We start from the raw sequence: 68584 nt of genomic DNA, 5'->3' as shown, positions 1-68584 counted from the left end.
CCCGGGCTTTATTAGCGCAATCTTGCGTCTCGATTAAAAATTTAGGGAATTGTAAGCAATGAATTTTTGGAAGAATGCCTAATCGCATTCTGGCTATAGTGCTTCAAAAACACGTAGATTTGCCGTTAGGCTATGTTGCATTGTGTGGTTGTGTTTAGCAATTGCAATGTTTGCAGTGGCGTTTTCCAAATCAAGACCAGGTAAGAGTGTGGTTATATTTTATATGCAAGTATAAGGATGTTAACATTGTGGTAATGGTTATTATATTATAAATATAAGGACTAGTTTTAGCAGTGGTTTAAAATGTTAATTAGCTCATTAGCTGTCATATGAAATTGCTTTGCTTTTATTTGCGCCCATTGCGATAACATACAGTAGGCTACACTGCGATACAACAGACGACAGGAAGCAGCGAAGTGACATATAGACTTCGAGTCAACTGCTCCCCTTTTGGCTATCTGACTCCATTAACTATTTCCACACAATTACCGGTATCACTCAAATTATAATTTTAAGTTACCAGAAGGTGTTCGTTTAATATTGTAGGTCTATAACACAAATTGAATTTAAACATTACAGAATAGTGAAACTACAGAACAGTGAAACATTATCACGACTTATTATAAGTTATTTTATATATTATATATATTTTATATTTATTATTATTATATTTTATATATAATTATATAATTCACAGTCCTACCACCAGAAGTAAGGCTTGAATTCAAGTAGAAGACTGAGTAGGCTACCGGTAACGAAAAACAGACTAAGTCAGAAATCATGGTTGTAGTTAGGCCTATACTTAAAAAGGGTTCACTGTAAGCACTACAATCGCTAAACAGTAAACACATCCACACAATGTAACAAAACGGCAAATCTACGTGTGTACGAAGCACTAGCCAAATTGCGATAAGGCATTCTTACGAAAATCCGGTGTAAATTCAATTCCCTAGATTTCTAAGCGAGAGGCGGTATTTGTACAAACCAAGTGGATTCCAGCGCGCGTGACGTCAGAGAGCGGTTTCAGGTGCTACAAGTCTAATCCAGAGGTGTTCAGGAGGCGGAGTTTTGGAGTATGAGCCGGAATCTCGGTTTTCGGCTGAAGTGGAGATTCCCACAACAATTGGAGCAGGAGTGGATTTGGAGCTGAGACATTAAATTTGAAGTGACAGACTTTAAAGTCGGAGTGGAGCAGGAGTCCAGAAAACCTGACTGCGTAGGCTACACCTCTAATTTAATCCCAGCAGCGTTGGCTGATGCATCTGGAAATTGATAGTTGTTCCCGACAATTATTCACCAAATCAAACGTCATATAAAAACCGACATGGTCTATTGAATCTTATCGTATCACGTCATGGAATTTTTCCTAAAAAATGATGCAATCTTGGCTCATTGTTCCTAGACTGATAAAATATTGCATCAGCCGCTTTGAACACCTGTTTGAATGACTTCATAATTGTCTTTCATTATTGCGTCACAGAAACTGCTGACGTGCTTTTGAAATATTGCAAATCATTCTGGTCATTCTTAAAATTGTTTGTTGGAAGTCAGTTGCATATTTAACTGTTTGCTTGGTGCTTGCTAGCTGGACAAATTTTCCGTCTTTTAGCCTATCTAAGTAATCTGCTCTGTAGTGACAAGTTTTAGTGGTGTACGGCGTTGCATCCAATTTCGACAGCCAGGTGACTAATTTTACAGAAATACAATTTTGAATAGACGTTTCGAAGGAGTGTTTCTTTTTCGGTCATTACATGAAGACGAACGGATTCGGGAATCTTATGTTACAATTTTCCCACGAAGAGATTATGGTTTACCGCTGTGACCAATAGTCATTCAACATTTGCAAAACACGTTTTATTTATAGGCTACTGTTTAATTTTAACTCAACTTAAACTTAATTACTAGAGTCCGATTTGTTCTTAGCTTATTTATTGCCCCAAACTGTAGCGGATCCAAGGGGACACTCGATATGTTAGTTCAGGTCCTTAGGGGAATCTTTAGGCTAAACGTGTTACACGTTGTTTTTTTGCATATTTTTGCAGTTGATCAACCCAACTTTGATTTTAGTGGGTGCCGCAACTTTTTGGGTCACGTGATCACCCCCAAATCGGGGATTTCCCCAGAAATCATGTTTCAGCTCTTTTTACGTCATTTTTGTGCAATTACATATTCGATTTTTGTATATTTTAACTTAAAAAGCACATACTAATAAGTGAGACAAAATAAACACAAAATAATTTAATTGATGACGTCATTGTGACGTCATCAAATACTTTTTTTTGCTTTTTTAACCTATTTTGGTCGTTTGCTGTTGGTTTTAGTTGGAGTACCGGTTACTAAAACCATTTCACAATTCCTAAAAGTAGTTTCGTCATGATTGCGTCTTTTATGACGTCATCATTACATTATTAAAACTAGACAACTTCAAATTCAGGAACCAAAGGTAAGTTTATTCCGAAAAAAGCGATCAAATACTCTCATTATTAGTTTTGCAAATGCTTAAAATTTTACAATTGCAAGCAATAACAATAATTCCAGTACAGTATGACGCAATAACGACGTCATCAAGGGAATAACCAGAAGAGCAGCTACCAGGGGTGAATTTCCCTTTTGGTCATGCCACTTTAAAATTTAAAATAATTATGTAGCCCTAATTATGATCTACAAATCCAATTAATACACGACCCCAGATGATGCAATGTCAGAGTCTTAACACTGTTAATTCAAGATGAAAAAACTAGCGGTTTTCGATGTTAAATTCCTACCATACGTAATTTGATATTAAAAAAAATCGTGTACGACAAGTTTTTTCAAGTTACAAGATAGACTATTTACTAGGTTACCTCCTGATGTTAAAGATGATAACTAGCTTTTGTATTTCCGACGTTTCGTCAGTCAGCACGACTGACTTTATCAAGGTGGCTAAAACAGGTTAACACAACCTGTTCAGCAACGATGGCACAAATAAGAAACAGGTTGTGTTAACCTGTTTTAGCCACCTTGATAAAGTCAGTCGTGCTGACTGACGAAACGTCGGAAATACAAAAGCTAGTTATCATCTTTAACATCAGGAGGTAACCTAGTAAATAGTCACCAGAAGAACGCAAATTACTTTTATTATCAAATGCCTGGTGAACAGTCTCTCTCTGTTTTTATTACAAGATAGAGTTTAGAAAGTCAAAAGCATTTCTTGAATGATGATTGTGGATTGGAGATGAAACGTCAATGTGGATTGAAGATGAAACATCAGAGAAGATTGGATATTTTGTGGTCGAATTGCATGTTTCGTACTCGCATGAACAAAGACTTGTGCATTTTATGGATTTTTTCTTACAGGGACATCGAGAGCCACAAGTAGACTGACAAAACGGAACAAGCTGATTTGCATCATTATGTTTCCAACCCCAAGCTAAAGGAGAAGGTAGTTGCTGAACATTTACGAGGCTTGATTTCCGTATTTCAGCTTGATGTCCGTATTTCAGCTTGATGTATCGCTCTGCGTGTATGTTGCATCAAAGCAGCTGACGTTGGTGGCAGCTTTTCAATAGTGCAACCATTGGTAAACATCATATAACGGCATTCGTCTACATCCGTGATAGTAGGACCATTGCCATAAAGAGCTATGACATACTTTTGTATGTCATTTATAGAACTAGGTGAGCTTGAGAAATTCAGAGAGTTAAATAAGCCACACATTGCGGTAAGATTAAGCATCCAACAATCCCAAGCCTTTTTTTCCGAAGACGAAACAGTATCACAGATTGTGATAGCATAAAACAAAGGTAAAGAAGCGCAAATCATCTGAGATTGAGGTAAAGATGAAACAATATCATGGATTGGAATGAAGCGAGTTTTTTCTCCAACTCCAAATTCAACCCATAGTTTACAGATTTCTAACTTGTCAAAACACGAAATTGCAATAATTACCACATCAGTATCTACTGTTTTGACTATGGCATCGGATTTTCCATGTTTCACACGGAGAAACATACGGGTGTCTGCCTCTTCGTGATCACATGGGGAAACATCAGACATGTCCAATGTTTGATTGTTAAGAGCTGTATCTAATGATGTTACAACAATCGTAAACAAGTTTGGATCGACTGAAGTTATCACAGCTTGTTGAACCAGTTGATATAACACAGTTTTGTTGCTGTCATTTCCCAAAAACTCAGACCAGTTGAGAGGAAGACGAGTATTAGCCTACTTGTGACAGCCACGTAACATCCAGACCCTGTTTCTTGCAGAAGATAAGCCTCAGATAGCTACTGCCATCACAGAACATGCCAGCAGTGTGATGTCAGCCGATTATGAAGTAGTGAAAGAATCTGCCTCGAAAACCGATCACTACATTCCTTGATGGAGGGTTCTTGTTGCATCGAGTGCCATGGAAACTGGAGACAGTTATGGGTCTATTGCACAGTCGTATGCAGATTTTACCATTCGTCATTATCGCTTAGCAACGGTGGTCTTTGATGGATATGGTGGTCCGTCTATCAAAGACAATACCCATCAAAGACGCGGCATGAACGTCCACCCGGTTGTTCACTTTACTGTAGACACCCAGTTCATTGGAAAGAAGGAGCAGTTCTTGCCTCGAGCTTCCAACAAGGAAGGATTAATTTCTGCTCAACTGAGGAATAGAAGCTGCAATGTGATGAACGCTCCAGGTGATGCAGATGTTGACATCGTCAAGACGGCAGATGGACAGCCCTCATCGACATAGTACGGCTTTAATTGGTGAAGACACGGACCTTTTAATATTGATACTACGCTATGCTGACACTGACCCAGACATTAAAGACCTCTACTTCCGCTCCGAAAAGGCTTACGCAACCAAAATACACGACATCAACAAACTTAAAGCAATCATCGGACCAGACATAATTATGCTTACAGCTCCTCTTCATTCATTCATTCACCGGTTGTGATTCAACGTCAAGGATATTTGGTATCGGGAAGAAGACGCTTTCAAGAAACTAGTGAAAAGTCAACCAATAATCAAAGAATGTGCAAATTGCTTTATTCTCCCAAATCAGACAGACCACATCATTAAGGATCTTGGAAACAAAGCTATGACCGTTATGTTTGGCAACGATGGCAGTAGTAACCTAGAAACACAGCGATACAATACATTGGTCAAGAAAATTAAAACAGCCAAATCCTTTGTTCACCCTGAACGCTTGCCACCTACATCATCCTTTACCAAATTCCACTGCCTCAGAGTTTACTACCAGATTATGGTCAGGATGGGTAGGCTACTGACGATGGTATGGATGCTCTAGACTGGGGATGGAAAGTAGACAATAATCAGATGGTTCCAATCATGACGAACATGAAAGCTGCCCCGGACAACCTACTGAAAGTGATCACTGCAATTATTGCGAATCGTGTTCACCTCACTGTAGTTGCCGGAGATATGTGCTACCATACCATGCTGGATGTGGACCATGCCAAACTGGTTCATGTGTCCATACAGCAATCACATAATTACAGACGATGACATCGAGAGTCACAGCGATGAGCATTAGTAATACTTGATCCATTTGCTTTCTTTACGCTGATTATGTCAAGAGTCTACATGACCACATCGTATGAGCTCTTTATGCCTGCTCAGTTAACTCAAATACATATAGAAATTTACCGGGTTTATTAATAAACAATACATTGTTATTGTACATTTTTAATTGTTTTGGCAGCCATCTTGGATTGCCATATTGAATTTATAGGCTATCAGATAATTTAACAATTCTGAGAATGGTCTCATTGACTTCACAAGGTATAAAAACCTAGATATAGACACCAAAACTACACGTTTTGGTCATATGATAACCTAGTTATGGTCAATTTACTGTCATTTTAATGGTTTGGCAGCCATCTTGGTTTGCCATATTGAATTTATAGGCTATCAGATAATTCAACAATTCTGACAATAGTCTCATTGACTTCACAGGGTATACAAACCTAGATATAGACATCAAAACTACATGTTTTGGTCATATGATGACCTAGTTATGTTCAATTTACTATGTTATTTTAATGGTTTAGCGGCCATCTTGGATTGCCATATTGAATTTATAGGCTATCAGATGAATTAACAATTCTGAGAATGGTTTCATTGACTTTACAGGGTATAAAAACCTAGATATAGACACCAAAACTACATGTTTTGGTCATAGGATGACCTAGTTATGGTCAATTTACTATTATTTTAATGGTTTGGCGGCCATCTTGGATGGCCATATTGAATTTATAGGCTATCAGATAATTCAACAATTCTGAGAATAGTCTCATTGACTTCACAGGGTATAAAAACCTAGATATAGACACCAAAACTACATGTTTTGGTCATATGATGACCTAGTTATGGTCAATTTACTATGTTATTTTAATGGTTTAGCGGCCATCTTGGATTGCCATGTTGAATTTATAGGCTATCAGATGAATTAACAATTCTGAGAATGGTTTCATTGACTTTACAGGGTATAAAAACCTAGATATAGACACCAAAACTACATGTTTTGGTCATATGATGACCGAGTTATGTTCAATTTACTGTTATTTTAATGGTTTGGCGGCCATCTTGGATGGCCATATTGAATTTATAGGCTATCAGATAATTCAACAATTCTGAGAATAGTCTCATTGACTTCACAGGGTATAAAAACATAGATACAGACACCAAAACTACATGTTTTGGTCATATGATGGCCGAGTTATGGTCAATTTACTGTTTTGTTCAATGGTTTAGCGGCCATCTTGAAAATAACCACTTTCCGGAAGTTGGATTCCTTAAGATTTTGAATATGTTAGTACTGACACTCAATACTAATCAAATCAGTTGAAAAACCATTGGTAACTTATTGTAACCAAAAAAGTAACACCAACAACAAACAAGCGACTACAATAAGAAAAAAACAAGCAAAAAATTAATACATGACGTCACAATGACGTCATTAATAACATAATTTTGTGCGATTTTTATCTCGTGTATTTTGTAGTGGCAGTCAGTCCAAATGTAAAAAAATAACGTATCTAATTGCATAAAAATGCCGTGAAAAGAGCTCAAAATTGACTTGGGGGGAATCCCCGATTTGGGGGTGATCACGTGACCCAAAAAGTTGCGGCACCCACTAAAATTGAAGTTAGATTCATCAGCTACAAAAAAATGCAAAAAAACAACGTGTAACACGTTTAGCCTAAAGATGCTCATTTTTGCCCCTAAGGGCCTGAACTATGTAGCCTATCCAGAGATGGGTGAAATCTTAATCTTGAAGATCGCTTTCGGTTTGGTGATTTTGATGTAAGATAATTTTTTTTTTGTGATCTTGATCTTGAAAATCTATAAGATTAAGATCAATAGGCTACCGGTAGGCTATATAATTTAAGTTTACTTAGCCTACTAGATCAATACTCTCCAACTGGGATTCCGCGAAACCCTAGGGTTCAGCGATAAGCTACATGTAGTGACACCAACACCGACGGACACCAACACTGACGGAGAAAGCCTGGCCTCATGGTCAGCCAATAATAACCTCACCCTACTGCACGATCCCAAGGGTGCAGCGAGCTTCTCCTCCGGACGCTGGAATGCCTGTCCCGAGCAAGCCTGTTAAGCGATGGAACTTCAGAATGGCTAACTGGGAGTACTATAGCCTCATCACCAATGAAGCCACACAGTATCTCCCATCCCCTCACACCAACAACGTGGAAGAAGCCTACCAGGACTTTTGTGATGCAATAACATCAGCGGCAAAACAATCCATCCCCGCGCCCTACGAAAGACCTACATACCATGCTGGGATAAGGAGTGCGAAAGCCTCTACTCCGACTTCCTCCACGCCCCTCAGGGCAATGACACCAACAGCTCAGCCACAGCTCTGCTGGCAAGGCTGGACTTAAAGAGGAAGGAGCGCTGGACAGAAGCCGTTGAATCAATCGACTTCACGCACTCCAGCCGCATAGCATGGAGTACACTGAACAACCTAACTGGCAGATCACATGCCTCTCGTCAACAATGTCCCATTTCAGCAAATTCCATCGCCTCACAACTTGTGGAGAACGGGAAATACAAATCGAGAGACCGTGAATCAGATAGATCGGTCTTGCAAGAAATGACGGACCTCTGGAGGGTAACAACCCCAGACGGGGACAACATGTCGGGTGAGTTCACTCCGGAAGAATTTTCCGCCGCCCTCCAGCACATAAAGCCAGGTAAAGCCCCGGGCCCTGACCACCTATGCCCGGAGTTGATACTCCATGCTTCTGCCTCCTTAAAATCCTGGTTAAAAGACTTCCTTTCCTGCTGTTTGCGCCACCTGAAAATTCCCAGAATCTGGAGAAGAGCCCTTGTGGTTGCAGTTTCCAAGCCGAAGAAGCCCCTAGGGGACCCGAAGAGTTACCGTCCAATCTCACTGCTCTGCATCCCCTTCAAGATCCTCGAGAGACTCATCTACGCCCGTGTCGAACCAATAATAGATCCGCAGCTCCCCCTTGAACAAGCTGGTTTTCCGACACGAACGATCAACCGTAGATCAGGTCACACTTATGACCCAAGACATTGAGTACAGCTTCTCGGCTAAGAAGAAGGCTGGCGCCGTGTTTGTTGACCTCACGGCTGCCTATGATACCGTATGGCATAGCGGCCTTACCTGCAAGTTACTCCGTCTGCTCCCTGATAGACACATGATCCATATGATGATGGAACTTGTGCAAAACCGCAGTTTTACCCTCACAACCGGTAGCGGTCGTCGAAGCAGACTACGCCGGCTTAAAAACGGCGTCCAACAGGGCTCAGTCCTGGCTCCTCTCCTGTTCAATATATACACCTACGACTTGCCCTCCACCATCTCCAGGAAATATGCTTACGCAGACGAACTGGCACTCCTGCACTCAGCAGGAAACTGGCAGTCAGTGGAGAGGAACCTCAGCCAAGACATGCAAACACTATCAGCATACCTCCAGAAATGGAAGCTACAGCTCAGCAAGTTAAAGACAGTGTTAGCGGCCTTCCACCTTAACAACCGGGAGGCACAGCGTGAGATAAACATCAAGATTGATGGGGAACGCCTGCCCTACTGTGCCGAACCTACATACCTTGGCATAACCCTGGACAGGTCACTCACGTACCGCCGGCACTTGAAGTCACTGCGCAAAAAACTATCTACACGCGTCGCACTTTTGAGGCGATTGGCGGGTTCCGGCTGGGGAGCTGGTGCTAAAACTCTTCGTACAGCTCAGGGCCCGATTAACTATGAGGCACACGAGGCACAGGCCTCAAGCCCCCTGGTTTTGGGGGCCCCCAATTTTTTTTACATTAGTACCGTAGGCGTCAATACTTTTATAGGTTTCAAGCAGTGCCGTGTCAAGGGGGGCCCAGATCCCAGGCCCACCATCTCAAAGGGCCCACAAATAATACATTTTTGCATTTAAGAAAAGTGTTTTTTGAGTTGCTTAAGTTTACTGCATGTAGGCCTACTTGTCCATTAAGAAGATGATTTAGGCCTTTATTATACTAAAACATCTCAAATTTGGGGCCTATTATACAAATTTGGGCCCTAACTACACTGAAACATCTCTAAAAACACCATTACTATCTAAAAACAAAGTTAAAATACGATAACGTTAGTAACATGATCTGCAGAAATGTATTTAACATATATTATAACAGGTTGGATACAATTGAATATATGAATTCAAAAAGGGCCCAATTGCCACAAAGCGTTTTTGGCACAACTGTTTTAATTATTTTGGTCATTTACTTTTGTGGTGAAACTTCGATAATGATTAGGCTATATGCTTAAACATACTGGTAAGAAGCATCATACCTACAAAGTTTACTCAGTGAGGATTCTGTGGAGAAACTATAGAGAAGTTGAAGTGCAATTGCTGTAGTTGGACCCATTTCAAAATCAATGGAAAAATTGATAGGGTATTTTTTATGTGTTTACCAATATGTTTGAAAAATCTGGCTGTTTTTTTTTAAGTATCATTTAGAAGACATAGAAAGAAATTGGAAAGCACAAATAGTGAAATAAAAAAAAAAAACTGGAGGGTCCTTTTTGAATTCACATATTCAATTTCTTTTCATTGAAAGAAATCGGAAGCACAAAAACTAAAATAAAAAAATGGGGTTGGGCCCTTTGTGAATTCACATATTCAATTTATTTTCATCAATAAAAGTGTTTTGTGTTAAAAAATTGTTAGCTGTAAGCAAAATAGCATTTCGGATTTTATAGTTTAATTATCATTTCAATTTTAACATTTACAATATATAGCATAATTATAAATATCCTTGACTAGTGATGTTGCGAGTAGGAAAAACCTGTCCTGTACTTTTAGCAGAATTGCAGAAACGTTCTTCTGTAGAACTATTTACTTTTTCTGAATATATGCACATGAAATTGCTCTTATCTTCAAATACCTTATAAGCCTGGCATATCACATGTTGTACGGTACAAAACAAAAATCATTCTTAACACAAGGGACCTATTTATTCTTGCCACTAACCTAGGCTACCATACCTTAAACCAGGGGTGTGCAACCTTTATTACAGGAGGGCCAGATATAAATAACTGGGTGAAACCGCGGGCCGCACGTTTATTTACCATATGATATCTAGTAGTGGCAGGCACAAAAAGTAGTTTTTTTGTTGTTCAGGTTATTCTTATGGCATTATGAAGGGTTATCTCCTTACAGAAATAATAATTAAGACGCATAAATTTCTGAAGAAAACTGCTATTCAAATTTATTGTCACACCGTCTTTAAACGAGCTCAGTGAGAAGTTTGCAGCTGGCTTCTTTTCCTGACGGCTTTTCCAAATTTACTTTAATGAAAGTGCTCGCAATTCGAAGTCTATCTCCAAGTGTTCGCCTGTCAGAACCGATCGATAGGGAGATTTCATGACGCCCATTTTGGAAAAAAAATTGTTTGCACAAATACGTTGAGCCAAAAAGAGCCATTTTTGAAGCCATGGGTTTTTTGAAATGTGGAAAGTCATCTTGGTTGAGATGTTTTCGGTAAAAATCGCAAAGATTCATTTCTAAATACTTTGCTTTCAAATCCGTTTGAAAGTTGGCTTGTTAATGACGTTTTGGCTTGTTAATGAAATATGATTGTTTGAAAGTTGGCCGCACATTTAACTGTTGGCTTAGTGCTTGCTAGCTGGACAAAAGTTCCGTCTTTTATCCAATTAATCTGTTCTGTAGTGACAGTTTTTAGTGGTGTACGCCGTTGCACCCCCTCGTTTTCGGTAGCCGCGGGCTAATTTTACAGAAATACAATTTGAATAGACGTTTCAAAGGCGTGTTTCTTGTTCGGTCATTGCATGCAGACGAACGGATTTGGGAATCTTATGTTACAATTTTCCCACGAAGAGATTATGGTTTACCGCTGTGACCACCTATATTTTGCTAGTGTTTCCTGTATGAAATTGAAATGAGCTCAATTGCCAATCTGTTAGAGAGATTTTTCACCCAACAATTTTTGTAATCAGTATAAAAGTGTTCATACTGTTAGAAAGTTGTAGGTAAATTGGCTAAATTAATATTTATGAAGTTATAGTTTTGCTTGAACTATTTTTTAGCCCATATTTCATCATTTGCAGAGACAACACGGCATTGCTTTGAAAGCGATTGCCAACAGGGGCCCCTAAACTTAGCTGTGTCTCGGGCCCCCGTGAGCCTTAATCAGGCCCTGGTACAGCTACCCTAGCCCTTGTTCATTCCACCGCTGAGTACTGCGCGCCGGTCTGGTGTCGTAGTTCTCACACCCACCAGATTGATACCGCCATCAACGACGCACTGCGTACTGTGACTGGATGCCTGCGTCCTACTCCAACGGACTGCCTACCCATCCTAGCAGGCATCCAATCCGCTGAGCTACGCCGTAAAGAAGCCACAATTTCTCTCGCTCGCCGCGCTTTGGACCCGACCATCTCCTCCATGCAACATTCAAGAGACCACCACCTATAAAGCAGCGGCTGAAATCAAGACCCCCCTTTGTGCCTGCCGCACAACAACTCCTTAAGAACGCAGAAGAACTTGGTTTAAGTGCGGCACACTGGACGAACCACATGTGGAACACGGAGTGGCAAAATCACACCTCCACGCTCCGTGACTTCATACCCGACGCCGATCCCCGTCCACCAGGGATGTCCCTCGCAAGGCTTGCGTGGGCCAGGCTAAGCCGCCTGCGAACTGGCGTTGGCCGCTTTCGTTCGGACATGCACAAGTGGGGCCTGGCTCCTTCATCAGAATGCGAGTGTGGTGCCACGGAACAGACCGCAGACCATGTCATCCACCACTGCCTAACCCACCGGCCTCCTCACGGTGCGCATGATCTGAGGGTCCTGGACGACGAGACTGCTGAGTGGCTGAAGATTTCCTGCCCTCCAATCTAGCCTGGAAAGATCGCTCATACGCCATCATGATCGTTTTTCAGAAGATTTGATTTCTTGCTTCATTACAGCCTGTAATGATGCGTCATTCCTGATTTTTAGATCACCGTTCTACATTCCAACATTCACACTCCAGGTAGGCCTATGCCAGTTATTTAATCAAACGGTGCTGGTTCCTGAATTTGTAACTTTTGTAAGATCTGTTTATTTGTTGAACTGTCTAAGTAATTTTTAAAGTGTTGGCTACCGTAGCCAAATGGTGAAACATTTGATTTTCACACAAACGCGGTAGCCTAATTCCTGATTTCACAAACACTGTAGTCTAATTTCTGATTTCTAATTTGTTTTGTTAGTGGAGGTTCCGTGACAAACGCAAACTGAATCAGGAAGTTCCGCAATGACAAAGAAAGTTGAAGAGCGTTGTGCTAGTCAGAGGCATTTAGGTTGATTTTAAATCTTTATCCTCGGACTGACAAAGTCTTTGATAGGTTATTCCTGGTAGTTTGGCATCCTTGTAAAGGTTTTTGACGCAGAGCCAGTTACCAAGAGTGGCAGAGTGATGTTTTCGATTTTTAATCCGAAATACTGCACTAGATGCCGCTGAATGGAGAGCAATCTTTAGAGTGCTTTACTCGAGGGCACATCCAGAGAACCGTTAATTGCGTACATAGCCTACTTTATGTTGACATAACTTACGAAAAAAATGATTTAAGGTTATTCACATTTTTGTTTTGTGAATTCTAAAAATGTTACCTTTCTTTGACCCAGTCTTCGATGTTTCAAAGTATATAGTGGTAGTGCTACAAGAAACAATTGGACTCTATCGTGCTTGTTTAGGGTCTGAGAATAAAGCCTACATATTAAATGTGAAAACATATAGGCAACTGCCTCTTTTTAGACCTCCTAATTTTTTAATAGCAGGTAGGCCTATGACAGTAGCCTAACAAGGTTGCCACCTTCATATATGGTGCAAACTACTCAACATGAACAAAAGCTTCCCACACCAGAAAATAGTTGGTGAAAAACGGTGTAAAAGGTAACGGTATTTTAAAAGCTTTCTTTTAAAAAAAATAAAAAACATAAAACTATTTGAAAATTTTGTGGCACTTTTAGTACCGGTATTTTAATAGTTATGCTATACAATTCGCAGGCCAGCGAATAAGCAGTTGAAAGTAAGCGTTAGCAATATCAACTACTTTTATTCACTCATCGGGATGCTGACAGTAAGAAAGTTTTTTGACCCTCACTGATTAAAAACACAGATTGTCTTATTTTCAGAGGCGTAGTAAACTTATTGCATGTAGCCTACCCGCATGTCTGCTTATAACGTAATATAACCAGTAATGGTTAGTGCGACTGCGAGGGTTATAATGGAATTGTTTGGTATGCGACCAAGTTATCTTTTAAGTGTCGCAAACTCGTCAGTGGGAATTAGATTAATGCCCCCTGATACTCTTTATTTATTTCAATCACTTCTTTGCACAGCGGTTAAAGAAGAGTTATAAAATTGCGTTAGCTTTAGGCTACGTTCCTGCTAGGCCTATTTTTCTTATAGTTCTGTTACTTTGCTAGTGGCTGCTTGATTGCTCAGTAGAGTAGGACTATGCTAATAGATGGGTTTTATTGAACGTTGTAAATACAGTTGGCTATTAGATTGCTCAACACCAATGTAATACTTGCCATGGATGGAATGTCGTAGGCTATAGATATGCATAAAAGCTATATGGCTTTCCATATTCCTTTACTGCAGGCATTTAAGAAAATAATGATAAATAATCTCATGCGCAGTAGCGGATCTAGAATGGTAGGCCTACTTAGTTTAGTGCAGGAACATTACATTTCAATACCCGCAGCTACGCTTTTAGGCAACATCAGAAGGGTCAATCTCCAATTTTACCATTTTGTTGACTCCTTGCTACTAAATGCGAGTCCCATACTTGATCCAAGCATCGGAGTGTGAGAAGATCAGGTTCTCATTATACTAAGCCTTCGGCACTAACGAGAGTCGGGTGGCCAGTTCCTTTCCGTCAGCAACTATTACTACACCCACTCAATTTATTATACCCTGGGTAAAGGTGATATTTATGTTTTCAACAACCAGCTGAAGCCGGGAATCGAACCAGGATTGCATCTCGCTACTAGCTTTCTTTTAAAAAAGAACCTTACTTTAAAACTTTATTATCAGCCTATACTCTTATATAAGCCATGAAATGTACATTATTTTGTAAATTAGAAAAAAATGTAACCCTTCTAATGTTGCTGATAAGCCAAAAGCGGATGTAGTTTCGCATCCCCATGATCTGAACTCTGTAAGGCAGGTGTCCTCCGAGGCTATTTGTTTTTAAATCGGTTACTGCTCATGCTTATGATAATGCTGGTGAGATTGCAAGAATCAAAATTTAATTTTGGATTTAACTTTTTACGAATTTCAAGTTTAAATTGAAGTTACGATATTTGAAAGAAATGAAAAACAACAAACACGTAGATCTTAGCAAATGTTAGCCCAACTACTTTCTTTGCATTTGCCTTATCGGAATGACATGAGCCCATGAATCGTGCAATCTCATGGAAGGCAAATTCACGGCCGGCTCTTGAAGCGTATTCCAAGGGCCGTGTAGTGGCTCCTCTGCCGTGGTTGCAGACTCTATTGAGGGGTCTCGTATCAGATTATATGACCTTGTTTCCCTGAAAATAAGTGTATACTAATTTATAAGTGCGAGCAAATCCACTAAATGACAACGTTTTAAAATGCTTCGATTAGGTTACAATAAAACCAGGATTGACTTGACGACGATATGACGCTGCCAGAAAGGTTAGGGGCAGTACATTACGGGACGCACAACTCCGTTGTTCCGCCAACATTAGAAGGGTCAATTGCAAATGTGACATTTTTTAAAGCTTTGTTGCTGGCTTGCTTTCAACTAAAAACCTTAAATTACTTTAAAACCAACTTCACTCCTCTTAGATAACCTATATAAAGTACCGGTACACAATTTTGTAAATCAGAAAAAACGTAACCATTCTAATGTTGCAAATGAGCCAAAAGCTGATGTAGTTTCGTATCCCTATGATCTACAATATCTAATTGTTTATGGTTACTTTTATTCAGTTTAATTGTTTTATTGAACCATAGAGAAATAAAACATAGTAACTTTAGCGGGTTTAGCATACTTTATTGTAGCAAGAGGTCTGGGGATCTGGCCCGAGATAATTTTGACAAAAAAAACTTTGTTTTGCTCGCTTTTTGTGTGTTTTTAAGCCCAATAAAAATGTGTTTTTTGTCAAGATGCGCACATTGTAGTTGACCGATTTTTTCAAATGAATATTGGATTTCTCTTGAAGCTTAGTGACGTTTTGATTGTTTTTTCTTTTATGGCCACAAAGGATTTCAGGAAATTATTTGTTGACGGTTTTCACTGCCGAAACTATGTGTTCTCAATGCCACGTATCTGGTTATTAAGATAGGATTGAGTGGGTGGAAAATTTCTGCAAAAACGCAAAAAATTTAAGCTACATGTCTTGTACGGATTTTTGTGACTACGTGCCTCTCTATATGCCGCTATAGGTGGGCAGGGGTGTATTCCTAGCATTTTATTTATGTTTAAACCGGTTTCAACAGGATTGACACGAGTCTTACGGACGATGGTGCAATTTTGGCTCATGTTTTAGGAATTTCCATGACGTAATATTCAGTAGACCCGAACGGTTTCTACATGACGTTTGACCAGGCGAACAACCGTCTGGAACATAGCGGCCCCTAGTTATGACAGTCTGACATGGCATAACTAAAAAAGAATTGACGACAATTGTGAGCCAATGAATAAAAACACATGATACACAAATTGTTTGAATCACTCACGTTTAAGTTAATACGCAAATACAAAGGGCATGCAAAGAATGAACAGCAATAAGAACACGACGATACATGAAATTGGTACCATAGGTATTAGGTACACGCAAAAAATGACGCTATATACAATGGTTGCGATAATAACCGACTGTTCTGGGCTCAGACAAGTGTCGGCCACCGCAGACAAAACCAGGCTCAAACCCTAACACTTAGGTGTTCTTTACGGGGGCGAGGCACGAAATATCCCTCAACACATAGTCTACTTTCACTTTCCCCGTACTCTCATCATAGTTGCAGACGGCAACTTTAGCTCTACGAACCACAGGCTTCCCTTTCCTAATTTGTGGTACTACCTCATGCACCCTCCCAAGTTGATACTTCCCACGTTTACCAATGTCCTGGAGAGAACCTACCACTACAAGTTGACCAGGCTCCAAATTCTCGGCCATTTTTAGCCATTTTTTCCGGCCCTGAAGACCTGGCAAGTAAAAATCGATCCATTTACTCCAAAACTGATGAGAAAGTGACAAATTGAACCGATAATCCCTTCTTAATTGGTCACGATCATGTGGTTGCCCAACAGCACAGTATGGGTCTAAGTATGGGGTCAAAAGTGAGGCAGGGGTGATGACAGTAAAATCCCTAGGGTCGTCACTCAAAGGTACCAAAGGGCGTTCGTTCACGATCCGAACGGCACTGCCTGTGTACGTAAGCAGTTCAATAAAATTGGGCTTACGAATTGAAGAGTCCAAAATGTGAAAAAATGCAATTTTAAATTGTTTAACCATTGCCTCCCAGGCGCCACCTTGCGCCGGAGCATACGGAGGTATAAATTCCCAGTTTATCTCTCTCTGTCTCAGGGCGTTGTGAAATTCAGCTGATTCTATCAACTCGGGTAACTTCATTTGAAAGAAGCATTTAGTCACATCAGCCATGAGACCAAATCTACCAAGCCGAAATCTAGCCAAGACATCTAGTACCAGAGGGTTTAACAAGTCAGGACCCGAAAACATTACATCATTAACACAAGTTCCTCGAAATTCAGACTTGCCATCGTAAACAATGCGCTTTTTTAATTGTGACGTAACAAAGTATGGTAAATACCATTCAAATCCCTTGACATTTCCTGCTTCACCAGTACGCTCAATATAGCCATTTGATTTAAGATCTTTCATGGTGTCAGTAAGGAAATCACGAAGTTCAGGTTGTTTTAAAGCTTTCTTTCTTAAAGCAGCAGCTCTATCTGACGCCAACACAAATTGTTAGGTAGTTCAATATCTTCCTTCAACGGAACAGGTATCTCAAATCGACCATCTTTCAACTCAATATTCGGTTCAACAAGTTCTCTAGCCAACTTATCATTGCGAGACAATTCACAGGTTTCATTTTGCAACGTCAAATCCTGAATGACTTTATTCAGGTCTGCTATTTCCATATCACGAGACTCAATTTTACGCTGAAAGCCAGAGATGACATCCGACTCTGAAGACGTCTGCACTCTGCACACTTTAGCAACGCTTTCCTCTAAGGGTGACTTACCACCACAAGCCAACCAACCGAGAGGAGTGAGTAAAGCATGCGGTTCACTACGATTTTCACCAACACGCTCTTCTTTTGCACACATTAAATAAGCGTTGTCGTTGCCAATCAGTACATCTACAGTACTACAATCATTCAAATGAAACATATTCACGTCATGAAAATGACGGAAACCATTTAAATCTTGTTTATGCGGTAAAGTTTTAACATCATCAGCCCAAGCTGGGTTAACCACCGAAGTTATATCACAAAACAGTTCATCTGTCTCTAACGACTGGATGTTGAGTTTGACAAGGTCAGCACAAGTAGCTTTCTGACCAGCCAGGGTATCCATTTTAAACGACGCTTTATCGTACGGTTTAAGATCAAGTTCACACACCAAGTCACTCGAAACAAAGGTCAACTGCGAACCAGGATCATGCTGACAATACACCAACTTCGATTTGCCAGTCATTGGATTCAAAACACGAGCAGCAGTAACGCGGTTAAAGGCTGCTTTAACATTTCCAATCTTAACATTACGCACAGGAACTCTGGCACGAGCATCATCTTTCCCAACCGAATCCAGAGAATCACGTGACGTCACATAAAAATCATGCAGAAGAAAATAGTGTTTCCTATCGTTGTTAGGCCCACACTTACGACAGTTATTTGCATGAACGCAATCCCTAACCATATATGCTGGCGCAAACAATTCAAGCATTTGCCAGCTTTCACAATGACATCTCTCCGATCTTTAGGTGTCAAGCGCAAAAATTCTTTACAATTAGACAAAAAATGATATTCAACTTGACCACGTGACGAACAACAAATGCATGCCGGTAGGTTTTTACGTCTGGCTTCACCACCGCGCGGTGCGCCAACAACAGTCGAGTACTGCGAACTCCCTGACATCACATCATCGTGGGGTTTTACGGACGTCTGCCTAACCGGACATGAAGGCAATTTTCCTTTGCCAAACTTTTTAAAATGCTGCGACTCACCAGAACCGCCCATTAGCATAATGCTAAAATCAGTCGACTTACGCGTTTCCTCTCGTACAACAAAATCGAACAAACTCTGAAAAGTAGGCTCATTAGTGCCACCATACTGATCACCTAAAAAGTCAAGATAACGCTGCTTAGCGTCAAACGGGAGTCGCTTAGCCAAATCCAAAACAAAACGTCCTTCCAATTTGTCACGCTGACCATAAGCTTGCGCGTAAAGCAAACACTGCGATAATTCATCTTTAAACTCTTTCAGATCACTGGAAGAGGTCGAAGTCAATTTGCTACCATAGCGATACTTTCTAATTTCCGGTTCTGCAAAAAGACCTCCACGAACCCCAAAACGGTGGGACAAGCGAGCTAACGACATTTCTATCCTGTCTTCCTCTGACAAGCCAGGGGTGTCAGAAACCAAATTAGCAATCGTTTGCGCAGCTGTACTAACACAAGCTGCTTGTAACAAAGTCAAACAAGTCCCCTTAAAGGGCGAAGCTGCCATTAAGGCCGTAACACGATTTTTAAAGAAGATAAATGGCATATTATTACCATCGTAACCAATCAAGGCCGCCTTATCGAAAAACGTCCTACTATTTTGGTATTCAAAAAAGCAATCCTGCTGTTGAGAACTCGATTTAGCGGGAGAAGACAAGCTATATCCCTTAAGGGGCTGAGTGGGCTCAGTCACGTGCACAGCCCGATCAGATCCTCACACACGTTAAAATCAGGAGACGCGATACGCCTCTCACAACCACCCAAATTACGTGTAGCTGGGCGATCAAAACCTAGCGGCGCAGAAAACTGTGAAGGGGGCAAAGCATTACTACTAATGGCGGCCCCGTGACCTGTACGCTCTGGGGGAGGAGTTCGGTTGTAATTCGCAGACCTTGGCTCTACAGCATTCGGAAGACCCTTAGCCGCGGCCCCGAGACCTCCTGAAACAGCTGGAAAACGTGTGGATTGCCCTGGTCCACTCACAGGTTGAACGGGCGTTTGGAAAAGGTTATGTAAATTAAACTGCGATTGATGTTCATTTCTGGAATGCCTAGAAGAGCCCTTCTTAGAGCTACGCCGAGAGCCCACCTCTGATCGATATTCAGCTAAAACTACCTCTTTACGTTGTTCAGCCCTCAACTGAGCGTCTTTGAGTGCGAACTCAGCAGCTCTCGCGGCTGCCTCAGCTCGAATGGCCTCAGCTCTCGCGGCAGCCTCAGTTCGTATGGCCTCAGCTCTCGCGGCAGCCTCAGCAGCTCTCGCTTCGGCCTCAGCTCTCGCGGCAGCCTCAGCAGCTCTCGCTTCGGCCTCAGCTCTCGCGGCAACCTCAGCTCGAATGGCCTCAGCTTGTATCTGGAGCTCCTCTCGTCTTAGCTGCAGGTTAATTTGTGCCACTATCCGAGACGAAGTCCTAGACATCCCAGTGCTTACATTTGAGGCGCTATCCTCAGGATGTATGTCAGCATCCAACATATCTGAGAACTCACTTTCTTTTTGTTCAAAGTTATTTTTTAACGAGTTAAATTCGGGATCTACCCTATCACGAAGTTCTGCCAAGATTGCAGAGTTAAAGATTTTAGTCAAAAGAGCATGGAAATGCCGTAATTCCTCTTCTAAAGTAGATAACTTAGATCTAAAAATTAACAGTTCCTGCTTATCACTCAAAGAACCTAGGGCTACAGAAAGTTTCCCAATTTGAGTCAAAATATCCCGTCTAAGATGCCGGGCCTCTCGAACTGACTTAGCCTCATCGTTAATGGGTCCCTCCCCAGAATGGCCTGCCCGACCGCAAAGAACATCATCAGGCTTAAACTCAGTCGAGTCTACGGCGGTCGAGTCCTTGTCGCCACCGAGTGTAGACATATTAAATGTTGGGGCTAAATTTAACAATTAAAAAAAAAATTAAGTTACACAAACACACAAATTATTAGGCTACAGTAGTTATAAAAAACTTAACTGCCAAGACCGTAAAAATACAAAAAAGAATTTAAATGCACGATACCGTAGCTGTACGAGTATGAAGTCCTAAAGTCCACAAACTTGCTTGGATTCTTCCACTTGAATCTACAAGCACAGATGGACTGTCTTTTAATCTTCTTTCTTGCCAATGAATGTCAAAGTTATTTTTTCTTCTGTACCAAACTGAGAAGAATTGTCTTCACTTTTCTTTGCTTCTGTAAGAGTGTAGACTACCAACCAACAAATCTTCTTTTATTATTTCTTGTACTTCTAATTAGTTCTTCTGCACTAGCTGACAACAAACACGTCGTTTAATTTTATGCCTTCAAGTGCTTCTTGGCCTACCAGCTAACAAATTCGTCGTTTATTTTTCTTGCTTTAATTTCTTCTTGACCTACCAACTGATAAGAACTCGTCTTTTATTTTTTATGGTCACAGCGGTAAACCATAATCTCTTCGTGGGAAAATTATAACATAAAGTTCCCGAATCCGTTCGTCTGTATATAATGACCGAAGAAACACACACTTGAACTTCTTTTCAAACAGTGTATTTCTGTAAAATTAGCCCGCGGCTATCGAAATGGGGTTGCAATGCCTACACCTCTAAAACTGTCACTACGATACAGATTACTTGGATAAAAGACGGAGAATTTGTCCAGCTAGCAAGCACCAAATAAACCAGTTAAATGTGCGACCGACTTCCAACAAACAACTTCGAGAATGAATCAGAAAAATTTGTGATAACTTAAAGGCGACGCAACATTTCATGTTTAAAGCGGTTTCAACAGGATTGACACGAGTCTTACGGACGATGGTGCAATTTTGGCTCATGTTTTAGGAATTTCCATGACGTAATATTCAGTAGACCCGAACGGTTTCTACATGACGTTTGACCAGGCGAACAACCGTCTGGAACACTTTGTTAAAATAAACGTCGGGAATTACAAACAAGACTTACAGTGCTGATGATCGCAGATGGATATATTCCATCAATAACAAATATTCCCGCACAATACAACTGTGGCGATTATGACGCGCAGACCTAATTCTGCGTCACTCTTTGATACTACATATTTTCGACAGTTAATCCACGATCATTCTATTGCGAAATTAAATAATTGGCTAGAAGAGACCGGCGGCCAAACTTGGCCGATTGAGGACGTAGCACCGGCGGTTATTCAAACACTACTTAGCGGCCATGGCCGCCGGCTGCTTTAAGGCTTGACAGTAGGTTACATCATTATAACATAGCATGACGCCCTTCTTTGTATACCGGACACTTGTAGGCAATCATTACTCAATACATAGTGAGCTGATAGATTAGCATTATCGCTATATTTTATCTTAAAACTTGAAAAAAATAGGCCTTCTAGTAAACAAAAGTGCCCTGTTTTCGTAATCCGCGTTCAGGCAACATCAGAAGGGTCAATTGCCAATTTTATTATTTTTTTTGACTCCTCGCTACTAAACGCGAGTTCCATACTTGATTCAAGCATCGGGGTGTGAGAAGATCAGGTTCTGATTATACTAAGCCTTCGGCACTGACGAGAGTCGGGTGGCCAGTTTCTTTCTTTCAGCAACTATTAGCCTACTACACCCACTCAATTTATTATACCCTGGGTAAAGGTGATATTTATGTATTCAAACACCAGCTGAAGCCGGGAATCGAACCAGGATTGCATCTCGCTACTAGCTTGCTTTTAACAAAGATCCTTACTTTAAAACTTTTATTATCAGCCTATATACTCTTATGTAAGCCATGAAATGTACATTATTTTGTAAATTAGAAAAAAATGTAACCCTTCTAATGTTGCTGATAAGCCAAAAGCGGATGTAGTTTCGCATCCCCATGATCTGAACTCTGTAAGGCAGGTGTCCTGCGAGGCTATTTGTTTTTAAATCGGTTACTGCTCATGCTTATGATAATGCTGGTGAGAACAAGAACCAATATTTAATTTTGGATTTAACTTTTCACGAATTTCAAGTTTAAATTGAAGTTACGATATTTGAAAGAAATGAAAAACAACAAACAAACACGCAGATCTCAGCAAATGTTAGGCCAACTACTTTCTTTTCATTTGTCTCGTCCGAATGACATGAGCACATGAATCGTGCAATCTCATGGAAGGCAAATTCACGGCCGGCTCTTGAAGCGTATTCCAATAGCTGTGTAGTGGCTCCTTTGCCGTGGTTGCAGACTCGATTGAGGGGTCTCGTATCAGATCATATGACCTTGTTTCCCTGAAAATAAGTGTATACTAATTTATAAGTGCGAGCAAATCCACTAAATGACAACGTTTTAAAATGCTTCGATTAGGTTACAATAAAACCAGGATTGACTTGACGACGATATGACGCTGCCAGAAAGGTTAGGGGCAGTACATTACGGGACGCACAACTCCGTTGTTCCGCCAACATTAGAAGGGTCAATTGCCAATGTGACATTTTTTAAAGCTTTGTTGCTGGCTTGCTTTCAACTAAAAACCTTTGATTACTTTAAAACCAACTTCACTCCTCTTAGATAACCTATATAAAGTACACAATATCGTAAATCAGCAAAAACGTAACCATTCTAATGTTGCAAATGAGCCAAAAGCTGATGTAGTTTCGTATCCCTATGATCTACAACATATAATTGTTTATGGTTAGGCTACTTTTATTCAGTTTAATTGTTTTATTACACTAGCTTTATGGTAATAATAATTTAGTCGACAAAACGCTTGTGTTTATTCGACTGTACTAATGTATTGGGGACTGCTTGTTAGCTTAAATGACCTCATAGTGCTCCGCAGACAAAATGTTGTAGAAAACACTGCTCTAGAGCCTCGACTCTAGACCAGTGGTTCTCAACCTTTCGTCCCATGGACCTTTTTTTTAAGAAAAAAATTCCATGGACCACTTTGTTTTGCTGACACCCCAAGAAGATCCTTTGTGGAAACTCTATTGCGTATAGGTCAGTGACCTCTAGTGTCATTTTTTCTGCCACTTAAGCAATATCTTCTAATTTGTAGACTGCACTCAACCAAACTAGTTACCCAATTTAAACAACTACAAGCTTAGTGAGACCAGTGGCGGATGTAGAAAAAATTGGGGGAAGGCAACAGATATTTGAAAAAATCAAAACTCGCAAGATTAAATAAGCAATGAATAATTTTAGGTGTGGAAAAGAAATAATTGTAGCAAGAGGTCTGGGGGTTTGACCCTAGATACTTTTGACAAAAAAACTTTGTTTTGCTCGCTTTTTGTGTATTTTTAAACCCAATAAAAACGTGTTTTTTGTGAAGATGCGCACATTGTAGTTGACCGAATTTTTCAAATGAATATTGGATTTCTCTTGAAGCTGAGTGACGTTTTGATTGTTTTTTCTTTTATGGCCACAAAGGATTTCAGGAAATTATTTGTTGACGGTTTTCCACTGCCGAAACTATGTGTTCTCAATGCCACGTATCTGGTTATTAAGATAGGATTGAGTGGGTTGAAAATTTCTACAAAAACGCAAAAAATTTAAGCTACATGTCTTGTACGGATTTTTGTGACTACGTGCCTCTCTATATGCCGCTATAGGTGGGCAGGGGTGTATTCCTAGCATGTTATTTGGGGGAGGGCTCTATTAACACCTAGCTGTGTTGTAGTAGACAAAGTATGTATAAGTAACCGGTGTAGGTTAGCTAACAATCTTTACCTTTTTTAAAATGAAACACTGTTCAGTTTGTGGTTATTTCTGAACATCATATCGAAAAACAACCCATGTTAAAACATAACTTGAAGTACAGAAAAAGGTAAAAGCAACAAAACGTGAAAACGTCGTTGAATCCGAAATAAAATTATAAGTTTGAAATTTGGCTTGGTTGCTTCACTGCAATCTCCTATGCTTTTTCTTCACTGCGTAGGCCTACATTTGAAACTCGCTTTGCATGAGCTAATTTCAATCTCTTAACTCAATTGTAAACTTGTTTGTATGAGCCAATTCTAAGCAAACTTGCAAAAAAATTGACTGTAGGAAAGTGAGGAAATGCATTTCTTGAAATGAGCGCTTGTGTTGGCAGCTTTGCGAGTAAGAACCAATAAGCTGCCAATGTGGCAGTTACACTAAAATATCATTTAGTTATTAACGAACAGTTTAATAACTCCAAATAGGCTACACCAAAACCATATTCCAAGTTGGTGTAAACCAGTGATACAAAACAAATAGCCTGTCTGCCAGGTCTTTGGTTTTATGGGCTAAGTTATAAGCACCACGACAGTCTTTGATTTTAGCCGGCCAACAGTTGTTGCACAGATCTGAGTTCATTCAATGTGGGCAGCTTAGAATGCTTAACCGGAGTATCCTCAGCCGATAGATGAGTCTGCAACCACTTCCGAGTTGCTACAGTGCCATTCCGTAAATGAGGAGGTGGTCCATTGATGCTGATGAACAACAATGCTGAAACAAGTGATATGGTCAGCCGTGATTGTAGCGGTGTGATGACCAAGTTCATTTGCGAAAATCCGCGTTCGGCTTCTGCAGAACTTATAGCAATCATGTTTAGTACTAGCCTACATTCTTGAGCAACTTTATCGTATCTGGTATATGGCAAGGATTGTCAACGTACAATCGAAAATAAGAATGATGATATGAAATCTCTGCTTCCCTTCTTGCCATGGAACCTCAGTTGCAGTAGGTCATAACTCTGGTACAATAATTTCCAAGCTCTTTACAGAATTTTCATTATTGGTTTCCATCATTCTGCTTCCAATGTTGTCAACCAAAGCTTGAATAAACCGATTACGAATAAAAGAAGGGTATAGTCTCTACTTCGAGCTTTAAACTGGTCCAACGTTATGCCTTTAAAGGAGTTGTTTTTTGAACAGGATTCAAGTTAACAACTTCATCAAACGAATACTTTCCTTCTTGAACAGCTTTTTTTTTATTTGAAATAGAAAATTAACAGTCCATTTGACGTGACGATTAACTACTACGAAGTTGATATTCCCAGTCTGGAGAGTTTCTGACAAAAGCTATAATTGCCGAAGACAATTTTTTTAAAAAGCGCCAGATCTTCTACGAATTCCTTGGTGGTCATTTTGATGCAGAGACCTCTGAACAATGAACATGGCCCGATCTGTTGTTCTATTATTCTTCCTTTCTGCCCGGGTTGTGAAGTGTGTATACAATGCTGGAAAACTATTCCACAGAGCATTGATGCTACGATGTGAGGACGCAACACAACGCACACTGAACATTTTACCCACTTTCCTCAACTCGACATCGAACTATGTTGCAATGCTGCTCAGTTCACTATGCTACTTCGCGGATCTCGAATAGCTACTGTACATTGTTTCAAAAAACGCCTGTACGTGATAAAATCCATCTACAGTGTCTATTGCATCAGATAGACTACAGCTAATTCTAACCGGTGGTTCAAACAGTGCCACAAAATTCTGTTTGGAAATACTTCTTTCATTCTGAGCCCTACTCCGCTCTTGGTATAGCCTAACCAGCATTATAGACGCACTGTCAGGTGTAAAGGAAATCAAATGTTGTTTCAAAAAAAGCTTCAGTGAAACCATTCGCTCTCAGTACTTTCATAATTGCTTCATAAACAGAAACCGAGTCTTAACTATCAAGTTCACAAAGATCTAAAATATGTTTTCTGGAGATTCGTTATCACATATACTGCGCACATACACAACCAAGCATGATTTCTTTGGGAGTGACGTGATTCATCAACGATCAAAGAATCGTTTATGTTGCGATTTATACTTGCACAGGTAACTTGATTCCACATCGTGGCAGCAATGCTCTCGATCATCGAGGTGCATGTAAAAAAGCGACTTCGTAGCGTTGTGCCCATATCAGATCCATTCATAATTAATTGTACTAACTCAGGGAAGTCAGATATAGGTTTATTTTGATACGCAATGTAGTATGCTGCCAGCATACACTTAATCGTTATCAGGCCTGGATTAACCATTGTGCTAGGGTGTGCTAAAGCACAGGGGCCCCGCAGACAGAGGGCCCCACTTTTCCTAAAAATGAAATAAAATAAAATAACAACTTTTTCCTGAAAAAATTTTCAAGCAAAAAAATTAAGAAAAGTGGGTATTGCATTATAGGCCCCTCTGTCTAAAAAAAGTAACATATTTATCAATATATTTCCCCCTTCACGTGAAATAAAAATATGGTTCTTGTATTTTTTCTTTGGCAACAAAGACTTTGCAGTAAAGAAAGCCAGAAAGAAGCCGTTTGACTGAATTTCATGTTAGTTTTCTAAATCCTATTGGTAGTTAGTAGTGAATGAAAGAGCAGTTCAGAATAGAAATTCAGAATAACCTTTCATTGCAATTTGCAGTGTAGTGTGCAGTACGAACAGTGGTCCCTTCCTACAATGTTTTCCCTTGCGCGGTTTCGTTGATGTAATGTGTGTGATTTTGCATCCATTATAACATAAACATTGTTGACTTAATTTGCACATGCTTATTTAATCATCGATCACGTGCTATTTTAAAGTTATCTAACTTACCTAAGCAACGCTCTGTTTCCTCTGCAAGCGAAACCAGCTCACTTCCATTATGCTCCACGTAAGCTGGTAAGGGCCCCCATAAAACTCATTAGCACAGGGGCCCCATTTGACCTTAATCCGGGCCTGATCGTTATTGCCACCATGTGACTTGTATTCCTGTCAATAGCTTTTTCTAGCTTGCCTTCCTTTTCACTTTTCATAATCTGTGTAGTCTTCTTATGAGTTTCAGAGTCCTTATGTTTGTAAATTCTTTTCACAAAGATTCTTGTCGATCGAATTTCAGAACACCTGTAGCCACTACACTACCAGAAGTCCACTCCATACTTACCCTGATTTCTCTACTTTTATGCATCCTTGCCAATATCACTTCTTGACATACTGCACATTGCACAACCTACGCCTTTCATGTCGGAAATAAACAGCCATGGATTTTCAGAAAGAAAATATTTTTCTGGTCAGCAGTCCAAATATTCTGCTCAGCAGTCTAAGTAATAAGAGATAAAAGTGGATCACATTGTATTCTACCTTGCAAACAATCTTACGTATACTTTCTTCACCATCAATTATCTCAACTTATATCAATCGTGTTAATTGATTGTTTGATGAATTCAGAGGGATAAAGTTATTCTTCTGTGGTGTGCTATTTTTTTACGGTAGGCTACGTAGACTACGCAAAAACATCACTGAAAAAAATGCTATAGCCAAAATTTTAAGGCACATCGGTAGGAAAGGCTATTCAGTGCAAGAGTCACATCACACCACATCTAGAATGTCAAAGGAGCCACAAAGTTTATTATGTCATTCTTTATCGCCCTATTTGTAAAAGCTTGATTTACTATACATGTAGATTGCATGATATCATTAAGCTAAACATACGGAACCTAATCACGGAAAACGGCGATTGCTACTAATTTATATTCGTGTTTGTTTGCAGTTCTGTTGTGAGAAAGCTGTTAAAGTGTTACTTGTTCAGTCGAAAAGTAGTTGTTCAGCCAGAAAAGCTGAAAAATGGTAGCTTGAACGAGCCCCCCTGAACCCCCCTACATCAAGCCTTTCCATATTTCGGGGCTGAGCTCGCCCGAGTCCCCAAGGAATGCAACCTTGTAGGTGGGGACATATAGTTTACATATTTTGTAACAAACGATCATGCGCAAACATTGTAGAGCCCCTGGTAGAATCAATGCAACAACTTGCAAATCTAGTGATTCCTTAGTTTGATGCTCTGACACAAAAATTCAAAGCCAATTTTTGACAAACTTGTTCACTCTTAATCTGATAATTTCTTTGCTATTGATGTCCATTCTGTAAATCGCTAAAATTTCTTTGGACCATTAAACATTCACTGAAAAGTTGAGAATCGCTGCTCTAGACCAGTGATTTTCGACCAGGTTGGTTGGTTTTGAATCTTTATGCTCGGACTGACAAAGCCTTGATAGGTTATTCCTGCTAGTTTCGCATACTTGTAGAGGCTCTTGACGCAGGGCCGGTTACCGAGATTGGCAAAGTGAAATTTTCCGATTGTTGAAGTGTTGTTGCCGGGTAATTATTCTATTCACTAGGTGCCGCTTAATTGAGAGCAGTCCTGAAATGCGTTGCTCAAACGCACACACCGAGAGTCGAACCAGCGCCTCGTGTTCTTGAACCGGGCGCGTAACCACTGAGCTAACCGGTGTCCCATGAAAGATCGTCAGGTGGTAAAGGTCGTTAAGCAAAGACAGCATATTATAATAAAACACAAGAGCTTCATCGTCATCGCTATGCATTTAAGATTAAACGCAACGCAGTTTCTTACCCTCCAACAATAAAAATGTGATTTTGGATTATGAATCCTGCCATTGAATGTGTTTGAGTATAAAATCCTCGCAAGGTTTGCCACTGGCCAGACACGAAGTTAAAATACTCCATAGACTTCAGGTGCCTTTCTTTAGTTTTACATCCACCTGTGTTAAATACAACTCATTGACGAGTCAATTATATGTTACTTGATAGCAGAGACGACCTTAAAACAGATAAAAAAGCTGAAGTTATAGTTGTAAGTTAATTCTTTCATCACCGTGTGTGGATACCCCACATTTCTCCAGCAATTTTTAACTGGTTTGCCTAAAGCTCACCCGGGCCCCCCATCAGCTAAATCCGGCCCTGAGCTCACCCTAGTCGTGTTACAAGCTTTTGAAGGTTTTGAACTAGTGACGTTGCAAACAACAATTTTTCTCATCGTTGTCTGCAATATCGCTTTCAAGTCAGATTGTGCAACAACCGCTTTCTTCAAACAAAGTTCACCTCACAAAGCGTAGCCTAGCGCAACGCAACCACCAACTTGGCGCATTTCCATATGCAGCGGTCAGTCATGAAGACTCAGCGACATCAGATCAGGGCCCGTTAACATGTTGATTGCATAGGCTTGATTTTCCAATTTAGCTTCGATGCTAGAATATAATGGTCCAAAATACAATAACCACGAGGTAACTGTGGTATTCTTTGATATCGTTCTTGCCAGTCGTCGTATCCAATTGCACAAGACGTGGCGTTAAATACGACCGGACTTACTGAAAAGTTATTTGTGAATAGTTGTCTGCTAATGATGTCATAAGCTGTAGAATCGTATTGGTGGCCACTCTAATCTCTATGGAGCACCTATCACAACATTTTTGGCATGCCCCACTGAACAAGCTTATTGTGACCCACTCAAACTGAAAGCCTAGCTATTGATCTAAACAAAACAATGATGAAACAACAAAAGATGAAACCTTCAAATTACTGTTAAAATTATGGAGACGATACAGTTTATACAATCTAAATTTTGATTTTAGTCTATTGATTTAATTTCAGCTTTTAGCGAAACAAGCATACTGAATTAACAAACGAGTTAGGTTAGTGTTTCCTCTTAATTTACCGACAACATAAATGAAACCTTCATGATACAAAGCAAGAAATTTTGATCTTTCAGAAAGCATTTGTGAAAGGTACACCCAATTTGTGCGTTGATCGTCCAGGTATTCAACGGAAGCCAGTTTATCACCATCATCGTCTTCTCCACCAAGCACAACAAGGCCATCTGAGAAAAGTAAATAAGGCTGAAAGTTTACGTGGTGAAGTATTAGGCTATACAATATCCCTTTTTAACCTTTTTTATGCTTCTTTCAGAAGTGATGCTGCTATCTAATGCACCAACGTAAAATTTGCGATTGATGTAAGCCTAACAATTGACCAGCTTTTTTAACACTTTCACTATTGTGAAGGACTCTTCCGATCAAGCAATGTAGCCTATATGCAATCAGTTGTGCACCCTAACAGTGAGTAGACATGGTGCATACTTACAAATTACAAGCGTTGTCTCTTCGTAGTTCAACCATTACGAAGTTCCAACAAAACAATAGCATTTTCAACTTTTTAACATACTGCATCACTTGCAATCCAGTGATGGGCATTATCGACGATAATTTACCGGCGATAATTATCGGTTATCGCTTATCGTTATCGCTCAATTATTTTTTCAGTTATCGTTCTCGCCAAAGGCAATATTTGATTATCGTCGATAAATTTTATTTCGGATCAACACACAAGTGGAAAAACCATGAAAAGTAATATTTTTACTAGCCACTTAGTTAATGAAACTAAAATTGAAACCAGTTTTTCTTCAGTGCCTGGTGGCTAACTGCTTCGGTGGCTAACTGCTCCTGAACCATCAACTGCTCCAAAAAATGACTAACTGTTCATTCACTCCTTTCTTAATTATCATGCAATTGATGGTGCCATTGCGAGTGTAGCTCTGAAAAGTTTTGGAAAACGTATGTGGTATCTAGCAGAAGAGCTTGTACCGTTGGCTTCTTTCAGTCAGAGTGTGAAAACTTCAACCAAAGAACTTACGGCACAAAAAATGATCTTAGTTAAAAATGACGGTGTGTGCACAAAAAGGTTTGGCTCTGGATTTGGAAAACCTTGTTTCCCTGAACTCCCAGCAGACATATCCAGGTATCTCTACGACTATATTGGAGAAGTCATTTTTTAAAATCTTGAAAATTGACTCAGCATTTTTAAGTGCACCTATCGAAAGCTGGGATGACAATGAGACTTACAAAATTGCAAAGACGATTGTGAATAACATCAGTGTGGTTATAATGACACAGCAGAGCGAGGAGTCCAACTGGTCCAGGATTTTCATGGGACTGCTCTCAAGGAAGAACGATACTAAAACATTTTACAAATAGTAGAAAATTCCCGAAAAAAATTACCAAATCAATAAAATAGGAAAACAGATTCAGCGTCATGTATCTGACAATCTAATTGCGAGTTTACTGTTTCATTACCTGTGTGACCTTTATGATGTGAAATTCCTGTAAGGTTATTGCTGTACAATATCTATCACAATTACAATAGACGTTGCACTGTTCTTTGTTTGTTTGTTTTCAATGATATACATCTCAATGAGTTGCATTTGTTGAAACTTTGCATATTTGAAGTCAAGTCCAAGCGGTTACGTTAGCTTAAACTTATGAAAAGCAGGTTTTCTGCCACCTAGTAGCTAAAATCTTTAAAACTAGCAGCAAAAATGAACTCACCACCCTTGAAAATGGGGGGTTAGACACCAGTTTTGCTTCAATTGGATGAACATTTCAGGAGATAATTGTTATGTTTTGGCCACTAGAAGCAGTATTGCGCTTGGGGAGAGTACAAAACTGCCCATATTTCTGCTTCCCATCGGCCAATTCAGATAAAAAAATATTTAAATTATGCAGAATGAAGAGGGGTATGTTTCCAAAGTAAATATGCAGCTGCATCTTGTAAGCAGCTTCATTTAGTCACGATAATGTGAAGAAAATGCCGTTAGTCCCATTAGAAAATGGCCGGGTGGGGGGGTTAAACTTTGTCCAATCACAATGAAACTTTGCAAAAGTTGTTTTCTAAGATAATCTCATCAGCAAAAAAATTCAGGCTTTTTGCTAAAAGGCTGGGGTCAAATGGTGCACCCTAACGGATATAGCCATATTGACAGGTATCATGTCGAAAAATGTATAATATAACAAAAACGGTCAGGCTAGTGCAAGTAAGAGGTTTATTTTTGAAATCTACACAAAATTTCAGTCTAGAAACACTTGTCAAACCTTACTGATCCAGACAGTCAAATAAATCGACCTGGCTCCCGCTCTATATACTCATATAGGCCTACCCCACTTACTTTGGCTGTCCACAAGGCAGTGTTTTATTCTTGGCGTTTGTAATTCGGTGAAATATTGATATTCAATGTGTTCCACAGGTTGGTCATTAGGCGGGATTTCAACCATTATATTTTTGCAGTCATTAAGCTTATAGCCTCTGCCTACAATCTTGATCTTTCCTACAAAGAAATAGTTGTTGGGAAAAACGTTAAATTCAACGACAAAATTTAAAAACAAAAACAAGGTAGGCCTACGCAGCTTGTTTCTATAGAAAAAAAACTTTTTAAGAGAATATATGCAAAAACAAAACTGAATTGAACACTAAGAATAGGGGAGGGGGGGGAGTAGCCTAATTCTAATTTCAAATTTAACCCTGATTTTAGGATACACCTACATTTTAAGACCTCTAAAATGATTTTTTTTTTTCGTCCAAACCCCACTACCATGGAAATTACTTTTTTAATAAAATTGCGTGGTATTGCATTGACGTCATTTTTTTGTGTTTAGGCATTAAAAGTTCCAAGACTGTTTTCTACTGTTTTCTACTAAAACACATTAAAAATGTTGCTAGACGGCCGCAAACAGTTTGTTTGGTCTTGGTTTCATCATAATACACAGTAAAGTTTGTGCGCATGACTACGCGCATGCGCAATAGCGTACTAAAACTACACATATTTGGTATTCAAGAAATAGAAAGTAGGCTACCACATTAAATTAATTTTAGGTAAAGCTTCGGTAGAGAGTTTGTCTTGTTGAACCATAGGCATACGAAGCGGAGCAACGTGAACAAGTTTAACATCTTCATGTTTATTACATTTACATAAACATAAAACTACGCAACAAATTAAGTATCGAACGTTTTCGACATCACAAGATGTCCTCTCCAGGATTAATATACATACAACTTAACGACATCTGAATAAAATACAATGGTTAACTAAATCTATAAACAGAAAAAGACAAAAACTACAACAAAAAGATGTAGTTAAGTTGTATGTATATTATTCCTAATCTAAAGGTATTGCACAGCGTTTGCCACATAACAATGACTTCTTCAGTACATATCGTTCTTACAAATGCATAACTTCAAACCTTCTTTGATAAGATAGATAATATAGACCTATAGCTACTAACGAAAAAGTTAATACATGTAAATATAACCATATCTACTTAAAATCTACTTCGAAACTTTCACAGGCACTTAGCTCTTTCATGCAGCGAGGTGCATGAAAGTTTTTGTATTATTCGCTTGCGAATATATGTAAAATCTACTTCAGGTCAAAGTCTTTGAAGGTAACACGTTGTTGTTTATAATAGGCCTCGCCTATGCAGCCTATTCTCCCACTATAGAAATAACCTACTTTCGGACGGAAAGTAATTTTCCCCACAACAAACGTTGGATTTTTAATAGAAATACAGAATTTCCCGGATGTTTTTAAAAAATTGCAGCTAAGCATGCTGTTTGTTGTAGCATAAAATTACGTTTTAGACAAGGTGAAAAATTTCATAACAAAGTCCGATGTAGGATGTCCAGGAACAGGCCTAGTGTAGGCTATGTGAATTAGTTATTTGCAACTATTGCTAGAAAAGTTAGTGATGGCAATTGCCTACTTTCAATTATAAAACATGTAAAATGTGCATCTATGGATATAGGGTCAAACTAGTCAATACCATAACTGGCTGGGCTATGGATATAGGGTCAAGCTGGTTGGTTTTCCACAGGTGTACACAGGTTAAACAAATGCCATGGAGTCAAAGCCTTTCATCATTCGTTAGTGGGTTAAAAAAAACGGGAAAATACAATAGGTTGCCTGGAGTGCATTGTGAGGGAATTTGAAGAAAGACTTTCTGAAAGTTCACTTCGCGGTATCGGTCCATTTTCTAGAGCCCTTGTGATAGATCTTTCTCCACAACCACCTCTCGTCGACCACCATCCATCTGTTCCAGACGGTTGTTCGCCTGGTCAAACGTCATGTAGAAACCGTTCGGGTCTACTGAATATTACGTCATGGAAATTCCTAAAACATGAGCCAAAATTGCACCATCGTCCGTAAGACCTGGGTCAAACCTGTTGAAACCGGTTTAAACATGAAATGTTGCGTCGCCTTTGAGTTATCACAAATTTTTCTGATTCATTCTCGAAGTTGTTTGTTGGAAGTCGGTCGCACATTTAACTGGTTTATTTGGTGCTTGCTAGCTGGACAAATTCTCCGTCTTTTATCCAAGTAATCTGTATCGTAGTGACAGTTTTAGAGGTGTAGGCATTGCAACCCCATTTCGATAGCCGCGGGCTAATTTTACAGAAATACACTGTTTGAAAAGAAGTTTAAGTGTGTGTTTCTTCGGTCATTATATACAGACGAACGGATTCGGGAACTTTATGTTAAAATTTTCCCACGAAGAGATTATGGTTTACCGCTGTGACCATAAAAAGTAAAAGACGAGTTCTTGTCAGTTGGTAGGTCAAGAAGAAATTAAAGCAAAAAAAATAAAAGACGAGTTCTTGTCAGTTGGTAGGTCAAGAAGAAATTAAAGCAAGAAAAATAAACGACGAATTTGTTAGCTGGTAGGCCAAGAAGCACTTGAAGGCATAAAAATAAACGACGTGTTTGTTGTCAGCTAGTGCAGAAGAACTAATTAGAAGTACAAGAAATAATAAAAGAAGATTTGTTGGTTGGTAGTCTACACTCTTACAGAAGCAAAGAAAAGTAAAGACATTTCTTCTCAGTTTGGTACAGAAGAAAAATAACTTTGACAATCATTGGCAAGAAAGAAGATTAAAAGACAATCCATCTGTGCTTGTAGATTCAAGTGGAAGAATCCAAGCAAGTTTTGTGGACTTTAGGACTTCATGCTCGTACAGCTACGGTATCGTGCATTTAAATTCTTTTTTGTATTTTTACGGTCTTGGCAGTTAAGTTTTTTATAACTACTGTAGCCTAATAATTTGTGTGTTTGTGTAACTTCATTTTTTTTTTAATTGTTAATTTAGCCCCAACATTTAATATGTCTACACTCGGTGGCGACAAGGACTCGACCACCGTAGACTCGACTGAGTTTAAGCCTGATGATGTTCTTTGCGGTCGGGCAGGCCATTCTGGGGAGGGACACATTAACGATGAGGCTAAGTCAGTTCGAGAGGCCCGGCATCTTAGACGGGATATTTTGACTCAAATTGGGAAACTTTCTGTAGCCCTAGGTTCTTTGAGTGATAAGCAGGAACTGTTAATTTTTAGATCTAAGTTATCTACTTTAGAAGAGGAATTACGGCATTTCCATGCTCTTTTGACTAAAATCTTTAACTCTGCAATCTTGGCAGAACTTCGTGATAGGGTAGATCTCGAATTTAACTCGTTAAAAAATAACTTTGAACAAAAAGAAAGTGAGTTCTCAGATATGTTGGATGCTGACATACATCCTGAGGATAGCGCCTCAAATGTAAGCACTAGGATGTTTAGGACTTCGTCTCGGATAGTGGCACAAATTAACCTGCAGCTAAGACGAGAGGAGCTCCAGATACAAGCTGAGGCCGAAGCGAGAGCTGCTGAGGCTGCCGCGAGAGCTGAGGCCGAAGCGAGAGCTGCTGAGGCTGCCGCGAGAGCTGAGGCCATACGAACTGAGGCTGCCGCGAGAGCTGAGGCCATTCGAGCTGAGGCTGCCGCGAGAGCTGAGGCCGAAGCGAGAGCAGCTGAGGCCGCCGCGAGAGCTGCTGAGTTCGCACTCAAAGACGCTCAGTTGAGGGCTGAACAACGTAAAGAGGTAAGTTTTAGCTGAATATCGATCAGAGGTGGGCTCTCGGCGTAGCTCTAAGAAGGGCTCTTCTAGGCATTCCAGAAATGAACATCAATCGCAGTTTAATTTACATAACCTTTTCCAAACGCCCGTTCAACCTGTGAGTGGACCAGGGCAATCCACACGTTTTCCAGCTGTTTCAGGAGGTCTTGGGGCCGCGGCTAAGGGTCTTCCGAATGCTGTAGAGCCAAGGTCTGTGAATTACAACCGAACTCCTCCCCCAGAGCGTACAGGTCACGGGGCCGCCATTAGTAGTAATGCTTTGCCCCCTTCACAGTTTTCTGCGCCGCTAGGTTTTGATCGCCCAGCTACACGTAATTTGGGTGGTTGTGAGAGGCGTATCGCGTCTCCTGATTTTAACGTGTGTGAGGATCGTGATCGGGCTGTGCACGTGACTGAGCCCACTCAGCCCCTTAAGGGATATAGCTTGTCTTCTCCCGCTAAATCGAGTTCTCAACAGCAGGATTGCTTTTTTGAATACCAAAATAGTAGGACGTTTTTCGATAAGGCGGCCTTGATTGGTTACGATGGTAGGCTAATAATATGCCATTTATCTTCTTTAAAAATCGTGTTACGGCCTTAATGGCAGCTTCGCCCTTTAAGGGGACTCGTTTGACTTTGTTACAAGCAGCTTGTGTTAGGACAGCTGCGCAAACGATTGCTAATTTGGTTTCTGACACCCCTGGCTTGTCAGAGGAAGACAGGATAGAAATGTCGTTAGCTCGCTTGTCCCAGCGTTTTGGGGTTCGTGGAGGTCTTTTTGCAGAACCGGAAATTAGAAAGTATCGCTATGGTAGCAAATTGACTTCGACCTCTTCCAGTGATCTGAAAGAGTTTAAAGATGAATTATCGCAGTGTTTGCTTTACGCGCAAGCTTATGGTCAGCGTGACAAATTGGAAGGACGTTTTGTTTTGGATTTGGCTAAGCGACTCCAGTTTGACGCTAAGCAGCGTTATCTTGACTTTTTAGGTGATCAGTATGGTGGCACTGATGAGCCTACTTTTCAGAGTTTGTTTGAATTTGTAGTACGGGAGGAAACGCGTAAGTCGACTGATTTTAGCATTATGCTAATGGGCGATTCTGGTGAGTCGCAGCATTTTAAAAAGTTTGGCAAAGGAAAATTGCCTTCATGTCCGGTTAGGCAGACGTCCGTAAAACCCCATGATGATGTGATGTCAGGGAGTTCGCAGTACTCGACTGTTGTTGGCGCACCGCGCGGTGGTGAAGCCAGACGTAAATACCTACCGGCATGCATTTGTTGTTCGTCACGTGGTCAAGTTGAATATCATTTTTTGTCTAATTGTAAAGAATTTTTGCCCTTGACACCTAAAGATCGGAGAGATGTCATTGTGAAAGCTGGCAAATGCTTGAATTGTTTGCGCCAGCATATGGTTAGGGATTGCGTTCATGCAAATAACTGTCGTAAGTGTGGGCCTAACAACGATAGGAAACACTATTTTCTTCTGCATGATTTTTATGTGACGTCACGTGATTCTCTGGATTCGGTTGGGAAAGATGATGCTCGTGCCAGAGTTCCTGTGCGTAATGTTAAGATTGGAAATGTTAAAGCAGCCTTTAACCGCGTTACTGCTGCTCGTGTTTTGAATCCAATGACTGGCAAATCGAAGTTGGTGTATTGTCAGCATGATCCTGGTTCGCAGTTGACGTGTGTTTCGAGTGACTTGGTGTGTGAACTTGATCTTAAACCGTACGATAAAGCGTCGTTTAAAATGGATACCCTGGCTGGTCAGAAAGCTACTTGTGCTGACCTTGTCAAACTCAACATCCAGTCGTTAGAGACAGATGAACTGTTTTGTGATATAACTTCGGTGGTTAACCCAGCTTGGGCTGATGATGTTAAAACTTTACCGCATAAACAAGATTTAAATGGTTTCCGTCATTTTCATGACGTGAATATGTTTCATTTCAATGATTGTAGTACTGTAGATGTACTGATTGGCAACGACAACGCTTATTTGATGTGGGCAAAAGAAGAACGTGTTGGTGAAAATCGTAGTGAACCGCATGCTTTACTCACTCCTCTCGGTTGGTTGGCTTGTGGTGGTAAGTCACCCTTAGAGGAAAGCGTTGCTAAAGTGTGCAGAGTGCAGACGTCTTCAGAGTCGGATGTAATCTCTGGCTTTCAGCGTAAAATTGAGTCTCGTGATATGGAAATAGCAGACCTGAATAAAGTCATTCAGGATTTGACGTTGCAAAATGAAACCTGTGAATTGTCTCGCAATGATAAGTTGGCTAGAGAACTTGTTGAACCGAATATTGAGTTGAAAGATGGTCGATTTAAGATACCTGTTCCGTTGAAGGAAGATATTGAACTACCTAACAATTTGTGTTGGCGTCAGATAGAGCTGCTGCTTTAAGAAAGAAAGCTTTAAAACAACCTGAACTTCGTGATTTCCTTACTGACACCATGAAAGATCTTAAATCAAATGGCTATATTGAGCGTACTGGTGAAGCAGGAAATGTCAAGGGATTTGAATGGTATTTACCATACTTTGTTACGTCACAATTAAAAAAGCGCATTGTTTACGATGGCAAGTCTGAATTCCGAGGAACTTGTGTTAATGATGTAATGTTTTCGGGTCCTGACTTGTTAAACCCTCTGGTAGATGTCTTGGCTAGATTTCGGCTTGGTAGATTTGGTCTCATGGCTGATGTGACTAAATGCTTCTTTCAAATAAAGTTACCTGAGTCGCAAAGGGATTTGTTTCGTATATTGTGGTTTGAAGATGATGACCTTGAAAATGGTAGGATGGTACCATTTCGTTTTTGTGTACACCCTTGGGGAATAAAGAGTAGCCCGTATATCGCTTGCTTGGCTATAAAGAAAATGATCGAGCAGAATCCCAGCAGTGCTGGTGAATTGACTCTCTGCAATATTGCAAATAATATGTACATGGATGATTTTATATTTTCGGCTGATAGCTTAGAGGAAGCTCAGCAAATCACTCATGAATCAATTGCTTTGTTTGATAGCCGTGGGTTTAAACTTGGTAAGTGGAGTGCTAACAAAGAGGCTATGATTGTCTTGTCAAATTTGGATAATGAGATGCTTTCACCTTTGATTCGTGACATTGACTTTCAGACTGAAAATATGACTTTGCCATCAGCGAAGACATTGGGTTGTGTGTGGCAAACCGAGTCTGACGAGATGCGTATCGCATGTTCCTTAAAGCCCTTAGCTAAACACACGCGCCGAAGTATGCTCAGTCAGCTTGGACAAAATTTTGATCCGCTAGGCTTTGGAGCGCCATTTTTTCTAAAAGCACGCCTTATACTTCAGCAATTGGCGATAGACAAGTTTGATTGGGACACCGAGGTCCCTGATAGCTTTGTTAAAGAGTGGGAGTCGTGGCTTCGCTCTTTGGACCTGCTTAAGGATTTTTCGTTACCGAGATGGTATTTTGCAAACTCTGGTGTGTGCAGTCCGGATGATATTGTTTCATATCAATTGCATGGGTTTAGTGATGCTTCGAATCAAGCTTTCTCTTCTGTTGTTTACTTACGTAGACTGGTTAACGGAGTTCCGAGTGTGTCTTTCGTTCTGGGTAAATCTACCATTGTTGTAAAAAATCAGTTTTCTTGGCCGATAGCTAGGAAAGAGCTTGTTGCCGCTTTGAATACAGCAAGACTCGTGAAGCAGGCCTACGAGGCATTGAAGATGCCCGACTGCCTTAAGTATTTTTGGTGTGATTCTCGTACTGTGTTGCAGTGGGTTAAAAACCCTGATTTACGTTTGAATAAGTTTATTACGCGTCGAGTTGAGCATATTTTACTGTTGTCTGGAGCCCAGGATTGGCGTTTTTGCCCTACCGATATGAACCCAGCTGATGTTGGCACAAGGCCAAATCTTATTACAAAGAAAGAATTTCGAGAGTTGTGGTTAAATGGTTCTAGTCTTCTCTACCAGTGTGAGGAAATTCCATCTGTAGAAAATGCCACTCCAGTACCTGTCCATAGCCTATACCTTCGTGACGAAGAGGAGTCGCTTGACGTTGGACAGGGTGGTCTTCACAGATTGATCGAGGCCGCACCTTCTTTGTATGTTATGAAAAAGAGAATCGCTTATTTGGTTGCTTTTGTTGAATTTTTGTGCTGTAAAACGAGAAAGCGTAGCTTTGTGAAGCCAAAACTGGATGCATCTTATCTTAACAGTGCTTCAGAGTTGGCTGTGAAGTTTGTTCAGAAGAGCGTGTATGGCGATGTGGTACATTTAATGACCAAACGATCGCCGGATGCCCTTGAGGAAGTGATAAAGCGAGGTAGTGTTGGCGCTTCGCAACGTGAGAAGGAACGGTTGAAAGAATTACGTTCACTTAAAAAGTACAGACCTTGTGTAGATGACGCTGGTGTAATCCGCATTGAAGGGCGCTTAAGTAATTCTCCCGAGATCTCTCTTGAAGCAAAGCATCCGATTGTTTTGCCTTCGAAGCACCCCTTCACTAGGCTTGTTGTACTGTCGCATCATAATGGAAATGCGCACTGTGGAGTACAGCACACTTTGTTGTCTACGCGACAGAAGTTTTGGATCGCTAATGGTAATGCCTCCGTGAAGAGGTATCTTAATGACTGTGGTGTATGCGCGATTGAGAAAGCTCGACCTATAAGGCAGCTCATGTCTGATTTACCTTTGTCTCGCACAACTGCGCATAGGAAACCCTTTTTTGATTGCGGCTTAGACTATCTTGGACCTTTAACTTTCGTTGAAGGTAGAAGTCACAAAAAAGCTTGGGGACTCTTGTTCACATGTATGGCATCTCGCGCTATTCATGTTGAGCTTGTTACGTCATTGTCGCTGAGTGATTTTTTACTTGCCTTTACAAGGTTTACAGATTTACGTGGGCAGGTTAATGCTATCTATTCCGACAATGGAAGTACCTTTCAGGCAGCATCTAAGAAGTTACCCGAGTTGATAGGATCAGCTGAATTTCACAACGCCCTGAGACAGAGAGAGATAAACTGGGAATTTATACCTCCGTATGCTCCGGCGCAAGGTGGCGCCTGGGAGGCAATGGTTAAACAATTTAAAATCGCACTTTTTCACATTTTGGACTCTTCAAGTCGTAAGCCCAATTTTATTGAACTGCTTACGTACACAGGCAGTGCCGTTCGGATCGTGAACGAACGCCCTTTGGTACCTTTGAGTGACGACCCTAGGGATTTTACTGTCATCACCCCTGCCTCACTTTTGACCCCATACTTAGACCCATACTGTGCTGTTGGGCAACCACATGATCGTGACCAATTAAGAAGGGATTATCGGTTCAATTTGTCACTTTCTCATCAGTTTTGGAGTAAATGGATCGATTTTTACTTGCCAGGTCTTCAGGGCCGGAAAAAATGGCTAAAAATGGCCGAGAATTTGGAGCCTGGTCAACTTGTAGTGGTAGGTTCTCTCCAGGACATTGGTAAACGTGGGAAGTATCAACTTGGGAGGGTGCATGAGGTAGTTCCACAAATTAGGAAAGGGAAGCCTGTGGTTCGTAGAGCTAAAGTTGCCGTCTGCAACTATGATGAGAGTACGGGGAAAGTGAAAGTAGACTATGTGTTGAGGGATATTTCGTGCCTCGCCCCCGTAAAGAACACCTAAGTGTTAGGGTTTGAGCCTGGTTTTGTCTGCGGTGGCCGACACTTGTCTGAGCCCAGAACAGTCGGTTATTATCGCAATCATTGTATATAGCATCATTTTTGCGTGTACCTAATACCTATGGTACCAATTTCATGTATCGTCGTGTTTATTCTTATTGCTGTTCATTCTTTGCATGCCCTTTGTATTTGCGTATTAACTTAAACGTGAGTGATTCAAACAATTTGTGTATCATGTGTTTTTATTCATTGGCTCACAATTGTCGTCAATTCTTTTTTAGTTATGCCATGTCAGACTGTCATAACTAGGGGCCGCTATGTTCCAGACGGTTGTTCGCCTGGTCAAACGTCATGTAGAAACCGTTCGGGTCTACTGAATATTACGTCATGGAAATTCCTAAAACATGAGCCAAAATTGCACCATCGTCCGTAAGACCTGGGTCAAACCTGTTGAAACCGGTTTAAACATGAAATGTTGCGTCGCCTTTGAGTTATCACAAATTTTTCTGATTCATTCTCGAAGTTGTTTGTTGGAAGTCGGTCGCACATTTAACTGGTTTATTTGGTGCTTGCTAGCTGGACAAATTCTCCGTCTTTTATCCAAGTAATCTGTATCGTAGTGACAGTTTTAGAGGTGTAGGCATTGCATCCCCATTTCGATAGCCGCGGGCTAATTTTACAGAAATACACTGTTTGAAAAGAAGTTCAAGTGTGTGTTTCTTCGGTCATTATATACAGACGAACGGATTCGGGAACTTTATGTTAAAATTTTCCCACGAAGAGATTATGGTTTACCGCTGTGACCACCATCAGGCCAACAACAACTTTACAATCAATATTGCGGTTGAAACATCTCGAGCAGTAGTTGTCAGCCTGAACTTTTCAATTGGTTGTTCACGTTGGACATGTGTTACGGACAATCGTTCCCCAAGTGAAACGCCACATAAAACCGTTAAGGTCTCTTACGTAATGGAATATTACTAAAAAATTATCAGAGATTGCACAAGAAAAAAAAAATCTTTTGCAACACCTGTAAAACATTGCACAAACCATTTCAACACCTGTGAAATTGCATAACAATGTTTATGTTACGTCACAGAAGCTGGTTACGTGCATTTGAAATATCTCAAATCAGTTTCGTCATTTTAGAATCGTCGTTGGAAAGGTTGGTCGAATATAAAACTGTTTTGCTTGTGCTTACCAACCAAACGAAGTTTCCGTCTTTTATCCTAGTAATTTGTATTGTGGTGACAAGTTTTAGTGGGTACGGTGTTGCCCTCTTCCCCTTTTTTCGACAGCCTGTTGGCTATTTTTTGCTGAAATACAATTCTTGAAAGACGTTTTCAGAAGAGTATTTTTTCGGTGTCATCGCATACAGACGAAAGGATCCGGGAATGTTATGTTACAACTTTCCCACGAAGATATTATGGTTTACCGCTGTGACCAACGTGATCTACCTAACTCTCTTTGGTTTGTCTGAAGGCTAAATCATTATTTTCTGTCGAATGGGAAATAATTTGCACATTGAAAAACAGAAGTTCAAAATATCATAAAAATTATTTTTTTTATTATATCTTATATTACTCGTATATTGAACGCTCTTGGCTTATGCCTATTGAAAACTTTACTAGAGGCACCTTGCTGTTGCATTCAGAGGCGGATCCAGCAAGCAGTTTACGTGGGGGGTGATTTTAACAACACACAAAGTGTAAGTCTAATCTAAAGGATGGAATAATTTCCGGCAACATGACTTCAACAAGCGGAAACTTCACTCTGTCAATCTCGGTGACTGGACCTGCGTCAGTGGTTCAAAGCCTCTACAAGTATGTGAAACTACCAGGATTAAGCTCTGCAAGAAGTTTTCCCAGTCCGAGGATAAAGATTCAATCAATCCAGTCTACATTAATCCAAGCTTGCAAAAAAGACGGTAAATACAGTTAATTATCTGCGTTTTAGGGGGAAAGATCGCCTTAATCGCCCGTGGGGGACGATCGCCTACTATCAAAAGCATGCTTTTTTTTCAAGGCACCGATCGTTGTGTTCCAGACAATTGTTCACCTAATCAAACGTCATATAAAAACCGTTCAGGTCTACTGAATCTTACGTCATGGAAATTCCTAAAACATGAGCCAAAATTGCACTATCGTTCGTAAGACTTGTGTCAAACCTGTTGAAACCTGTTTCGGTTTGAAACTTGTTTAAACATGAAATATTGCGTCACACTACTGCTGACGTGCCTTTGAGTTACCACAAATTTTTCTGATTCATTCTCGAAGTTGTTTGTTGGAAGTCAGTCGCAAGTTTAACTGTTTGCTTGGTGCTTGCTAGCTGGACAAATTCTCCGTCTTTTATCCAAGTAATCTGTTCTGTAGTGACAGTTTTAGAGGCATACGGTGTTGCGTTCCATTTTCGATAGCCGCGGGCTAATTTTACAAGAATACACTTTTTGAATAGACGTTTCGAGGAGTGTTTCTTTTTCGGTCACTACATGCAGACAAACGGATCCGGGAACTTTATGTTACAATTTTCCCACGAAGAGATTATGGTTTACCGCTGTGACCACGTTGACATTGCCTAAAAATTAGTGACTTATATTTTTAATTGATCTACTCATTTGCAGACGTCGAATCAATGCAACCACAGTACTACAAGTAAACACAATTTGTAATTAGACGTTTTTGGTAGGAAGATGTTACTCAAACTGGATGGTGAGTGATTGATTTTAGCAATTTTGATCAGCTCAGTGGTCGAGTAGTCGAATGGTCGGGTGGTTGGGTAGTCGGGTGGTTGGGTAGTCGAGTGGTCGAGCGGTTATCGTCTTCGAATTTAGTAATGTTAAGTCTAGATTCGTTTCCAGGAGGAGTCGTTTCAAAAATTGGGAAACATTATTGATTGTGTTCTTTCTTGAGAAACGCAGTGATAAGGCAGGTAATATGGTGGCATCGTAAATATGATGCACAATTGAAAATAAACTGCTGCTAAAAAAAACTTAGCTGCTGTACTGCAGAGAGGCAATGAATAATCTTATGATTATTAAGTACTTTTGATTTTAGCCATATTCTCCTAAACGACTTACCGCCTTTTGAAATAGAAGTATGATAAGGTCGATTGCTTGGTAAGTGTCGAAAACTTTGCCACCTTCCAGTGTGGTCACTATCAAGATTTCTCAATGAAATTCTACAAACAACGCGGGTGGCTACTCCGCGCAAACAAACTCCAATTGCATACAAGTGTTCTCCATGAAAAAGTAGGCTCATTATTCCAGGGAAAGCAACCTGCAGACATGTGTTATCGCATGTTATGGTTATTATTTGTTATTGTCAGAAAATTGTCAACAATAAGTCTTTGAGCAACAATAAAGTTTTGCGGCTAACATGCTGATTTTTATTTAATTCTGCATTAGAGTTTAGCAAAACAAGAAACATTTCACCTTTCGTTGTTCGAAATTTAAATGTGGCAAAAGTCAATTTATAATAATTAGCCTATTACACTATGGGAGTCTGTATTGTCGAACTGAGGAATTGTATTGAAAGGTTAGTGTTAGTCATCTTGGCTTTCCTGCAGTTGTACTTGAATCCCTGACACAGTTCCAATTACCAAGATGGAGAATATAAAGTTTCCGCTTGCGTGGTTTTTTGTTAGCTGTTTCATCCACCTGAAGTGCCGTTATTATGGGAATTGTTACACTTGTTGGTACTACGGATGAGCTACGGAAACTCACAAACGTAAAAGAATTGAAAAGAGGTTTTAATCAGGGCTGTGGAGTCGGGCGCAAAATATACAATTCCAACTCCTAGGTTTACAACTGGCCGACTCCGGACACGCCAAAATCTTTGTGACTCCGACGCCACCACTTATACTCCACAGCCCTGACAATTTGTGGAATCAGGCACAAGACTCCGACTTCTCGGTTTGTAACTAGTCGACTCCGGACACGCCAAAGTCTCTCCAACTCCGTCTCCACGACTCCGACTCCTCGGCCTTGGTTTTTACAAGAGCAGAGTTATGTGTACAGTGACAAACCAGTTATCAACTCCTGCCGCTATAATTACAAACTACTCGCAGTAATATGCATTACCAGATACTAAGAAAACAAAAATTGAATCCAACAGTGTTAGTCAGTGTTGTTCACAATTGAAAAAGGCACAACTATGTCCTATCCAACAGTAACATAGTGATTCCTTTAGCCATTGGCGTACGCAAAGGACGCAGGAGGTGGAGGTCATACTCCCCACTGGGCTTGATATCTGATTTTTTTTATTTGCTTTATTGCTTATTATGAATTTAATGTGTTGTCCTTCAATTTCTCTTCACCAATAAAGCAAAAGATAGAATAAAGCAAAAGTTGAGAAGCTGGTATCGAAATTTCTAGATTTTCGCTTGGTTTTGTTGTTTATAAACTTAGGCCTGCTTGAAACAAAACTAGGCGAGATTGTAGACCTTGGCTAACCACCTGCTTGAATAATCGGTCGTTTTTTTTGCTGATGGTTAGCTTAGCTTTTAGTGGGCAATAGTTTCTACCTTTTGTTGGAATAGCTCGCTAACATAAGAAACTTTGTTTAGGCTACTGCATATTGAGAACAAAATTTGTCTCAGTTTGACGGAAAACTATTTATCCTTTTTCATTTTTTGTGTTCGTTGTGCGCTTGAAAGAAATATGAAATGCTAATGCATGTCATGCAGTTACAGAGGTGTACAGAAAAAGTTCCAAACTGGATCCCGACCAGGATTGTAGTGTTTATAACCGGATTCGGATCGGATCTAAGAGAGAGAGAGAGAGAGATATTGTTTATTTGCCTTTCTAATACGACTCGATATAAAGAAACACAATTACATACAAATCAAAATATGGCAATAGAAAGGTCTGGCAGCACCGAACAACCTTGCGGTTAACCAGTCAAGGTGCTGCCTGTCATCAGTCATCTTACATTGCAGCATCAGACATTATAACTGTATCAATAAAATATAATGATGGATGGAACAGTAGCTTCGAAATCGAATTGAATATATAAGGTTTTGTAGAATATTGAATCAAGACCAGCTGGGAAAACATGAGCATATAATGAATCATATCGTTTAAGAACACAAATACGAGGTTACATGAGATAAAATAATTTAACTGAACGATTTTAACGATTTAATAAGAACTTAACAAGGTAATTTTATAAAGTTTTTTAAACAAAGCAAGGTGTTTGCTTTTAATACATTCATCCAATTCACTCCACAATTTAGTACCCCGATGTGTCAGAAGATTGTGTGCCACGGATTTGTTTATTTGTGGAAGAAAATACTTCATTTTATTTAGTTGTCGAGTGTTGTGCGAGTGAATATTATCAAGTTTTATAAAACGATCTTGCAATACAGGCGGTAGATTATTATTGGAAACTTTATGCATAAATTTTGCAATTTCGAGTTTGTAAATATCTTCACGTTGTAAAATATTCAAAGATTTGTATAAGCTAGTGACGTGACTGAATTTTGTACTTCTAGTGATTGCGCGAATAATATTATTGTGTCTTACGTCAACTTCCTTGATTAGTGTTTTACCTGCAGTACCCCATATAGTAATACCGTATTGAACACGACTATATACTAGACTATAATATAACATAAGCAATGTTTCCTCTAACACATAGTTACGAAGGCGATAAAAAATTCCGGAATATCGAGCCAACTGCAGCGACAAATGTTTTATGTGTGAGGACCAGGTTAGATTTTCATCGACATGGATTCCCAGGTACTTAACTGTTTTCATTCTTTCAATCACTGTTTGGTTTATACACAACCTGAAATTAGTTTCAACAGTACGCTTAGGTACTTTGTTTATTAAAATGTAGCTTGTTTTAGAGTAGTTTAAAGAGAGTTTGTTTCTTCGTAGCCAAGCATCAATTTGGTTGTTCGTAGCCAAGCATCAATTTGGTTGCTCTAAACCTGGTTGTTTTGATAACAGGATCCGCGGATCATAAATTCGCATGACTTTTTTCAATTTTGAATACAACACAAATTTTAAATACCCCCTGGCAACATGATTGATTGATTTGATTGATTGAATCTGCTACACTGGACTGCCGAGAAACACATGTTTTTGGAAAAGTCTTGATGACTAATGTGGAGGCCACACCGGTATGGTTAGCAAAACACAATGCTCGCTGTTCTATAGTGAGTAGTCAGGTAGTGCTGACGCCAGGAAGATCGCTCCTTTTCAACAGTGAATCTTTATCCTCGGACTGGTAAAGACATTTCCAAACCCGAAGTAAATTTTGAATCATTGGGTTTGTGGCAACACTGAGATCATGACCCGGTCAGAGTTGATTTTGTACAGTTGTAGTTTTTTCTAAATTCTAATTAGTTTGGCTTGTTGCATGTTCACTGCAGTATGTGTTAAAAATTTTAAATGTTAGACAAACATGCATAAAATACAATGTAGTCTACAAGGTAGACTACTTGGCCTACATTAAGTTGACAGACTTTATTTCATTTATAAGCTTATAACCTACCCCTAAATGTTTTAGTTAATGCTTTCCTATCCGCAGAATGGTTACTTCAACAACCATAATGGTTGCACATATAGTATGCAATTATGCATTTAAATAAAGAAAAGATAATATATGGCAAGTCATGATGCTTGTCATATAGGGAAAAAATGCTACAAGACAGGGGTCGGCAAATGTGGCCCGCGGACAAACTTTTTGAGGCCCTCGAACGATCTTACTTTTAGTGCATAAACTAAAGTTTCATCACTTTGTACGCATGAATTTATTTTATATCATAACAAAAAAAACTTTAACATGTGTCCTCTGATAAGTACATATCACTTATCGTTTCCACTAAAACTAACTTTGAATCTCGATTTTGCGATTTGAAAAATCAAAAAAACAGATTCGATTTATACCGATGTCAATACTGTGCCACATGAGATGCAAATGGAAATAATTGAACTTCAATCATCCAACATATTGAAGGCCAAATACGATTCAGTTCCAATTGCCAACTTTTATAAAGAATATGTCCAGAAATCCACCTATCCTCATCTGTATGACAATGCAAAACGTGTAATGTGCATGCTTGGAAGCACATATTGCTGTGAGCAGCTTTTTTCAAAAATGAATTACGCAAAGAATAAACTTCGCACTCGCCTGTCAGATCGTCATTTGAAAGACGTATTGCAAATATCATCAACAAAGTTGCCAGTTGATTTAAACACCTTGGCCATAACACAGAAACAACATCATCCTTCACATTGATAAATGATAAGTGACATGACCTACATTGAAACCAACAAACTCATTTCAGTAAAGTAGGCTTTAATAAACTTAAAACGTGAATATCCTGCAATTGAAAACTAGCTTTAAAGAATGTTAGCAGAAAGTATTAAATGACAAACTAAAACAAGACTCTACTTAAACTGCCGATTGCACTGCTACACTGTTAACTGAAAACTAAAGAATGAACCAACACGAAAGAAACCAAGAGAAGCCAAGTCAGGCAATCGGCAAACCCACACTGCGCTGTCGGCAAGAGAGATGTGGTGCGTGACGACACGCGCTACACCACATTCTCCCCAGCCAAATAAATTTCTAAAAGGACCAGACAAGATGTTGACTCAGAAGCCATATCTTTCTGGTGACTTTCGAATTCTAGTAGAACGTCTCAAGATAGGTGTACTCTTGTCGGTAAACCCTTCATTAGTTGATGTGATCGGGTTTGTAATATCACAAGTAGGCCTACTGTCTTCGCGAACGTCAGTAGTTAAATTCGAAGGAGCGTCTGTTAACGGCGTGTTATAATCGTTTGTTAGTATGTTATGGATTTCAGGTTCTTCCGGCACATTTAAGGTAAGATCCGTCGTTGTAGAAAGGCGTTCTTCTGCATCAACCTCAGTTTGAGGAGAGGGTGCCAAATCCGAAGTCGAAACAGTCGCCTCTCTTCCACTTTGATATCGTACACGAGCATAAGTAGGATTCGTATTGAGTAATATTACTGGATCACAGACAGGTTCACCTTTATTACGCACAAAGCGTCGCAATAAAACTGTTTTACCGGAGTCCAAAAGCCACGAAGGCATTGCCATGCCATACATGGCTCGTCGTGCAAATGAGAATAACCTCTCGTGGGGTGTTTGATTAGTCGCGACACACAGCAATGACCTAATAGAATGCAAAGCCTGTGGAAGGACTTTCTCCCAATCGTCCTCCAGAACATGGTGCGTTCTCAAAAGAAGTTTTATTGTTTTCCATACCGTTTGGTTTGTCCTTTCGCACTGTCCATTTCCTTGAGGATGGTAAGGTGATGAGCAACTAGTAGCTATTCCACGCGTAGAAAGAAAATCTTTGATCTCTCGGCTAGTGAAAGCAGTTCCCCGATCGCTGTGGATGTAAGCAGGGAAACCAAACAGGCAAAATAAGTTAGTTAAACAATCAATGACGGACTCGGAAGACATTCTTTTGCATGGAAACACAAATGGGTAGCGACTATATTCATCTACAATCACTAACAAATAGGGCTTCAAACCTTTAACAGGACCCTTGAAATCAACAGATAGTCGTTCCCATGGGTGCGTAGCTTTGATAAGAGTTCCTCTTGGTGGTTTGTAAAAACGTGGTTTGAGTTCAGCACAAGTTTGGCATTGGTTGCAAATTGCTTTAGTCTCTTCGCTGGTGTACGGCAAGTTGCGGGATCGAATAAAGTGATACAATCTAACATATCCTGGATGTCCAAGTGATTCATGTAAAGAAAGCAAGTCTTTGCCAGGGCTCAGACTTGCAGACACTCTTGATAGTGCATCAGGGGCTATGTTTTCTTTTCCGGGCTTGTGACGGATTTCATAATGAAACTGGCTGAGCTCTAGACGCCACAACAAAATTTTGTTATTTTTGATCTTCCCACGGTTGCGTCTATCAAACATATACGAGATCGATTGCTGATCGGTGACAAGTGAAAAGGTGCGACCCTTTAAAAAATGGGCCCATTTTCGAACGGCTTCAATGATAGCTCTAGCTTCTTTTTCGATAGCCGGATACTTCTGTTCGCAGTTACTCAGGGTGCGGGACATAAAAGCGACAGGGCGACCGCCTTGGGAGAGGATTGCGGCTATAGCGTAGTCAGAAGCGTCACTTTCGATGTCGAAACTTAGGTCATCACGAATAGTTCCCAGACTAGCAGCCGCCAATTCTTCCTTTAGTGTTTTAAAAGAATTCAAAGCATTTTCGTCCAAAGGTATAACAGCCTTTAAGAGTGGACCAGCCTTCAATGAAAATCTTTCAATCCATTTGGCATAGTATGCAAACATACCACAAATTCTTTTCAATTCTTTCAGAGTTTTTGGTGGAGGCATTTCCAACAGTGGTCGAAGTCGTTCAGCGTCTGGTTTCTTTTGGTTGTGCGAGATTTGGTAGCCAAGTAAATTGATTGTAGATTGTCTAATGTTCGATTTGTCTTTATTAAAAGTAAATCCACTCTTCTCTGCAGCATCAAGCAAGGCATTCAAGTTTTCATCATGTTCTTGTACAGTTTCCCCTGTAACGGTCAGATCATCTAAATAGGCGTAAACTTTCTTCAGATTGTATCTTTTGATGAAGTCATCCATAACTCTCTGAAAGGCAGCAACTCCATTTGTTACACCAAAAGGTAGTCTTTTGTATTGATACAAATGGCCGAGAGCTTCGAATGCTGTAAATGGTCTTTCTTCTTGCAAGAAGGAGACTTGGTGGTAAGCGGACCGCAGATCAAGAGAGCTGTAGATTTTATCTTTTGCAACCTTGTTGACAATGTCTTCAATTCGCGGAAGGGGATACGCGTCCAAAAGTGTAAAACGGTTCACGGTCTGTGAATAATCGATCACAAGGCGGCATTTATGTTGATTCCGGACAACAAGCACCTGCGATTTCCACGGAGGTCTTGAAGGTTCAATTATGTCTTCGGCTAATAGTCTTTCCACCTCCTTTTCAATATATGCGACGTCATCTTTTGAATAAGAACGGGAAGGGGCTGCAACAGGTTTATAATTAGGTTGCATGTATTGGAAAAGACTTGGTGGATCCACGCGAGCTGAGGTAAGTGCTACGAGCTTCGGTGTTGCTGCGGAAATTACAAGCGGTTTTTCGGGGCCACAAAACTGAAAGGTGACTTTCTCGTGTTTTTGAAAGAAATTTTGGCCTAAAATCACATCAGCACAAGAGTTTGGAATGACATCGAAACAAATCTTTGGATAACTTCTATCGAGGAGTTCAAGATGCAAACAAGCGCAGCCATCGGTCTTGACCAAGTGATGGGTCGACGCCATGGTCACAGTGTGAGGTTGTTTCGTAAGGTTTATCTTCAGCTTGTTTACCAATTTTCTATCAATAAAGTTATCCGAGGCACCTGAATCCAGCAAGGCTTTAACTGGATGTCCATTTACCAAAGCGTCCACCACTGTGCGATGCAGGCAGTTAGGAGCTCCAGCAAAATATAACGGGCCTCTGTGCCTGGAAAGCGTTGACGAGTAATTAAGAGAATCCGCGTTAGCAACTGGGTTTTCTGCAGCAGAAGCCAAAGATACTGATGAACTTTTACTGCGACAGACCTTGGAAAAATGCCCTAGTTTTCCACCATTGTAGCATTTCTGTTTGTGTGCTGGACAGGACCAACGGTCATGGAGTGGTCCGTTACAAAAGTAACATGATTTTCTGGTTTGTACCTTGGACTTGGAAGTGGCAGCAGAAACGTCGTGATCCTTGTGCTCTGGACGCATATTGTTACCTTCTCGCGCATAATTTGTCGTTGAGGCTATCGAAGTGTTTGCAGCTCTCCCCATGATGCAAGATTGTTGTTGTGCTCTTTCTATACTGTCGCTCAGTTCCGAAGCACGTTGAAGGTCTATGTTATTCTCTTCCAAAAGACGTTGGCGGATGACAGGAGACTGTAAGCCATTTATGAAAGAATCGCGAATAAGCTGCTCTTTATACGTTTAGGCAGAAACGTCGTCAAAAGTACAGTCCTTAGAGAGTAGTTTCAGCGCTCTAAGATATTCCAAGACCGTTTCTCCACTGGCTTGCTTTCGGCTGATTAGTAAATGCCAGGCGTAGACATTGTTCTTCTTCTTTACGTATGTTCTCTTGAGAGTATCTGCAATTGCATCATAGTCGTCAACTTCCTCGACATAGAGATATACCTCTGGGGACAAAAAGCTACGTATTATTCTAGTTTTGTTGATATTAGGAGTTCCTTCCTGGCGAACCTCTTCAAGTGTAGCGATGTAGTCAGTGACAGTCTGAAACCAGAACTTGAAAATGGTAGGGGCGTCAGCGGAGTTAGGATCAACTGAAAGGTCTTTAGGACGAGGAATATGTCTGTCCATCTTTCTGATTCTTGCTTAAATAAGTTTATTAAATTGACATGACCTACATTGAAACCAACAAACTCATTTCAGTAAAGTAGGCTTTAATAAACTTAAAACGTGAATATCCTGCAATTGAAAACTAGCTTTAAAGAATGTTAACAGAAAGTATTAAATGACAAACTAAAACAAGACTCTACATAAACTGCCGATTGCACTGCTACACTGTTAACTGAAAACTAAAGAATGAACCAACACGAAAGAAACCAAGAGAAGCCAAGTCAGGCAATCGGCAAACCCACACTGCGCTGTCGGAAAGAGAGATGTGGTGCGTGACGACACGCGCTACACCACAATAAGTAAATAAAAACAATGCATTGCGTTTTAATACGTGTTTGATAATAAATATGAAACGGCAACAAACACGTCTCATTGTGCAATAGACACAAGAATAGGAGTTGCAGATGCGCCATGATTTTAAGGATAATGTGGCGATTGTTTATAGGTTGAAATTTATGTGGCCGCACGTTACCGGAAGTTTGTAGATTTGGCCCACTAGTACAGAAAGTTTGCCGACCCCTGCTATAAGAGGTGACCAGACAATAATGCATGGTGTAGCCTAGTAGGCTAAGCACCATACACCTATTAAGTAGTACGCTACTGAATTTCACGAATTTGTTTTGCAAACTACTTTTACGAAAGTTTTTCTAACGGACTCTGCCACAGCCACTGAAATCTCCAACCAATCAGAAGCTACGTTGTAAATGACGTAGAAGTGGCTACCGTCATTTGACATGTAAGTGACCCTTCTAGTACTCAGCCAGAGAGTTGATTCTTGCTTTGAACTTTGTTTGGTAATCACAGAAGAAAAAGTAGTTATGGCTGGGGTGGGAATCAAACCCACATCATCGAAACGATTACTTCCTCAACTGTAACTCTTTAGGCCATGCGACGGTGAAACCTTTACTTAATTTACTGTTCATAATTTGCTTTTTTGCGCTAAATCACGTCAGGAAAAACATAGCTTACGATAAGTTAATTGGCTGGAGGTTTCAGTGAATGTGGCAGAATTGTATTATGTGAAAGTGGCTACGGTAACAAATAGGCTATTTACACGGTAGCAGCCAACACAGCACCATATTTGCAATGCAAAATATTTTCAAAACATACGCCTGTTGAGAGTACGGAGTTACTCGTATGGTATAGTAGTCATACTGTATGGATTTTATCGTATGGTATAGTAGTCATGGGGTTAGGGTCATAAGATATGCAGTCCTGGCTTAACTACCATAACTTCATTACACCGAGATGCCACTGGACTTGATGAAGCTGTTATAAATAAATAATTTGATTCTATTTGAATAAGGCAGTAATGATGCTCTGCACTAGGCTGTGCCAAAAAATGGCGAGGTGCATGGATTTTTCCTTAACTTTCTGAAAAGTTGTAGTGGACTTTTACAAACACAAACGTGAAAAAAAATTGAAAATAATGACGTCACACGGTCGCGCTGGGCGTTTCTATTTACCAGTACCCATTTTCATAAAAATTGTCATATCTCGAAAACCACTGGAGATAAAAAGATGAACGTTACATCAAAAGCTGCAGAAGTGGCATGTTTAAATCTGCCCTAAGAACACTTTTTATTGTAGGACTACTTGTAAAATATTTATAAGCAAAAAAACTCAATTTTACTATTTTTTGTAGTATCGTATATAGGAGATGCATGACCTATTAGACATTTTTTTCTTTTTGCTCTCATTTCTTCAGTTTATATCAAAATAACACAAAATTTTTAGAGAATACGGTCAAGGTCAGTGTTTATTGACTGTGTAAATATCTTGACAATCGATTTGTGAGGTTAAAGCTTATACAAACTTTTTTAAAGAGTGTATAATCGGTCCTGCTCCTGGAGGACATATTATACACAAGCAAACATTGAAAAACAAAACATGTTTTTTCACTTTCATTGCAAAAACAAGCACATAAAACGTGAAATAATAATACTTAGTGTCTACACACATTTTAATTGCCCAAATAAGATTAATTAACGTTACATCAATAGCTCTTAACTGTGTAAGAGGCGTCTTCATAAAGGGGGTGTTAAACTCTTTTCCGCCACAGTCAAAATTCACTATTTTTGTTGAAATGACTTTTGGAGCGTACATGTAATATAATGTTGCTAGAAAAGTAAGCTTTATTTTTTAAACGTACAAAAGTTAATACTTCAAGTGCCTTAACTCATTGTATAATAGGTCTTGGACGTTACTGTTTAATAGGTCCTTCATGGATTCATTTCAAAGGTGTGAAAGAAAAGCTTGGAAGTTTGGCGACATCATCAGAGCAGGTTACTAAAAAAGCTATTGCCGTTGTTGATTATAACTGGAGTTGAGGTAACAAATACCAAAGACACATTTTCGAAGTATTACTTCATGTAGACTCTTTACTGACAGACATATTGCAATTGCTTGAAACTGCAAGATTTCAACACTGACAACAATGTTTTTTGTTTATGTCTGTCCATAAAGAGTCTACATGAAGCAATACTTCGAAAATGTGTCTTTGGCAGGGGCTCCGGACACTTCCTGAGAGTGGGGGGGTAATTTAGGCAGGGGCGGGAATGATGTTTTGACATCGACAGGGGGCTTATTGGATTGTTTCATCACATATACTTCTGGGAGGTTGCTCTCCAGACCCCCTTTGCATTACTGAAAGCTTCAGTTTCTTATACGTACGTACAGCGTCTTAGGCGACATGTTTTGTGCCGAAGACGCAAAATTTTTGCTTTTCAGCACGATTTAAAATCAAAAAAGATTTCAACGAATCTGAAATCGCGAGCAAAAGCTCTTTAACATTTGCCACATTTTTTGAAGTTTTGAGACAATTTTGACTGGAAGAGGGGACGTACCCAAAAATCCCTCTCAGTATTCTTCCTTGACTCAAGTCCTCCAAATTTTGAACAAAAAAGGTTAGATTTAATAGATCAAAAGCGTTAAGGTCAAAGCTAGGCCTACATCCAACTCAGAAAAAAATAAAATTAAAGCTAAATTTTTACTTGACTCAGCAAATAGCTGTCCCTTGCCTCAGCTATCCCTTGCAATCAATTTTAAAAGCCACCCGTCGTCTCTCCATCAGTAAAATCGCATGGCATGGCAAAACCATCAAGCCCAGTTGGTTCAAACAAAGGCGAAGAGAAGCTTTCTCCGCGAAAAAAGCCGCCGAGTTACAACGATTCAACGCCGAAAGACATTGAAACAGTGCAACTGTAGTAGATTTCGTTTGTGAGTGGTAAAAAAGAGAAATTAAACAGTTTGTAGCAGTGAGAAATTATGATGTCACACATAGCGCATTGTGATGCGTATATTTTTGATAGGATAGTTTGGCGTTGTCTTGCGAGTCGGAGTTTCCAAGCAAAAAACTCAAAAGTTGTTCAACAAAATAAAAAATGAAAACAAAACAAAGTAAAAAAAATTATTAAAAATTAAATTTTTATCTCTACTAGTGGGGGGGTAACTTTGCATTAGTTGGTGGTGGGTAATTGGTGCTCCAATTGGTGGGGGGTAATCACCCCCGCGGCCCCCTCTAACGGTGCCCATGGTCTTTGGTATTTGTTACCTCAACTCCAGTTAAATTCAACAACGGCAAAGGCTTTTTTAGTAACCTGCTCTGATGATGTCGCCAAACTTCCAAGCTTTTCTTTCACACCTTTGAAATGAATCCTTTAAGGATCTATTAAACAGTAACGTCCAAGATCTATCATAGGCCTACAATGAGGGCACTTGAAGAATTAACTTTTGTACGTTTTAAAAATAAAGCTTACTTTTCTAGCAACAGTATATGACATGTACGCTGCAAAAGTCATTTCAACACAAATAGTGAATTTTGACTGTGGCGGAAAAGAGTTTAAATTTTTTTCAACTTTTTTTTCACGTTTGTGTTTGTAAAAGTCCACTACAACTTTTCAGAAAGTTAAATAAAAATCCATGTACCTCGCCATTTTTTGGCACAGCCTACTCTACACTACAGTAGTAGAGCGAAATGCACATGCCATATAGGGCTCTGCTGATTCTCCATTGATTTTTAATAAGAAATACGAAATAATTTGAGGTTTTACCACAAAGCATTCTATTAATTCTTATTGTAGGCGACAACAAATATAGGCTACTAATAAAACTTACCTTTTCAAAATGAGATTTTGCTAAATTGGATGAAGTTGGTTTCACTGCAAGTGGTAATAATGTTGATGTTCTAGATGCAGTTGAAGGCTCCTTTTCTTGACTTTTATATTTTTCAAAGACACTCGGCACATGATCACCAAAATCATCGGTTGAATACTTTAAAGTATTCTCAGCTGCTGTATTCAAGTCTCTAAACTGAAATATCAGAGGAAAGGTATGACGCCAACCCTTCAGTTTTGCCGAACTGCCTTTTTTCTTCTTAATTTCAGCATTTAGGGCTGCTTGTCTTGATGAAGGTGACTCAGAGCTTTTGTATTGAAACGCATTATCAAGTGATTGGTAGACATACAAATCATGAAGTTCTGCACTGCTATCTCTAGCAGATGCACCCACTGAGGTTCGCATGTGTTTTGAAGGACTTATCTTTATTTGGCTGCTTGATTGTCTTTTTTGTGCAGTGAAACTTGCGCGTTTGCTAATGTTGGTGGGATTTAGTTCCAGTGTTCCGACACCTTGTATTGTGTCAGAAATATTTTCCATAATAGTACGTTGTCGTGTTTCGTAAATATCATTCTTGGCTGAAACCAACGAAAAGATCTCTATCTTGTATCTAATTGCTTCTGCGTTTTCGATTGTTTCTTCCTTTCCAACCACTGCAAAACAATTTCAAAGTTCAAATAGTTTAGAAACTAATGCGGGAATATGGGGAATTAATTTGCATAATATTTTAATTCATTGGTAAAATAGAAAACAAACGTATACATGAAGTTATAGTTTAACATTATTCATAATAGTAACTTTGGATTTTTATTAGACAATTGTTTAAAAAATGATTTATGCCAGGATGTTGCTAAAACTATCAATGACTTAGTTGTGCCAGGCGAAAAAATCTGAGTCAGGCTTGTGTTAAATTTGATTTGGTATTGAATCTTTATCCTCGGACTGACAGGCCTTGATAGGTTATTCCTGATAGTTTCGCATATTTGTAGAGGCTCTTTACGTAGGGCCGGTTACCGAGATTGGCAGAGTGAAGTTTTCCGATTGGTGAAATGTTGTTTCTCGGGAATTATTCTGTTCACCAGGTGCCGCTGAATGGACAGCAGTTTATCAGCAGCACAGCAGACATGCGTCGCTCAAGCGGAAGGCACTTTAACATGCAGATATCCAATCCATAGACTTCTGTCCAATCCAACCACGAACCAATGAGATGCTACGTTATCTGTCCAATTGTGACCATTTCAGCATTCAGCCAGAGAATTAATTATTACTTTGAACTTTGTTTGGTAATTACAGAAGAAAAAAGAGCTATAACAAGAGAGCTTTTATAACAGAGGTGGGAATCAAACCCACGTCAATGTAATGACTACCACCGCCCTAACCCAATGCGCCAAGTAAACTGATGGCAAAGCATTGATTTAATTTAGCTAGAATTTGCGCTTTTCCTTTATTCTTCCTAAACGCAACTTTGATGACGTCATGAACAGCGTGGCTTGTGATTGGTTCGTGGTTTATCAGAAATTTGCTTGTTAAAATGCCTACCCGCTCAAGCGCACACCCCGAGAGCCGAACCAGCGCCACGAGATCTTGAGTCGAGCGCGCAGACACTGAGCTAACGGGACAGATAAGGCAACTTCAGCTTACCTTTGCTTGTTGAAGCCATTTGTGAGAATTGGAATCTTGAATCACTTGCAGTGTAATCTATGAAGAAGATAAATTGAACAAATAAATATGATACAATTTGGGTGTAGAGGGGCCACTTTTTAACCTTGGGGTGCCATTAAAATACTGAGGTGTCGCGAACTATTTTACATATTCATTTTTATCTCTTTTCAAATGATTACCTGGGATCGTTGTTGCTGATAAAGATTTTATGCACGATTGTTTTTGTTACATCATTTGAGACAATTTTTTGTCATAGGCTACCGTAGCCTATATGATGTTTCTTGGTCATAAATTCTTAGTGTGGCACCTTTACATTGTTGTGGCTTTGTGATGTCAATGTCTGTACCAGTTGTGCTAATTGCCGATCGTACTTTGGTGGGTAAATGCTGTGCATTGAAAGTATTTTGCCCATTGTGTCTGCTAAAGAAAAAGCAATATAAGTTATTAAGTTTCACACTGATTTCGAAAAAAAAATGTTTATTGTATTTTTATCAAAATGTTGTTTCAAAGTGACATTCAATTTCCAAGTAAAATTGAAGTGTTAATATTATCACATTGATTTCTGTAGGTGTTATTATAAATTGCCTTCTTAAGGGCACAACAAGCAAACTTGTCTACTTCTATTCTGCTTGCCTGACCCTCCAGGCGATGTGGAGAACATATATCATGTAATGGTGAACTGCTACATTACGTAACGTAATAACGAAAAATAACAACATATATTTTTAGCGTGGTTGTGTTGCCCCCCGATTAATTGCATATTACCCTCCTGGGGGGTAATTTACCCCAAAGTTGGGAACCACTGACCTAAAACAAACAAGCCAACAGATGATCCAAAGAGCTATCGCCCGATATCACTACTCTGCGTCCCATATAAGATCCTAAAACGGCTCCTGTTAACTAGACTCGAACCAGTTGTTGATCCTCAGCTGCCTAAATAACAAGCTGGATTTCGGAACGGACGATGTACGACTCATCAAGCAGTAAAGCTGACCGAGGATATTGAGGAAAGTTTTAAGGGCAACAAGGCAGGACTAATGTTGGTGGACCTTACTTCTGCATATGACACTGTGTGGCACCAAGGGTTAACTCTTGAGCTCCTCTGCATGATTCCAGACAAAAATGTAGTGCAATTTCTCACAAATATTCTGGCATATCGGACCTTCTTGATCAAGACCAGTAATAGGCAGTGCAGCCGGCTACGCCGCTTAAGAAACGGTGTTCCGCAAGGATCATGCTTATCCCCTCTAGCCTACTGTTTAACATCTACATCAGTGACGTGTCAAAAGTACGTCACGCTAATACGGCTATGGTAATGATATGGAACTACTCCATTCTGACAGTACTGGCATGTGGCAGAGGAAGCACTAAGAGACGACATCGCCCAAGTCACACACTATCTAAGGTTGTGAAGGTTGAAATTGAGCTTGGCAAAAACTACTGTTACACCTTTTCACCTGTGCAACATGGAATCCACGCGCCAATTGTCGGTCTTTCTAAATAGAAACTCCCTACCACACCACCCATGCCCCACATATCTGGGAGTGAAGCTCGATCGGAAATTGACCTATAAACAACACGCTGAAACCCTTCATGCTAAGCTATCAGCACGCAACATGTTGAAATGCGTAGCTGGAACTTCCTGGAGTGCTAATACTTCCACACTCCGTGCAAGTGCTCTTGCACTTGTTTACAGCATCTCCGAATATGCTTCCACCGCTTGGTGTCGCAGCGCACATACTAGCAAAATTGACACTGCCACACCACCATACGAGTAATCACCGGTTGCCTGCTTCCAACTCCCACTGACTTTCTTCCGGTACTATCAGGCATTGCCCCAGCTAGACGGCGTCTACTGTATGTCAAGGGATAAACCTAACCCTAGAAAAAGATAGAAGCTACAAAACGCAAACGTTAAAACATGAGACCAAAATAAAATGAAAACACCTTCAAATTTAACCCTTTGCTTTTCAACGTTTTTTTGGAAGTTAACTGCTCAAGGGGGTACCGTTTTTGGATCAAATTCAATCAGCTGTTACGTGTTATCCGCTGGTGCTATTTCAATAGAAGTTGCACTGGTGTGAAAAAAAAGCATTTGTCTATAAGTTTGAAAAGTCATTATTTTAAAATTTTATATGTTAAACTTGATGTTTCAATTTTTGCAAAGGTACCCAAAAACGACAATTTTGATTTAACTTGCCGCTATTTAATTACCGTGCTAATCCGATTTCATGCTAAGTTCTGAAAAACAATGAGCTCGATCGAAGGCACGAAGTGTGTGTGCGGTGTGCCGAATCATTGCATTGATAAAGATTTACTTACGACTTGCGAGCAAATCTTATTGTAAGCTACTCACTGATTCTAAAATAGTTACAATCAGAGTAATATTGTTACACGAATTTGAAAAAACAGTGCGCTGTGCGACACACAGTGCGCTGTGAAACAAAAATGCAGGACATAACAACAAGTAGGCAACATAAAGCAGGGAAGGGACATGTAGCCATCGAGTTAGCTGCTACGTGTAAATGGAGCTTATCTCAGAATTTTGAGTGTATCTCTCAATTACTGTTTGCAAAAACGCTATTTCTTCGGCTTTTCCCAAAAGCATTTGCAGTGATACATTTCCTCAATTGCAAGTTTTGTCAATGAGAGCATTTCCATAGAACGTTTATTTCGAAACCAGGTTTTCGTGCATTTACCCAAGAGAAGATTTCTTATTGTAACGTTTTTTATTCGTCAATGAATATTATCTGCTTGAAACAACTGTTTTGAATAGTTTGTGGCCTACATAGCCTACTATTTTGATCGTGGATTGCTATTCTTCTTTGTAGAGCTGATAACGCAAAAAACGCTTGCTATTATTGTTTCTAATTAACAGCTTTGTGATCACTGGCTTTTCTTTTGTGGCATAAGAAATAACGCGCTTTGTATTATTGAGGTCAAACCAAACAAAGGAAAACAAGAGGATGTTTCTCTCTGCTCGCGCATATCGATGCACGAAGCAATTATGAGCTTATGGCTTGTTATCGCAATGTAATCCATTTCACGCTTTGCTGGAAGTGAGCTAGAAATAGCAAAAATTCACCAAAATCTTGAATTTACAAGAAAACTACACAACTTTTAGCATCAAATTTAATATCATCAGATCCGCCTGGCAATTTTAGGAAAAGTCAAAAAAACCAAGTGCATGGCGTTACTATGCTTCAAATAATCAAAGGAAATATGAGGGAGGGGCCAAATCTGGCCTCCCTTTGAGAAGCAAAGTGTTAAGATGAAACGGAAATAAAAAGAAGAGGTCACAGAAACAAAACACATGTAATTATGGCTATGGCCAGTGCTGTATTCGAGGGTATACAGCGGTATACGCAGTATACTCTCTGCTTTTTCGAGCAACTATAGTATACCCACTGGTTTTCTAAAGAGAGTGCCTATGCTATTCTTACTGATTCTTGACAACTAGCCTACTAACTAACCACCGATGATGACATAGCAATTTTTCATTGCATAATTCACCAGCAAAATCTTTGAACCCTCTTAGGACCAATGATGCACGGGTGTAGGCCTACCATGAATTCAATTACGTCGTCCGATTTTGATTTTGATAATTCATGTTATGGTAAAATAACGATTAGTATTTTGAAATTTGTGTATTATTTATCATTTTGACAAATCTGACAGTATACCCTGTGCTTTTTTTACGAATACAGCACTGGCTATAGCTTATCAGAAACGAATATTTTCAAGATTTATATAAATGTCATTCGCTATGAAGATCGGCTATGGGGTGTTATCAAGAGAGCTGATGGTTGTGAGGGGAACACTCTTGATGCGTATAGCTCGTAGCAAAAATAAGCAATTTTAATTCAGGAGGCTCCGCAGGCAAAGAGTGGTCTGCACTGGGTTAGAAGTTGTGATAATTTAGTGCCTCGTGAATCTTGCTGTCGAATTCGGATAAACAATTACAAACAATCTCAAAATATTCTAAAGGAAGTTTACTATGTAAACACGATTGACAGTTTCGAATATGATCTTTAATAGAACTATTTTGACTAAAATTTGTTTAGATTCAGATGCTCTCCCACTATCATGGCCAAATGTCGTGCAGCTATTATATATGAATGTAGAACCCACTTTTTGCGAGCAAGTGAACTTTTACACGACATTCGAACATAAGTGGAAATGAGTTACAGATTTTACCAGAAAATAATAATCAGATTTAAATGCGTTATAGACGGGAAAAATCTTGACGTTATCACAGCAAAAAATGTGGCAATCGTTTTGATTCCTTACCAATAAACGAAATTGCCAGAAAGTTTTTGATATCAGGTTTCTCAATCAGAGAAGTAGTGGTGCGTAATTTTGCAGTTATTCTTTCGTATGTGAGCAAGATAAAGCAATTCCTAAATGTTTAGATTAAATCATATTTTCGTTGTTATGCTGTAGATTTTTCTAGCATTTCTTCGTCTATGAAAAATTATTTTTCTTTAAAGGCTTGATGCATAGCTAAAAACGTTTGCTATTTTGTTTTATAAATGTTAAATGCTGTGTTGTTGCTCGGTTATGTCTGTCTATGGTTAAAACGTAAATATTATCCGCCGGTTAGTTAAGCCCACGACTTTACCAATAAAGAGAATGCAAGATCATGCGGCACTGGTTCAACTCTCGGGGTGTGCGCTTGAGCAACGCATGCAAGGACTGCCGTCCATTCAGCGGTACCTAGCAAATGAAATAATTCACAGACAACAATACTTTAACAATCGAAAACTTCAATCTGTCAAACTTGGTGACCGGGCCACGATATTTTTTTCTCACGAACTTTCTGTCTCATTTGCATATTACTGGGTACCGCGCGGCGGCGCGGCGCGCGTTACCGATTCATTTTTTTCGCGCGGTTTTCAAAGTCAGCAGTCAATTTTTGTCCTCCAGGTCCAAATCTAAACATTGAACTTGAAAAAAACGAAGCCTGGAGACACACCTATACTATAGTTAAGTCAAGTTTAAAAAAGTTGAGAAAAGAAATTGATTCTGGTCACTCCAAAAGTAAGATTTTTCGAATTGATTAAGAATGAAGCCTAAGAATTAACCCTAACCCTACTTATTTTGAAAAGTTTTTGTGCACCTAATTTAAAGGAAAAAAAATGACTTCGATGGGCGACAAACCGTTGTCCTCACGAACATAAGGCACAACATGAAACCACTGAACCAAACACGCCAACGAAAAAAGTTTGCATTCACATGGTATTAATACAAACTCTATGCGAAGTAATAGAAAGTTCGTGGGAAAAAAATTCGCCACCGGGCCTGCGTTTGTGTTTCAAAGCATTAATAAGTAGGCTATGCAAAACTGCCAAGATTAACTTTTTAAAAAGGCTTTCTAACTTCGAAAACAAAATTCAATCAATCGTTCATTTCCCAAAATTTCAAGGCTGACATTGCAAAGCAGTTGGACATTGGTGTTTAGAGATACAACAACAGGCCCCAACGCCGAAAAGCATCGAGATTACAAAAGCGAACAATCCCTGTTTCATACGACATCAAATTTTCCACAAACTTTTGTTAACTCATTATTTTCACAAGCAGGGTTGCCAGATTATATTTAGATCTAAGTTTCAAAAAAGGAACTGTGTTTGTTCGAACTACGAACAAACACACACTCAATAAAAAAAAGCCAAATAGGAAACAAAAGTGAAAGAAATGCTCGTTTCACATATTAACATAACATACATAGTCAGGGCCGGATTAAGGGTACTGCAGGCTTAAGGCTGTTTACTAGAGAAGGGCCTATTTTTGCAAACCAAGCTACAAAAAGTAATAAAAATACATACATAAAAATTTGAAATTATTTACTGCAAAATTTCATAAACATAACATAAAAATGGCTAATGATGGCCAGTGGCGCAGCCAGAAAATTTGAATTGGGGGGTTTGACGGCCGGCGGGCGAAGCCCGTCGGCGTGTTCGCCTAAGACGACACCCAGCAGCGGGGAGTCTGAGGGGCCTTCCCCAGAAAATTTTGAAAAATTAGGCCTACTTTGAATTTAGTGCATTCTGAGAGCATTTTCAACAAAAATCTGGGTATGAATATTCCTGTAAAATGGTGCTGCCAGGTGGCATAGTAAAAAGATAAGATCATGTTTTCTTGGGCATTTTTCGGAAATAAAGCTAAGTCTCTATGTTTTCTTGTTGCTAATTCCTGGCTGAGATATTTGAATGTTTGGTACCGGTATTGGAAAAACTCGCTCTTTTTATGCAGTTTCGTTTAAAATTAGGCAAACTTTGTTAGAGACATTAAGAGACTGAAAGCATCATTCTCAATATCGTGACGTCGCACGCGTGCCAAATGGGGGGGGGGGGGGGGATTGAAACCCACAAACCCCCCCCCCCCCTGGCTACGCCACTGATGATGGAGCATAGGCCTAATTGGTTCACAATTTTTATTGTCAAATTTGAAACAGATGGAAAAGATTTTGAAAAGAAAGAAATGGATCGTAGGTAGGCCTACCTATGGTATAAATACTTTACCTAATGACACTCTAAACCAAGGGTTTTTAACCATTCTTCCACCTCGACCCCCTCAGAGCAATCGATGTAGCCATTTTTAACTATAGTATTAAGTTTGTCAATGCGTGCACCTGTTGCTGAAAGAACTTTCAAACAAAATAGCCGACACTAATTTTTTTCAATGCCATTGAAAACGATACTGAGAAATCTATATTTTGCATAGGATTCTACATAATTTTGCTTTTTTACCATAGCGTTGTTACTGGTTAACTTTAGTCTGCACAGATCAACGTAGGCTACAAGAACTGGGTGAAAAATATCGAATGCTTTCCTATAGTTAAAGCCTTTGCAACGTCTGAAAGCAGCTTAAACGATATAATAACCTCAAGTAGAAGAATGGGCGATTGCGAAAAAACATAGTTTTTAATCTTTTCTGGCAAAAATGAATTGAAAACAATACATTGGAATTTCAAGCGCCTCGCAAACCTCCGGAAAACGGCTCGCGACCCCCAGGTTGAAAAGCCCTGCTATAAACTCAATTTCGGTAAAAGTAACGCCTACGTGGTTTTGAAAACAGGCTCTTTATATGTATTGACTCAACTCAGTCATTCGTTTTTAAGCAAAAACTGTACTACTGGCACTGGATCTGTATCACTATTAGCCTTACAAAATCGAGGGCCGAATTTTTCCAGGGCCTAAGGCTATAGCCTTATTAGCCTAATGGTTAATCCGGCCCTGTACATAGTCGATATTAAAGTTAAGCTAATAAAAGATAACTCACCTCTTATCTTGGATTATTTTTTGGTAGTTTCTCCAAAATCAACGGATGCAGAGTTACCAGATATAAATAAAATGAAGGAAAAAGCTTGCTTTTGTAAAAAAAGCAATTAAGGATGAACACAATTATCAAGAAACTAAAAAACAACTAAATGTAAATGAAATTTAATTTTATCTTAATTTATTTAATTCTAGTCTAGGCCTAATTAGTTAATTTCTCCAAGGGTCGTTCTATGAGATATTACATTTTTGTCGTGTCCGAATTCTCGAATTGTAGAGCTTAGTTCTAAAAGTAGGCTACCTAAGTCACATTTGCGAAAATCGAGTTGACTATTGCTAAGATATGCTTGCAGTCGCGTAATATTGAAATATATAAAACAAAGGGCCAAGGGGCCAAACAATTTTTTTGGGGGGCCAACTACCTCTAAAAAGGGCCAATCTGGCAAGCCTGAATTGCAAAATGGAAACCTTTGCAAACTCAGCGTTGATTACAAATGACATCACAATATTTGTTGCGCCAAATGTCTACATCTTTTCGGCAAAGGTGAGAAATCTAAACGAAACCAACTTCTCTTATGCTGCTTCCACCTGATAAAGTCATAACTTTGTGCTAAAAATTAAACCCAAAACCTCTTCTGTTGTGGAAAGAACTGCAATGAATCAGATTAAAGCATCTTTTTAACATTTGTCCCATGCTAGCCTCCCAACTGGCAATCAGTCTTACTGTGAAATGCTTCAATTTGAGGGCAAATTCTTGATGATGATCAAAGCAACGTCACATCACCGTAAAAAACAATCAAGTTAAAGTAGAATTATTTATCAGCAATAACTAGCTCAGTGGCCGCGGGGTTTCGCCATCGGCTCTAGCTTTTGATCGATTCCAGGTTGGGTCATACCAAATACTTTAAAAATTGTAAAATTTGTGTTTTTTGTTGCACAGGGCACAGTCAGCTTAATGGCAGAGTGGTTTCGCTTTCGGCTCTGGTGCCGGTAGACCTGAGATTGATTCCAGGTCTGGTCAAACCGAAGACTTACATATGTCGAAGGTGACGGTTAAACCCGCTATGGTTACTCTGTTTTATTTGTCTTAGTAAATGCTGAGAGGCTACTAAGTATTACCAAAAATACTTTTATTGAGGAGTTAAAGAGCATGAGGGCAAAAAATATTTTCGCTTTGCATACGATTCCACCGACCGACCAATCAGACTGTAGTTTTATAAGGGGGGGGGGTTGGGTCGCTGAAAGTTATTCCAAAGCGATGTCCGCAGCCACACTATCCAAGTGGTTGATTAAAACGTCTGTTTTCGAATTTTGAAATTGTCTGTGAGCATAGGGTTGCTTATTTTAAGTTTGTAAATGTCATGTAAACACCAGTGTGCGTTTCACCGTTATTGTGTTTCACGAGCCGTGTTACCTTTATGCAAGTTTTTGTTGGCAAAATAGGTCGGTGTGCCAACTCAATTTATAATAAATTGGCAAAATATTATATATAAATTTAAAGACTTTTTCCGGTTGTTTAATGAAATTATTTAGTACAGTACTGCAAAATGTTGTTAATCAACAATTCTTGCCATGCTGATAAGCACCGCAAGTGACAGTTGTTTAATAATTAATCAAAGAAAGGCGGTTGTATAGACTCTCACAAAAAGGATGAAAAACCAACTCATTGCTTTTTAGAGGGAACACTGTTCATGAGTTACGATAGAAACGTTTTTTCGGTGATTTCCACAAGCGTTTGTTTCACGGTGCCTGGTTTCTTTCTCCCTGTTATTGGAGCTTATTTTTCGCTGATATGTGTGCAGGTCACTGTTGTTATTGCTTGTATTGCGATGTGTCAAACGATTCCTTGTTTACTGAAACTGTTACTTGCAAGATATCTTTTGTGAAGCGAAGGGACAACACCACTCTTGCTTGGCGATGAATATTCTGATGAAACCGCTCGCCTCGCTGTAAGTGTGCAAAACAAGTGGCCTCGTTTATTAGGAATTGTTAAAGAAGTCAAACGTGTTGTTGAAGGAGCTTGGCCTGGCGGTAGTGTTGTTCGATTAATTTTATTGCTGCGGTATTCTAAACTGGGTACAAAATGCGTTGTTTTCTAGCATAAGAGTCCAATTACCTAAACTTTTACTAGTGCGGCCCGCCACAGCTCTCTTTAGTGCCAGAGTGGCCCGCATGCAAAAAAGGTTGGTGGCCCCTGTTAAAATAATAAGTAGCCTTCCACTAGTAGGATAATGCAAGCGGTTGTAATTGATGTTTCCCGCAATAGTGGAATGATTTCTGTTTTGATTTTTTCAGGCATGGTTTCATAAAAAATCTCCAAAAGCAAATCATTTTTTTCACTTTAAATTGTAAATAGCTGGAGAGCGACTGAAA

General features: G+C 39.7%; 3 protein-coding genes across 3 annotated transcripts; all 3 read right to left on the bottom strand.

Annotated features, from left to right (window-relative positions):
* Positions 1-22533: 22533 nt before the first annotated feature.
* Positions 22534-44948, bottom strand: LOC145786108 (uncharacterized). The gene is made up of 5 exons (XM_082597757.1): positions 44856-44948; positions 32403-32561; positions 30120-30281; positions 29019-29166; positions 22534-22964 (listed from the first exon to the last, which is right to left on the bottom strand). The coding sequence occupies exons 2-5, from the start codon at positions 32506-32508 to the stop codon at positions 22787-22789; spliced, it is 594 nt and encodes a 197-aa protein (XP_082453883.1). The 5' UTR covers positions 32509-32561; positions 44856-44948; the 3' UTR covers positions 22534-22786.
* A 4434-nt stretch (positions 44949-49382) lies between these two features.
* Positions 49383-50573, bottom strand: LOC145786875 (uncharacterized). Its single transcript, XM_082598616.1, has one exon. The coding sequence runs from the start codon at positions 50217-50219 to the stop codon at positions 49383-49385; it is 837 nt and encodes a 278-aa protein (XP_082454742.1). The 5' UTR covers positions 50220-50573.
* Positions 50574-50646: 73 nt separating this feature from the next.
* On the bottom strand, positions 50647-60673 carry LOC145786874 (uncharacterized). Its single transcript, XM_082598615.1, has 6 exons — positions 60592-60673; positions 58914-58970; positions 57273-57925; positions 52797-53030; positions 50757-52679; positions 50647-50673 (listed from the first exon to the last, which is right to left on the bottom strand). Exons 1-6 carry the CDS (start codon positions 60671-60673, stop codon positions 50647-50649), a joined length of 2976 nt encoding a protein of 991 aa, XP_082454741.1.
* Between the last annotated feature and the right edge of the window lie 7911 nt (positions 60674-68584).

Source organism: Aplidium turbinatum, chromosome 17 (genome assembly GCF_918807975.1).
Source record: "Aplidium turbinatum chromosome 17, kaAplTurb1.1, whole genome shotgun sequence".
Classification (NCBI taxonomy): Eukaryota; Metazoa; Chordata; class Ascidiacea; order Aplousobranchia; family Polyclinidae; genus Aplidium; species Aplidium turbinatum.
The sequence above is the reverse complement of the archived record's forward strand: the minus strand, read 5'-3'. Positions and strand labels throughout refer to the sequence as shown.

Coding starts and splice junctions, on each gene's coding strand:
- LOC145786108 (XM_082597757.1), bottom strand. CDS start 32,508: ATGGTTGAAATCCCGCCTAATGACCAACCTGTGGAACACATTGAATAT. Junction 29,167..30,119: donor AGGTTTCATTTATGTTGTCG/GTAAATTAAGAG, acceptor TATTTAACACAG/GTGGATGTAAAACTAAAGAA. Junction 22,965..29,018: donor CACATTTTTATTGTTGGAGG/GTAAGAAACTGC, acceptor ACTTATTTTCAG/GGAAACAAGGTCATATGATC.
- LOC145786875 (XM_082598616.1), bottom strand. CDS start 50,219: ATGTCTTCCGAGTCCGTCATTGATTGTTTAACTAACTTATTTTGCCTG.
- LOC145786874 (XM_082598615.1), bottom strand. CDS start 60,673: ATGTGCGCTGCGACACCAAGCGGTGGAAGCATATTCGGAGATGCTGTA. Junction 58,971..60,591: donor CACTTGCACGGAGTGTGGAA/GTATTAGCACTC, acceptor TCTTCTTCATAG/ATTACACTGCAAGTGATTCA. Junction 50,674..50,756: donor CTAGAGCTATCATTGAAGCC/GTTCGAAAATGG, acceptor TATGTTTGATAG/ACGCAACCGTGGGAAGATCA.